Raw genomic sequence first — 72,089 nt, forward strand, 5'->3', positions numbered from 1 at the left:
CCCCTCCCGTGTCCCACCCCTCCCGTGTCCCACACCCTCATGTCCCACCCCTCCCGTGTCCCACACCCTCATGTCCCACCCCTCCCGTGTCCCACACCCTCAGGTCCCACGCCCCAGTGGTGCCCAGATAATAGGAGACACGGGCCCTGTCTCAGGGGTGACGTCTAAACTCAGCAGGCAGTGGTTCGCTCCACGCCTCTCCTGCCCTTCCTCCATCGAGCTCACACCTGTCACCACGTGGTGTGTTCTCTGGGTGGGAGAACACTGTTGTCCTGGATTTATTACCCTTAGAAAGTGGTTTCCCACAGGGTCCGCCTGGCCCTGCCTCTCCAGCTGTCTGTCCCCACCGTGCCTTCTGTGCCTTCCGTGTCTTCCCGGTGAAACAGCGCCCAGCAGGTGGCACAATCCCCGGCCACTGAAACACCCAGCCAACACTGGGGCTCGGAATCACATGCTGACCTCGCAACGGGTCCTGCCTGGCCCTCAGGTTGCCCCTTCACCACCAGCTCATCTGGAGAGGCGTGTCCGATGAAATCAGCATTCTCCCCGCGCCCGAGATCACCTCTCGTCGGGACCCTGCCCCTCCACTCAATGACACGCTTATCAAGCAACGGCGCTAGCTGACGCCGAGCGGTCATTTTATTCCCAACCCATCCTTCCAGCTTTCAGAGGCTGTTTAAAATTCCTTCAGCGGAGCCTCTGGCTAAACGTGAAATTCTTAGGAAAGTAAACAAGAAACGCAATCTCCATGTGGGAATTAGTGCGGCATGAGCAGCTCGCAGCTTGGTCTCAAAGCCGTGGCTCTGGGTGGCTCTGGGAACGCCAGGAAACGCCACGCGCTCACGTGGGAAGAGACTCTTTTCTCCAGAGGAATCACTGCTTGGACGCTCATGAGACATCGCACAGAGAAAGGGCCTCCGGCGCCAGGTGCAAGGCCTGGGTGCAGGGCGGGGCCCCAGCGAGTTCCGAGGGCGGAGGCGGGCCAGGCCCCGGTGACCAGGCTGGTGGTGAGTGGCAAGTCCACTAAATACAGACCTGGGACTAAACACGTGAGGCACCCAGAGCCCCAGAGAGCACGTGTGTGCGGGCAGCTCGGATGATGTCAGAAACCCACTGAGAAGGGCTCAGGTGAGGGAAGGAGGGAGTCCGGCCGTACGTCTCATCTTTCCTCCGAGAGGAGCGACCCCTCCCTCCTGCACACGAGCTGAGCTTCGCTCCCTCCTGAGGGGCAGGCGGCGGGCGTCAGCGCACCATGCTCTCTGCCTTGCAGACCAACATGAGACCAGCGGAGGGGGCATGTACGGGCACACAGGAGCGGACCCGGGCGAGGACTGCCTCCACCGGCAGGTGCGGGGCCTCCCTGCAGACGGAGCTCTGTTTGGGGCTGGCCCCCCAGTTTGCTGTTTTCAGGGTGAACTCCCACAGCCACCATGGATGGCTCACCCACAGACAGGACGCCCCAGCAAAGCAGCCCGTTCAGAGCACACACGCGCTCGGGGGCGCGAGCAGCCTCCAGCGGACGGGACCCTGTCCTCCAGCAGGTGGGGGCCAGCAGTCACCTGTCCCGGGCCTGGCAGGAAATGGAAAGTGACATTCATTTTGTCTAAGACACCGTGACTCACCTCACAGCCTCTCCCTGAGCCAGCTGGCAGGTTCTCCGGCTTGGCACAGCCCGAGGACCTGGGAGAGGCTGTGAGGTGATGCGGCCCCGCTGACTCGGCCGCCCTCGGAAACCAGAGGGGCCCCATGTGCTCGGGGCAGCATTTCAAACAGCCGTGCTCACTCCAGCAACCCTGACAGGGAGGAACAGACGGAGCCTGGAGGCGGGCACATCTGGCCCGGCTGAGAGACGATGCTCCCAGAACTCAGCACGGGAGGAGCCTGGGCCGCCAGCCCGGCACCTGCCCGGAGTGCGGCCCCTGGTGCCACAAACCCCCGTTCCCGGGGGCACATCTGTCGTCACCACAGGGCCTGGCTGGCAGGGTGCTCCCGGGCCATAGGACCTCTTCTCTCTTCTCCCTGGACAGGGTGTGCTTTCTACTTCAGTCCTGTTTCTAAAAACCCACCCCGCATCCTAGCAGGCACGGTCAATTGTTCCTGAAGCAGAAATAATGTCACCGGCGATGTGTCTGCCTGCCGCACTGTAGGGGTCACGCCCACGAGGACGCAGTGGGACAGTGCAGCTAAGCTCTGCGGTGGCCTGGGGCAAAGGGGGAGTGAAACGCGGCCCGAGGCAAAAGCCATAAGGCATCTTCTATGCCAGACTGGGGAGCCCACGGGAGGAGGTGCAGACCACTCTGGGCGAGTCACTCGTCCTGCCCGGCTTCCAACAGCCCAAAGGCAGCGTGAGGCCCAAGGACTGGGCGATTCTGGGACTCTCAGTCCGAGGGGCATTCAGGCCAAGGCGCTAGGGAAGCGGACAGGAGTCCAGGGCCTCACCATTGGCCTAGATGTGCAGCTGGTGGTCCGGGAGCTGCCTCACAGCTGAGGTCTGTCTCCCTAGAACCCAAGCTCTTGGTGGCCAACCCCACACGGAGCACTGGCCCGGGCCTGCTGCGGGCCAGCACTGCCTACCCACGGGGCAGCCCCCTGTCATCCACTCCTCTAAGCCTTCCCCTGAGGGCGACCGTCTGCTCCCTGCCGCTGTGTAGATGAGGATTCGGAGGGCCTGGGTGGTTCAGGGTCACCCAGCCAGGAAGCGCCAGCGCCAGGACTGAAGGCAAGGCCAAGCCCTCGCACTTTTCATCACGTAAAGTGCACATGGAGTTCCTCTTACGCTTGTAACTTCAATTGACTACAAGTACGGCTGGGATCGTTCTCAGGGGACGTGCAATGGACAGACAGTGAGCGTGCACAGCGTTACAGGAAACCGGCCAACACGAAGTTCTGCCAAAATTCGGCATCAGGAAGAGAGAAACACTGTGGACAACGCTGCCACGGCCTGCTCCTCCTCCTGGATCTCCCACGTGACGTGCCTCCATTCGGCAGAGGCTTCTGAATGAGACTTGGAGGGGGATCGGGATGAAAGTGTCATAACTAACAGTCCACCAAGCCTGAGAGTGTGGGGGCTGCGGAAGTTCCCAGGGCCCCTCGCCCAGAGCACCTCACACTTGCTCCCTACGGGACGGAAGACTCGGTTTGTTCGAACCAGACCAGCACGCGTTCTCTCGACGTCCAGGCTCTGCAGCTGGAAGTGTCCTCAGGCACGAGAGCCTGCAGGTGGGTCCAGGGGACAGAGACCACTCTCTGCCCCACACCAGCCAGCACTGAAAGGAGCCTCACTTGGGAAACAGCACAGAGGTTCCTCAAAAGACTTAGAGTAGAATTCCCATTGGACTCAGCCACCTGTCTCCCAGGTATTTACCCAAAGGAAATGGAATCGGCTCCTCAGAGGGACAGCTGCACCCCCCGTTCACTGCAGCGTCACTCACAACAGCCAAGGTGTGGACACACCTAGTGCCCACCGACAGGTGAGCGGTAAAGCTGTGATGCACACGTGTGTGTGCACTCGCACGTGCACAGGCACACCGCGGACTATTTCAGCCTTGAAGGCGGAAACCCTGCCATTTAGATAAATAACATGGATGGACCTGGAGCTCATGCCAAGTGAGATAAGCCAGACACAGAAAGAAAAATACTGCATGGTCTCACTCACATGTGGATTCTACACACGTCGATTTCCCTAGACCAGAGAGCAGAGGGTGGTTACCAAGGGAGGTGGGGGGCCTCGGGAGATGCTGGCCAAAGGGTACGAAGCTGCAGTTATGTAGGACACATAGTCTAGGCTAGAGATCTAATGCACAGATGCTGACTGTTAGTAATGCTCTACTCGGTACTGGAAATGTGCTAAGAGGGTAATTTCATCACACAACAAAAATGGTACCTGGGAAAAGATCTGTTCATTAGCTTGACTGATTTCATCTCAAATCACTTCACTATGCATACGTATGTATGTGTATATCAACTCATTGTACACCTTAGATACATACACCCAGTGCTTATGGAAATAAATTTTTAAAAAATTAATATCACCAAAAGGAAAGAGCGCATCAGCCTCACTGAATGAACGGACAGACGGAACACTGAGTCCTCCAGGACCGTTCTAACCCTGGGAGGTGCTGCCTGAACCAGGTCGGGATCCCAAGCAACTCTCTCCCGTGAGACTCAGTGCCCCCGTCTCTACGCCTGCACCCAGGAGCGGAGGTGCACGTCCCCTGAGCCATTTAGAACTGTTTGCATAAACCAACCCCCAAAAATAGTCTGCCTCAGTCCTCTTACAATGCTGATAACCATGCAAAGGATTGCCACAATTAAAGCTTTTAAGTTAAGCTAAAATAAGTTAAAGTGTTCCCATTCGTCATATCACGGTTCAGGCTGATAGAAAAGATAATATTTACTAACTAGCAGTCATAAGGAAAATTAATCTTTTAAGTGCTTAATGGATTTTCTGATACAACTCGGCCCCCAGGGACTGTCAGCAGCTAGGATCGCAAATGCTGCCTCCAGCGCCATGCGCGGCCCTGCAGCCTCGGACCAGCAGTGTGTGCCTTCAGGGCTGCTCATCCCCAGGGACTGGCATCAGGGCACCGAGGTTTGAAGCCTGAGGAAGGCAGAACGGGGACACCCAGAGCACTTTGGGGTGTCACGCTGGCTTCCGCCCGCGGGTCAGCACCGCAGCAGCGCAGAACAGCCCGGATGAAACGTCCCGGTGGCTAATGCGACGGGACCGGGCTGTTTTCCCGCCCTCAAATCAGCTGCTGGGCAAATGCAAGACCCTTGGCTCCACAGAGGAGTCAGCCCCCTGGAAAGTGAGCATTAAACTGGCAAGACAACCCTGGTGTCTGGTGCCGGGGTCCCATTCTCAGGGGAAGAAGCGCTCTCATCCTGAAACACCTCCCAGCGTCGCCGCGGGTCAGGCCTCGCGGCGGCTCTGCAGTGACCAAACCCTTTCCTGCTTTCCTTGTTTATTTGTTTGCATTTCTTTCCCCAGTTGAGATGAAAGTATTAATAACACACCAGCCCCCCGCTCCCCGACGAAGGGGCCCCCACAGCTGCAGGCCTCCATGAACTTCTCTGTTGCTATCTCAGACTTGGCGCCGTTTTCTTGGAGCACAGGGCGGGGCTGTGCCCCTGCGTGGGGAGGAAAAGGGCCAAGTAGGAAGGTGAACCTCTTGAATGTTCAGAGGCTCCTGTGGCAGCAGCAGGAGTGGGAGCTGGTCAGTGTGCCCCTCCCCGTAGGACTCTCGCTCCAAGGCCAGCAGAAGGGTCCCAGCAAGAGCCCTGCTGGGCGCAAGAACGTCCTAGGCCAGTAATGGCGAACCTTTTGAGCTCGGCGTGTCAGCATTTTGAAAAACCCTAACTTAACTCTGGTGCCGTGTCACATATAGAAATTTTTTGATATTTGCAACCATAGTAAAACAAAGACTTATATTTTTTATATTTATTTTATATATTTAAATGCCATTTAACAAAGAAAAATCAACCCAAAAAATGAGTTCACGTGTCACCTCTGACACGCGTGTCATAGGTTCGCCATCACTGTCCTAAGCAGCCACCACGTTGCAAACAGGGAGAGGCCAGGCCCCGCCACCAAGAGGTTCCCTCCTAAGAGGCGGGACAGATGTGGGCAACAAGGGACAGTGGGGTGTAAGCGCGGTCGCTGTCGGGAGGGTCTCCTGACCTCGGAGGACAGGGGAGAGCAGCGTGGGAGTGGGAGCGCGGGAAAGCGGGACAGAGCGCTCGGTCCCACTGAAGGCAGAGGGGAGAACAGAGGATGGCCGAGGGCGGGGGGATGGGGTGCACGAGTCCAGGCTGGGGCTGACATGGGCAAGGAAAGGCCCCTAAGGTACAGAGAGCTCGGGCTCAGGTCCCTGCTCTGGTCCGGAGAGAGTGGTCAGTGGTGGTGGAGACAACAGCAGAAGATGACGCAAGAGAAAGACAGGACTCGGTGACTGAGCAGATGGGAAAGAAGGAGGGAGTGACCTTGAGGGTGGATCTCATGTGGAAACGATTCCTTTGTCTAAGACAGGGAGTCAGCGAGAAAGGCCTGCACGGGAAGCACGGGGCTGGTGGTGTCAGGGGGATGGGTGGAGGGATGGGTGGGTGGCTGGCTGGGGGGATGGGTGGGTGGGAGGGTGGGGGGGGATGGGTGAGGGGATGGGTGGGGGGATGGGTGGGTGGGTGGGGGGATGGATGGATGGATGGGGGGGATGGAAAGATGGATGGATGGATGGGTGGGGGGATGGATGGATGGGTGGGTGGGGGGGGGATGGATGGATGGGTGGATCGGTGGGAGGGTGGGGGGATGGGTGGGTGGGGGGGATGGGTAGGGGGGTGGGGGGATGGATGGATGGATGGATGGATGGATGGATGGATGGGTGGGGGGATGGGTGGGTGGGTGGGAAGACGGGTGGATACGCCAGACACTCAGGGCACAGAAGTCCATCAGAGCTCAGCTTGGTGGTGTGAGTGACTCGGATCAGCAGAGAAGGGTACAAACAAAGAAGGGGACCATGAGTGGAGCTACTAGGACAGCACCTCTGGACCAACGAGAGGGAAGGGCAGGGTGAACTGAAAAACTGAGAAAACCAGGCGTTTCATGCCGATGTCATGGGGACTAAGGGGGAGCTGGAGGTGGACAGCCCCTGGATCCTATGTGCTTGTTGGCAATTGCATGATGTCCCTCCAATATCATTCAGCATCTTCGGTGAATGAAGCAACCATGACTAGGCCACCCTGGCTGGTAGTGGGTCCTTGTAGACCTCCACCTGCCAGGTGCTGTGGGGAACACAGACGATACGGAAGCCTGGCCCCCGGGCTGGAGGACCCGCCACCTAATGGAGATGAGACTCGCTCACACGAAGCATGCCAGTAACCGGAGCATGGAGCGTGCTCAGGGACACGCTAAGAACACGTTATTCCGAGAGAAAAGCACGCAGCAGGGCAGAACCGAAGGGACTTGAGCCGGGAGGGAGGAAGAGCCGTTAAGAAAATAGGACACCGAGGTAATTGGAGGGGAAAAAAGAAGCAAGTAACAATATGGTTCTAAATGGAACATTACGGATAATTACATTCAATGCCAGTGGTCTTGGGGGGAAAAAACACAACAACAATGAAAAGACAGTGATGACCAGATGGAACAAAGAAGCATGACCAAAATATTTGTTGCCCACAAGAAACACATTGTAAGCATAAAGACATATCTAGACTTGTACATGTTTAATATGGGCTATATTTGAAAGAAAAGCAAAAGATGGGAAAGATACAATGTGTAAACACTAATGGGAAGAAAGCCGGCTGGTCGGCTGCATTAATACCAGACAAAGCAGACGGCAGAACAAGGAGTGCTCTCAGGACGAGGGGAGCGACGCATAATTCGCCAGGAATGCGACACAGGGCACAATGCAAGCATCCGCGCTCCTAACCCAGCGTCAAAATACACGAGACAAAACGTCCACCACCAGCAGACAGAAGAGCTGAAAGCAAGATAAGAATGAAAATTACAGGAGCTGCAAACAGGAAAGCGCGGGCGAGATGGCCGCTCCATCCCTCCACACTCCCTTCACTTCCAGACCCAAAGACTTGGAGACCCAAAGCCATGCCTGCAGCCCCGACAGCTCCCTGCACTGAGCCCATAGGTCACCCGGGCCCCAGACCCAAGCTGCGGCGTGCGCTCAGCACCCCTTCCTCACCTGCTCGTCCTATGTGCCCCCACCACCATCCATCCACCCATCCACCCAGCCACGTGTCCAAACGCAAATCCCCAGTGGCCCTTTCCATCTCCTTGACTCCCCACATTCAGCTAAAGGTGCCCCCAAACTGCCCCGAATCTGTCCCTCGCTCTCTGTCCTCGAGTCCTGCTCTGGGCCAAGCCCTCATGGTCTATCTCCCGACACTGTCACAGCCTCCTACAGTGACTGTCTCTCCCACCCTCTCCCTCCCTTCTGCTCTCTCTAAAAGATCAATGGAAAAAATATCCTCAGGTGAGGATTAACAAAGCAAAACAAAAAAGAGACGCGTGGTCTGAGGTTGCAAAGGGTCCCAATGACTTGGACACATACTAGGCCAGTGATGGCGAACCTTCTGAGCTTGGCGTCTCAGCATTTTGAAAAACCCTAACTTAACTCTGGTGCCGTGTCACATATAGAAATTGTTTGATATTTGCAACCACAGTAACACAAAGACTTACATTTTTGATATTTATTTTATACATTTAAATGCCATTTAACAAAGAAAAATCAACCAAAAGAATCAACATGTCACCTCTGACACGCGTGTCATAGGTTTGCCATCACTGTCCTAGATAGTACTTGTTAGCAGCACGTGTGCTGGACACGCCCCCCGAATGGTCTTGTCCTGTGTTGATGTACGTCTGAGATCAGCGGTTCCCTTCACGTGAGTGTGTCATATGCCTTCATACGTCAGCACCTAAAAGTAACTCCACCAGATTTTCCTGAGGGTTCAACTCTACCCTCCAGGTGTTTTCTTCTGAGAACTCCACATCCAGAGAGAAGGTCCATAATGGCTTGGCAGGTGGCCCTGTGAACTCGGGGTGAGGGTGACCCGCACCGATGGAGGGCAGATGGAACGTTTCCCTCCCAGTAATGAAAACCCTTCAGCCTTTCCTCTCCCCCTGCCCTTCCATCCTGCAGAGGAAAGGTGAGCAGGTGGCATCGCTTTCCGGGGCAGCCCTGGCTAGGGGACAGCCCGGGTTCCGGAGCAGACAGGCAGCAAGGAGGTCTTAACCCCCCACACACACACCCCGGCTCAGCCGTTGAGGAGAGCCCACTGCGGGGCCGAGGAGCCCAGCAGAGAGATTCCCTAAGCTACGTCCATCTGTCCCGAAAGCTCCGGAAGCCGCTGGAACCATCCTGAGGAAGCAGAGGCGACCCCGCTCTCAGTGCTTCCCACGGCGGTCACTGTACTTGGCGTTTTACACCTGTCATCTCGTGGACACCTCGCCACTCTGGGAGGAGGGCACCTATGTCACCTTCATCGATAAGGACACTGAGACTTAGGAATCCATTGAGCCAGAGCTCTGAGAAGGTGACTCCCAAGGTCCCTCCTAAATCTAAAGCCGCTAGTATGGAGCCATCCCCGGGGAAGTTGGGGGACCCTGGCACTACTCCCAGCTCCCCCACCACGGAGGGGAGGACCTGAGTGTGTGGCTCAGCCTCTGAGCCTCCTCTGCACGCTGCTGGCATTGCAGGAGCCCTGACCTGCACCCTCTACCCGCTGCGCCCAAATGACCTCATCTGCCACCCTGGGCCGATGCTTAGTGCCACGTTTATTCCCGAGCTTTCCACAGGTCCAGATCCGCACGTCCAGCCTCGGACTGGACGTCCCGCAGGCACCTCAAACCCAGCTTATCTACAGATCACCCACTCCTTCCCGCTCCTGCACATCATCTTCATCCTCCACCCCGTCACTCCTACAGGACCAGGACTCCCACACCCACACATGTGCTCACACACCCATACATGTGTTCACACGATTGCACATGTGCTCACATGTATGCTCAAACACTCACACATGTGCTCACATACCCATACACATGCTCACGTACATGTGTTCACACCCATGTGTGCCCGCACAATTGTACGTGCTCACATGCATGAACGCATGTTCCCACACTCTCGCACATGTGTGCACACATGCTCCCACGCGCATCCACATGCTCACACACTCATATACATACTTACATGCATGCACACGCTCCCGCATTCATATACATGCTCACATGCACTCACACACACGCTCCCACACTCATACCTATGCTTACACACTCATACCCGTGCTCACACACTCACACACTCTCACACACACGCCAAGTTAGATCGAGTTCCCGACAGAGAAGAGGGCCCACAGGGGTGCGGAAGCGTTACCTTCCCGGAGCGCTGACGCCCCTGACCAAGGCTGCGGGAAGAGGCAGCTGGTGTGACACTGGCTCCGCCCATTCCCGAACCAGGGTCCCAACAGAGCAGAGGAGGGCGCCCACACCGAGGCGCATACGCGGGAGGCTCGCAGGGAGCCGGGCAGCGATTATGCTAAGCAGCGTCCCCTTCATGGGAAATTCTTACGGATGTCAAACACCGTCACGGCTCTCAAGGCTCATCAAGGCTGCCTCCCTTCTTCAGAGTCGTGGTGGGTTTTCTTTTTTCATCTTACTCATTTTTTTTTTTTTTAATTTGCGGCTCTGAACGGTATAGGACACCCTGACTGTGTTTGCATAGAACAATCCGTGGTTCTCACCAGCAGGCTTCTTTCTCGCGGGTCGGGAACTTGCTTTTCAGCTGGGATAACACAGTGGGTTTTGGTTGGCACCCGGCCCCCTGCCCTCATTCTCAACAGGCCATGTATAACATGTGTGTGTTTCCTGGGAGAGGGTCTCAAACATCAGAGCTTCTCACGTGAGCTCATCTGCTACCCACAGGCATTACTCCCGGCCAGTTCAGCATCGTGCACAAGGAGCGGCCCCAGAGGTGAGAGTGAGGAAGTAGGTCTTAAAGCGAGTGTGCGCGGCCATCACACGTGCTCTCTGGAAAAACAGCGGGACCGTCCAGCCCAGGGGTCGGGCAGAGCAGCAACCACGACAGAGACGTGTCGTTTGCTTGGCTTTCATTCGATACGAGATACTGTTCTTGCCTTTTCCCACCACGTGAACTCACAGTACTAATGCAGGCGTCCTCAAACCGCAAAATTTAAGGCAACAGCAACATGACAAATCCAACGGCATTTCTGCACACGTCTTGGCATTTAACACGGCGTTGTCTCCTGCCGCTGCACAAAAACGCCGCCATGGCACATGCGCGGCCCCTGCAGATGTGAGTACGGCGCTCGCAGGGCTTCGTGATTCAGCTGCTCAGGGGGAAACCAGGGCCTCGCACGGCAGCGAAAACAGAAAGCCCCACGAGCCCGGGCCCTTTGAGAATCGCAGCTGTAGTCACACCTCATGGCCTGGCTGGAAACCGGCCGTAATGAGGTGCCCAGGATGGGGCCCCGGGCAGAGGTGTGCAAAGATGACTTCTTAAGAGTCCCTTCTTTAACAGGGTTTTCATTACTTAAATCAGTGGTTCTCAACCTTCCTAATGCCGCGACCCTTTAATACAGTTCCTCATGTTGTGGTGACCCCCAATTTCATTGTTATAAATTGAACATCATTAAAGCATAGTGATTAATCACAAAAACAATATGTAATTATATATGTGTTTTCCGATGGTCTTAGGCGACCCCTGGGAAAGGGCCGTTCGACCCCCAAAGGGGTCGCGACCCACAGGTTGGGTCAGGTGTAAAAATCCTGGGAACAGACATCTGTTTCCACCCGCGGTCAGGGCAGGGGGAGCCCAGCAACTGTGCCCTCTGGCCTGCAGGCCACTGCATAGAGGAGGCCGCGGTGGGGGAGGCTCAGGAAACAACAGTCACTGGGGACCAGCCCCCGCTCTGGGCTCCCCCACCCCAGGCCCCCTGCCAGGGCCTCTCTCGGGAAGGAAAGAGGTAGAAGCCATGTGACTCGGCTCAGGGTGGGGCAGCAGGAAGGTGGGTGCTGCTGCAGGAACAGAACCTTGATGCCAACCCTGTGAGCGGGCCCTGCCCCTCCAGGGCAGACACCCCACCACTCCTGACCCTGGAGCTCCCCCCTGTGGCCTTCAGAAAGCTCCCTCCAGCGCCTGAGTTCCCAAGGCCGCCCAGGAGCCCCCACTTGGGTGTTTACCTGACGCAGTGTCTCAGGTGGGGCTCCCCGAAGGCAGAAACGCAGGCGGGCACTCAGAAACGGATGCTCTGCTGGGGAGGAGGACAGGGAAGGGGACACACCAGCAGGGAGAGTCCCCACACCCTCCCGAAGCTGCGCACCTGGAGAGAGGTGACAGCAGGTGCCCTCCGCGCTGGGAGTCACCTGCCCCACAGTCTAGGCCACAGCCGGGCCCCGGGAGCAGCGCCTGCTCCAGGTGAAACGCGGCCACACCAGCGGCCGGAGCTGTCCCAGGGCCTTCCACAGCCGCTGGGGCTGAAATCAGAGGGGAGTTGGGGTTGTAGGCACCAGGGGTGTCCCCACAGCAATTGTCCACTGATCCACTGACTGTGGCTTTATGGACCTGAGTTCCCTGCCCTCAGCAAACAAGTCACAGAAACATATTACAAAGCAGCTCGGGCCCGGCGCTGGGGAGGCCACGCCCGTCCATTGGAATGCGGAGCCTGAGCAGCACTGGACAGCGCAGCCTGGCTCTGCGTCACCCGGAGGAGGTCCAGCCCACGGTCCTGGTCAAGAGGGAGGTGGCCCCGAGGTGTCGGGCGGGCTGGGTCAGCTCGGGGGCTCCGCCCTGAAGCAGAGGACCCTCCACGCCGCCTGCACAGAGCCCAGAGCCCAGAGCCCCCACCGGCCCTTCAGCTCCGGCCAACCCGCTAGGGAGGCAATTTCAAGGACACAGCGGTGCCCGACGGATCCTCAGAGGGAAGCAGCCTTGGGGGCCGGCCGGGGGGGGGTCAGGTCAGGACAGGGCACCAGCTGAGCACAGGCGTTAATGGATCAGAGCAGCTATGATGATGGTAATGACAGTAATGACGTCAGGGCACTCTCCTGCGATCAGAGAGCAGCTCTCAGGGCTGCCCCCAGGGGCAGGGCCGCCCTGCCTCTCCCAGGAAAGGGGCGCTTGCTCTCAGAGAACAGGCCCTGACTTTGAGCACATTTCACACGGATTCGCACAAACCCAACGGCCTTTTGAAGTGGAGGCGTCACAGAGGCCAGTGACGGCCCCTGGTGGTTAGAGACCGAGCCGCCTGGCTCCCGATGACTCAGAACAAAGGCCTGGCAGCCTGCCGGGTCCCAGCCCCGCTCGCCAGCACACCCCGAGGCCCCAAATGGCGCACACAGCTTCCAGCCGGGGGTGAACCCAATGCAGCTGCTTCAAAGCAAGAGAAAAATTAAATTAAATTTAAAAGTCCAAGTAGGTTTGGCTGCCGCCTCGTCACAGAGCTAGAGCCAACACGGCTGCCTGGGGACCTGGGCTCTGGGAACCTTTCCACAGCCTCCGGCTGATGCAAACTGCTTGCCAAGAGGTGGCACGCCCCGCCCTGTTCTGGGACCAGCCCTGAGGCCTGGCAACTCCCTCCATCCACTGGTTCTGATGATGAAGGCCCGGGATGCAGAGCCCCAGGAAGAGGGGGGAACGTCTGCGAGTGGCCAGTAGAATATGAGAGGAAGGGGAAGGGCTCCCCTACAAAATGACGGGACACCCCTCTCCCCTCAGCCTGGCCTGGAGGCAGCCCGCACTGCAGATCCTCCAGTCAGCCTTGCAAACATAATTCATTCGAATGAGTCCCCTTTGCAGAACACAGACACCTCATAAAATCTAAGCAGATGGAGCTCGGAGCCTGGAGAGGCTGGTGACGCCATGGGTTACAGGTTATGGTTGTGCTGGCCGGCCTGTGATGGGCAGACAGGCTCGGGCACCCCATCACAGTGGCCCTCTGAGGAGCAGACTGCTCTGGTACCCACAGCCAGTGACCTGCTCTCTGCATGGGGCGTGGCAGGTCCACAGCACAGGACACGTGGCCTCCACCACCCTAACAACCCGCCATCGATCCGGGAAGGTGTGCATGGATGAAAGCGCCTGAGGCTGCAGTACAACAGAGTGCCATGGATCTGGGGGCCGCCAACAGGGTACGTGAGGAGCGCCAGGGGCTTGTCTCCAGCCAATGAGGGCACTCGGGCTGCCAGAGGAAGGGACCGAAAAGGATGTTCTGGGAAATCTCAGGGCTGAGCAGCGTCAAGGCTGAGGCCAATGACAGCAAGGCCACAGCACGGACTTGAACATTAGCGCCAACCTCAGAAAGCCGACAGGAGGCCATCAGCCTGGCTTTGCAGGATCGAGAGAAGTCAGACACTTTTAAGAATTACCAGCCAAGCGGGAACATGCGTGTACATCATTCCCACCACGGAAAAGGTCTCGGAAGCCCTCGCAGGGCTGACAGAAGGCCCTTCTCTCCCTCCGCCAGCCACTGAAGCATAGAGGAGGTGACTGCCTCTTTAAATTAAAAGACAGGCGCGCAAGACATCAAGGAAATGAAGATCCAGGAAACACGACACCACCCACAGCACACAACTTCCCAGTCACCAACCACAAGAAATGGAGATCTGTGATTTGCCCAATAAATCATTCAAAAATGGTTGTTTTAAGGAAGCATGGGAGGCTACAAGAAAACACAGAAAGACAATTCAACAAAATCAGAAAAACTAATGATCAAAATGAGAAATTTAACAGAGATAAAAATCATTAAAAAATAACCAAGCAAATTCTGGAGCGAAGGAGTATAATGACTGAAGTGAAAAGTTTAGGAGAGAGCATCGGCTTCAGATTGGATCAAACAGAAGAAAGAATCTGTGACCTCTAAGACAGATCATTTTAAGCTATCCAGTCAGAGAAGAAGAAAAGAAAAAGAATAAAAGCATAAAGAACGCCCATGTGAACTTCGGGATACAGTTAAGAAGAAAAACCTGTGCATTTAGAGTCCCAGGAGGAGAAAGAGGGAGAAAGGGGCAGAACGCTTATTTAAAAAAAAAATAATGGCTGAAAGCTTCCTAAATCTGGAGAGAGATTTAAACATCCAAGTTCATAAATCTCATAGGCTCCCCAAACATTTCAACTCAAAAAATGTCTTCTCCAACCACATTGTAATAAACTGCAGTTAAAACAAAACGAGAATTCTAAAGTTACAAGAGAAAAAACATCACACACAAGGACTTCCCATCCCCATGCCAATAAAGCTATTAGCAGATTTCTCAGAAGAAATCTTACAGGCCAAGACAGAGTGGGATGGTGTATTCAAATTGCTGAGGAGGTAACGCCAGCCACGAATACTTCGCATAGTGAAGTTATCATTCAGGAATACAGTGGCACCTCCGTTCTCAAACCTAATTTGTTCCAGGAGGCTGTTCGAGAAGCCATTTGTTTGAAAACCAAATCATTTTATCCCCATTAGAAATCATGTGAATTGAATTAATCCATTCCAGGCCCACGGATGGTTCTGTTTTAACCTTTCTCATATGCAGTGCATGCTTAGTGGACTGTTTAATCTATAAACAAACACTTCTTTTCTTACATTTATGGAACCGCCCTCTATGAGCCTTAAACGAATCACTTTCAGCACTCATTCCAGGGGGGCAGTATCTTCGCTTTTTCACATATGATCGCCTCCAAAATGCAATCACCCGCTAACTTCTTTCCTTATCCAATCTCCAACAGTTTTTCTACCTATTCAGTTTCCTGTGATTGCTGTTTTGTGAGCACTTTCTCACCCTCAGCAACAGTAGCACTCTTGATGGCCTATTTATGCTTTAAAATTGTGCTAATCATGGATTTCTCCAGCAACAAAAGCATTCTCTCTTGTTGGCTGACGTTTTTATCATGCTGAGGTATCAGCACCAGTGGGTTGTCAGATCAAAAACCAAAGTTTGGCCCTAACAGGTTTGGCCCAGTGGATAGAGCATCGGCCTGCAGACTGAAAGGTCCCCGGTTTGATTCTGGTCAAGGGCATGTACCTTGGTTGTGGTCACATCCTCAGTTGGAGTTGTGCAGGAGGCAGCTGATTGATGCTTCTAATTCTCTATCCCTCTCCCTTCCTCTCTATAAAAAATCAATAAAATATATTTTTTTAAAAAAAAAAAACAACAACAAACCAAAATTTGGTTCAACAACCAAGACCTTTTTTCTGTGAACAACATGGTCAAGAACTGATGGGAGACATTGGAGAACCAAGGTTTGATGTACAGGAAAGAGAAACTTTCCCAGACAAACAAACGCTGAGGGCATTTATCAGCTGCATTACAGGAAGTGCTGAAAGGAGGTATTCAAACTGGAATGAAAGGACACTAATTAAACAAGCAAAACTCAGCAAGATGATTTATGAATTGTGCCTAATGGCATATACAGACCACTGCACACACTGTGACAGAATACACCGTCTCTGTATGTGTACATGGAACATTTCCCAAAATAAATCAATCTTCGGGGCCATAAAACAAGTCTCAGCAAATTTCAATAACTAAAAGCATACAGAGCTTCTTCTCTAATGATGAAACGAAAGTAAAAATAAATAACGGACAATTAATAGGAAAGCACATAAATGTTTAGATATTAAGCAACAATAACCCATGGGTAAAGATTAATTTACAAAGGAAAATATTTTGAACTGGATGATGATGAAAATGTGAATATTAAGAATTAGGGAATGAAACTAAAACAGTGTTTAGAGGGGGAATTTACAGCCCTACATGTATGACATATTGAAAGAAGACAGGAAGAAATGATTGACATAGTTATCTAAACTCTCATCTCAAGGATCTGGAAGAATTTCCAATTGAAGTTGAAGAAAATAAATAACAAAGACAAGAGCAGAAAGCAGTGAAATAGGAAGATTTGCCATATAGGAAATCAAAGTCAAATCATGTTATTTAAAAATATTAATAACATTTAAAATCCCGTACCAGACATGTGAGGCAAAAGGAGAAGAAACTTACCAATATCATGAATGAAAAGGGGAGCGTTACTAAGTCCTACAGACCTGAAGAAGAGAATGAAGGCTCTTGTGGAATATTTGATATCACAGAATTTGTAAATTTAGATAAAAAGAATAAACTTTTTAAAGAACACAACCTAAAAAAACTAGCATGAAAAATATAGAAAAGTTAAATAGTGCTGTATCTGTTTAAAAATTGAATCAACAGTGAGAAACCTTCTCATAAAGAAAACTAGGTCCCAGGTAGATTCACTGCTTAGTTTTTCCAGGCCTTTAAAGATGGCCTGGCCAATGTGTCTCAGTGGCTGAGGGTCGGCGTATGCACCAGGAGGTTGCTGGTTCGATTCCCAATCAGGACACATTTCTGGGTGGCGGGCTCGATCCCCAGCTGGGGGTGTGCAGGTGGCAGTGAATCAATGATGTTTCTATCTCATTGATGTTTCTATCTCTCTAACTCTCTCCTTTCCCTTCTCTCTAAAAACCAATAAAAACATATTTAAGATAGTAATAATAATAATAACATCCATCTGAAAAAATAATACTCAGAGCTGAGAACAAAGGAGAACACCTGCCAGTTAATTTTCTGAGTGCAAGACGGCCCTGACAACAAACAATGACAAAGACACAAGAAAAAGATACATTATAGTCCAATATCTATCCTGAATATAAGATGTAAAAAATCCTAATCAAAACATAAGTGATTTGAATCCAGGGAGAGTAAAAAGATATCATAACCAGAGAGAGGTTACTCCAGGAATTCAAGGGGTGAGTTAATATTTCAGTAATAAATGTTATTCATTGCATTAACAGGGGAAAGGACAAAGCCATAGGACTAGCTCAATACATGAAGGAAAACATTTGATAATATCCAATACCCATTCATGATTAAAATGCTCAAAAAAATGGGAATAATAAGGATCTCCTACATATGATAAAGAGTATTTATTGGGAAAAAGAACACCCTACAGTCCTGGACAGTGTTGCTCAGTTGTTAGAGTGTCGGCCAGTGCACAAAAGGGCTGTGGGTTCAATTCTCAGCTAAGGACATGTACCTGGGTTGCATCCCTGGTCCCTATCGGGGTGCGTATAGGAGGCAACCAATCAATGTGCCTCTCTTACATTGGTGTTTCTCTTTGTCTCTCTCCCTCTCCCTTCCTCCTTTCCACTCTCTCTAAAAAATCAATGGAAAAAGATATCCTTGGTGAGGATTAGCAACAACAAAAAAGGAATAAGACAGAAAAGAAAACCCTACTGTTAGTAGCATTGTTGATATTAAAATAGTGAACATTTTCCCTCTGGGTTCCAGCTCCCCATTATCATCACTTCAATATCATCCTTAGATATTGTGCTGAAGGTTTTCTGTAAGAGCATTTGAGGTAAAGTGACCGGATGGATGGGTGGATGGTTGAGTGGGTGGATTAAGGGATAGGGAAGTAGGTAGACAGATGCAAAATAAATAAAAATGTCATGACTCACCATGACATAAGTGCATATATAGAAAATCCAAAATAAACTCTTAGGATTAATAGGAGAATCTAGAAGGTCACTGGAAACATTATCAATATAAAGGGTCCAGTTTGTTTCTAAATACTAGCAACAAAAAATTAGGAAAAAATGTCAAATGCTGTTAACATAGCATCAAAAATATCAAATATCTTTAAATAAATTTATAGTTTTTAAGTGCAAGACCTCTACATGAAAAAGTATAAAACATGACTGAAATAAAGAACAGGGAGAACTATCCCTAAGTTAATGAATTAGAAAAATTATTATCTAGAAAATGTCAGTTCTTCTCAAATTGATCTCCTGTTTGAATGCAAATCCAATCAAAATCCCAGCAGGTGTTTTTGCGGAAATTGACAAGTCAAGTCTAAAATTTTTACATGGAAATGCAAAGAACCTAAAATAGGCAAGACAATCTTTAGGAAGAACAGTAAAGTTGGGAGACTTAAACGGTTTGATATAAAGGCTTACTCTAAAGCCATAATAATCAGGGCAATTTGATATTTCTGAAATGATGGGTAAATAGGCCAATGATATAGAACAGAAAATACAGAAATAAATGTGCATACACAAAGTCACTTGCTTTATGTAAAAAGTCCCCTAGATTCAGCAGGGATGGGGCAAGCTCTTCAGTACATGAAAATGAAGCAACTAAATATCCCAATGGAGCAAAAAACAAACTAAACTTTTATCCTACCTCAAACTATATCCAAAAAATTAGTTCAAGATTTATCATTAATCTAAATGCAAAAGGTAAACCATAAGGTTTAAACATAGGGACATATTTTCATCATCTTGAGTTGGAAAATATTGCTTAACGTAACAAAATGCATTAACAGAAAAGAAAAAGTTTGATAAATTGGCCACATTAACATTATGAACTCCGGTTCATAACGATATCACCACTGAGTGAAAATTTGCAAACCAACCATCCAAAAGTGAACCCACATCCGGAATATATGAAAAAGTCTCACAAATCAGTAATAACAGATCTACCTGATTTTTTTAAAAATGGTCAAAGACTTGAACAGAAAAATCACAAAAGAGGATATTTAAGTCGCTAATAAGCATATGAAAAGGTGCCCAACAGAAATCTTTATCAGCAAAAATGTACATTATACCCATAATTTAAAGCCTTTACACACCCACCAGGGTGACTAAAATTTAAAAGACAGGAATTTGTGAGGCTGTGGAACAGTGAGGACACTCCAAAAATGGTGTGGCATCTGTTAGAGCTAACCATACCTGCACTTGAAGACCAAGCCCTGTTTTCCTTAACGTATCAGAGTAAGGCCAATAGAAATGAGTATACACTTTTCCCAAAATACATACGCAGCCCCGGCCGGGTAGCTCCGTTGGTTAGAGCATCTGCCTGATACGCCAAGGCTGTGTGTCCAAAATACATGTGCAAGGAAGGTCATAGCACCTCTGTTCACAGTGGCCAAGAGCTGCAAGCAACCCACCATCCAAAAGCAGAAGGACCCATCCTAAGTTGTGGCTCGTGTATACAATGGATACGGTAAAAGAGAAGGAGCGATGTTTACACACAAACACATATCTCACGAAAGGGTGTATAAAGAGTGGGCCCAGAGGTCTGACCTCTGGCCTAGGAAAGCTGATGAATGAGTCGGCACAAAGGTCTGGCTACTCTCCAGAGAGGGTTTTAGGGGTGCCTCCCTGGGTAATGTGAGCCTTGAGGGGAGCAGGTAGGGGGTACATGAGTACATTCCTGTGCAAAAATGTATCAAGCTGTATGCTTCAGATTAGTGCACTTTATATATATGCTAGTTCTATTTAAAAGAAAAAAAAAGGATATAAAGTGCAATCTGTTAAAAGTATAATATACACATATATTTAAAGTCTGGAAGAATATATATTACAACATTAATGTTGGCCCTAGGTGCTAGATATAAGGGTGATCTTTATTCATTTTTCAACTAGCTGTATATTCTTATCTTGAATTCTACTAAGAACTTGAACTGCTTCTATGATTTTCACGAAAAGAAAAAAAAAATTAAAAAGAAGGCTTATTTACAAAGATCGCAGTGTCATTGTCTGTCTGGTCCCCACCCTGCATCTGGTCACACTGTGAGGCGATCGGGGCTCCAGGCTCAGGGGCCACCCCGGTGCTCAGTGGGTGTGACACCATGGGCACGACACCCGCATCTCCAAGGCAGCGGGAGGCTGCTGTGGGACCCCGGGGCACTGTGGACGTGACCCTCGGTCCAGTCCCCGGCGGTGCCAGCAGCAGAGATGTTCTGTGTGCCCTGTGTCCAGCCCCACCCCACACTCGCTCCGTCTTTCCGAAACACACACCCATCTGAGTGAGGTAAAAGCAAGCAGGGGTGACTGGCTGGCATCGAGGCCATGCCGTTAGGCACCATGTCACTTTTATGGCAAAAAAAAAAAAAAGTCCTCTTTTTATTGCCACCCACATTGGCTCCCTTTCTTCTCCACGGGGGGCTGGATGCGATCATAGTGGTGAGTTACGGCCCCTTCATGTTTCCTGGCGCAGATAATCCTTATATCTCATAACCTACTCGTTCCATGGGGACCAGCACCGTTTCATGGACTCTCCTCAAAGCCACGGCAATTATTTCTACATCTTTCCCTTTACGGCTGACTATTAAGGGACCGAAAACAATTCTTTGACCCGGGGCGTTGGAAACAATATTCTCGGGCTGGGAATTCAAACAGGGTTGCATATTGTTTACATCCGAGAGGGGGAAGTAGCCCAAGGACGCTCAGCCCAGGTGGTTGAGGGATGCATTTCGAATCATTTCAATAGGAGCTCTTACCCGGAAATAAACACCGGAGCTTGAAGCGACGACCCAAACGCCAAGTCTCCCAGGACTCGGGGGGGGGGGGGGGGAGGGAAGGTATTTATAGACTTTCTATAAAGTCCCCAAAAGCCGATGAGTCTGTGCCTCTCATCCACATAAAATTTAGAGTCTGTACTTTATTTATACAGAATCTAGGTGCAGAACCTCATAAATCTTTAAAGAAACCGTCTATTAAGGTTTTTTTTCAAATATGTATTTATAGGGTTGTAGATTTCATTTGGAAGCCAGCTCAGCAAAGGGCAACCCTGCAGTGAGCTTGACGTAAGGCAAAATATGAGCCTATCACCACTCGCTGCGTTGGGATGAAATGAGGAGGCAGTAACTGTCGGTCCTGTGGCAACACCACCATCCTGTCCGACTCACTCCACACAGAGAGTGGAGACAAATTTACAACCAAAAGCGCAGGCAGGCACCTGAAGACAGACGCCTCCTGCCCGGCGGGCCTGCAGTTCATCACCGCTGCCCCGAAAGCTACTTCATTAAGGTAGCGAGAAAAGCAGAGCCCAGTTAGCCGCTTAAAAGGTTTCCATCAGAATGATGAATGGCCGTCTCTGGGAGCTTATTAACACGTTAGAAATGTGTGTGTTTGGTTTGGTTTGTTGGAGGTGTTTTGTGTGTTTTTTCTCTTCTCAAGAGAAAAGAATCTGGAAGGTCAGCAAAGCGCTTAAAGGCTTTGGGGTTGGAAATCTCGCACTGACAGACCTGATGCGGCAGGACTCGGAGGGGAGTGTGCCGGCGACCATCTCATCGGAGCCCGCATTTCACAGGAGAGGAAGCAGGACACAGCCAGGGAAGTGGCTGACATGGGTCACGGCTGTGCGGAGGCCAAGCCGGACGCCACTCAGCCCCCTGACTCACCAACCTGCACGCTCTCTATGAAAACGTCCTGAAAAACGTGTTCACATCGAATTAAAGGAAACAAAGGCAACACGCCCCCCACGGATAAGGCACGTGCAGTGAAAAGCACGCAGGAACACAGGCCACAAAGGCAACACGCCCCCCCTGGATAAGGGACGTGCAGTGAAAAGCACGCAGGAACACAGGCCACAAAGGCAACACGCCACCCACGGATAAGGGACGTGCAGTGAAAAGCACGCAGGAACACAGGCCACAAAGGCAACACGCCACCCACGGATAAGGGACGTGCAGTGAAAAGCACGCAGGAACACAGGCCACAAAGCATCTTAAGCCGGAGGGCTGTGTTCTGTCTTCCGGGGATGGCGGTGCCCTTGGGCCGCCCAGGTAATCCCGCATGCTCGCCCCCTCAACACACTGCCTGCGCCCCACCTGAACTAAAGATAGAATCCGAGCTGTCATCTGCATGTGCCTGCAAGGCAGCTGGAAGGGACACGTGACAGGATCCTGTGGGCCCGACGTCAGGGTCCCACGAGGACTGGACCGATGCAACCAGAACTCATGGCGAATCACCCAGACTGCAGCCCACAACACCGTGTCTGTGGGAAGTCAGGACGGGAACTTGAGAAAAAGAAGTCGACACTGAAGAGAGCCGCTGGCGGGAGACCAAATGCAACCACCGAACCATCAAGTTATAAGGCAAATTTGTGTATTTAGATGTGTATGGAATACTTGTATCAGTTAGTGGGAATTATTTACTATAATGTTGGGATTAGGCAATATTACTGCGTATGGGCTCTCACCCCCCCAACCTCTTATCACCTCCCCCTACTGCTGCATGCGTCTGTCTACATGGCTAACTTTTAATATGTATATTTTTACATTATGTACATTCTTAATCGGCCTGTCTTGTTTAGATTGTATGTCACTATATCTGACATTCTTGTAACTACTGTGTGATCGATAAGATTCCTATAAGAAATTCTGCTTTTTAAAAAACAATACCATGCTGAGAGGGGTGACATATCCCACGTTAGTGGGTAGTCACTCTGTATTTATAGGATCTTTAAAACAAGTACATTTTTAAATGAACTAAGGTGAATAAAGGCACAACTAAAAACTGTCAAAAAAAAAAAAAAAGTTACAAGGCAAAGCCTCCGCCCTCGGGAGGGGCTGGACGCAGGGAGGCCCCTGAGCAGATGGACAGCAGGACATCGGGACTCGGCACCCCTCCCCACCCAGCGGTTAGACCCTGACCCCTGCTAAACTGACACTGTGTCCCTCATGTACGTGCCCCCGGCCTGCTCAGCGTCACCGTCACCAGACAGTGACAGGCGCGAGCCCAGCCGTCCTCTATCTAGATGAGCCACCCAGAAGCCAGACGACTCCCTGGACTCTGGGCTTCACGTCCCACACCACCGGCGGGCTCTGTGGGAAATTCGAATCCGGGTCAGAAGGACCAGGAGCACCCGCTGTGGTGGGTCTGGAGGGACTGACAGGCATTTGACCTGGGGCCGTGAGCCATGCGGTGCGAAGCTGGGACTCCCGGCTCCGGGATTCCAACACCAGCCTGTCGACTCGTCTCCAGACACGGCCATCAACCGGCTGGCATGGTTAGAAAGCTCTGGGCTTAGCGACGTGTGCGGGCTGGCACGTGTCTGAGGAAAGTGGGCAGCCAAGCCGCCAGGCCACGCTTTTTTGGTTCCTTTCATTAAGCAAAGTAAATTGCACTTCAGCACTTGTTTCTGCAAGTGATTTTGTAAAGCCGTGATTCTTGTCTCAAAACTCACAAGTTGGGAAGATGCTTGGAATGTCTCTTCATTAAAGACTGTCACCAAGAGAGGCACGAACAAGATAAATTAACCACGGCCCAGAGCTGAGCTGGTGAGGCGTGAATGGGAGTGTCGGGGAGGGCTGCTGGGGGGCAAGAGACTCTCCCTGCAGGCCAGCCCACGTGGCCCCGGGGAGGCCACCTCGGGGACCCTTGACCCCCGTTCTCAGGAGGGCTCATGAATAGGCCAGAGCCAGGCTGCTCGAGGCAGAAGCCATCACTGTCAACGCCGCCAAGACGCTAGTTTGAAAGAGGAAGGAGACGAAAGAAAAGGGTGAAGAGCATCCAGCCAGCGGCAAATCAGACTGTACACGCTCAGGTGTGCAAGGCGTAGCACTGAAAACCCTGGGCCCCTCCCGGCACCACCTGTCACACCAGGCTGGTCGGAAACTGCACATCAGTCAATGGCCACAGCCTCTTTGTCCTACCAAACGCCGGTTGTTAGGGCTCCAGGAACTTCACCAACAGCTGTTCCACGGGGTTTGGCCTCGAAAGGTACAACAGGGCTCTGCACCATCCACACGGGCCTCCCTGTGACAAGGCCAGGAGCGGGCGTTTAGAGGCCCAAAATGAGCCCAGACCTGCTGCTGGGGAGAGTGTTCAGCCGTGGCTCCTCCACCCTGACCCCGGCCTCCCAGGCCGATGGCCACTGCACCCTAGCAGCACCCCCCGAGGCTACTCATACCCCGAAGTCCATCCGCCCCTGACCAGAACCACACCCCCATGCTCCCACGAAAGCATCGGTGGTCCCTGCAAGGTGGCATTTGTGCATCACGCTGACAAATATCGTCTCAGTCCCTCCTGTGAAGTAGATGCCTCCGGGCAGGGAACAGCTGATCCTGTCATCTAGGCTGAATTTTTATGTGACGAACCACTGTGAGTCAGGAGGGACCAGCCTCCCGTTAGCGGTGTAAGGTGGGTTCAATTTGCTTTAATAATGTAGATAATTACTAACATTTCAAATTTAATTAAGAAAGATGCTTCTGGCTTTATTTGTGTTGAGCTTCATATCTCTACTCATCTAACATCTAGGGATTAACAAGAAAGGGAACTATTTTCACACAATCCCTAGGGCGTCCGAAGAGCACATAGCCGCCTCTCTGTAGACGTTGTGTAGACACCAGCCCCTTACCTACAAACACTGGGCTGCCGCCAGACTGTGCTGGGCAGGTAGGGGCCTGGGAGCTGTAGACCCGAAGATGAATGTGGCACTTGCTGCTGGGGCAGGTGGGGGTACCAGGCTCCGAGGGTAATGGCCCCCACCCCAGAAGGGAGGGCTTCTGAGGGGGCAGCAATTCTCTGTAGAGACCTAGAAATCATTGCAAGCTTCCGATTTGACCTCTCAAATTCCCAAATAATAAGATGAAGGTTGTTTAGAAAAACATGTAAAAAATGTCATCAGCCTCGGGATACATGGGACACGCCATGTGAACAACTGTGGCTGGCGTGGATTCTGAGCGTTTATCGCTCATAAATATTTTGTAAGCCCTCATAGTGTGATTTCTTGTTCCGTCGCCTACCAATTCTGAGCCCCTGGGTTCCATCAGAACCTCGCTAACAAGAGGGCGGGAGGGGAGGTTCCTGGCGTTTACCTCTAAGGGGCCTTGTCTAAGGTGGGCATCCAAGACATTCCTGGGATTTCTAGCTTACGATTCAGAGATGGCGAGTCGCTGAAATCCTGTGTGGCAGAGGGGCAGAGGTGGGGTTGGCTGAGGGTGCAGCATGGAGCAGGAGAAGTAAAGAGCAATTAGCCAGATGACTGATGGCATCAAAGCCAAGCCATTCTGTAAACAGGTGTCCAAGTGCATTCTGGGTAGCATCAATATCAAATTTGGAGTTTGAATTTAAAGAAAGAAAAGAGGGGGGTGGGGCGGGGAACAGAGCCTCAGCTAGAGACGTGGGATAAAAAAAATGAAAAGCTGGGACAGGGAGGGAGGGGGGAACCCAGAGGAATCAGATCATGATGAAAGGGGGTGGGCAGAGAGGGGCAAGGCGGGGCCTGGTGAACTAGGGGGCAGGAGGCTGCAGAGGGCATTCGGTTGCTTGGTTTTAGGTGTGTTGGCTGTGAACTGAGATCAGGACACACAGGCGGGGAGATCAGGTGCAAAAACACGTGAAATGGAAATCTGGCTACAGGGAGAGGGCCCAGGCTCTACGTCCGTCCTGCTACCCTCTGACCTCCGTTTCCAGTCTAACGAAGGAGATTTAGTGCCTGTGCCTCGAGACCACGCTGAGGATTGAGACTGAGCCCTCACAGCTGGAGATGCTGTCAGTGCAAGCCTGGGGTTTACTGGGAGCACGGGGTCAGGAGTCATCTCGTGCAGGAGGGCCCAGCAGCCCCTGCGAGGAGCATGCGGGTCAGCACCTTGGAGAGCGCCGCCAGCCTGCAGTGGGCTGGGCAGGGAGGAGAGCCCCGACTCCACAGAACAGGAAAAAGTACCCAAGTCAAGGCCCTCCCCTCTCTCCCTCCCCCCACCCCGTCGCCCCTGGGTCCGCCAGCGGCCCCTCCTGGATGCCTGGTCCCCAACTCTCATTGAGACCACAGCCCCGGCTGCCTTTTCTAGAGCTATCCACTGCCCACATGATCAGGCCGGTGGAGCCGAGATGCCATGAGCTGAGCCAACCACAGGTCTCACGGCCCATGTCCAAACTTGGCACCTTTTGCTGCAAAGGGAGCTGGCAGAGACAGGTTGGCAGGCCCTGCCGGCTGCTTAGGTCAGTGGTTGTAAAACTGAACTGAACACCCTTGTCTGCAGAAAGAGCCCCTCTTTCTGGAAAGGCCACTCTCTTTGACCAAATTCCCCAGCCCGAGAGGCCGCACTGGAAGGGCAGCCTGGTCAGCTGGCTTCGTGGTGAGCGGGGTCATGTCCTCACAGCTCACTGCAGCGCGTGCGAAAGCTCCCTGCGCTTTAGTAACCGTGATAGCTCCCACGTCATGAGCACCTACAGCCCACCAGGCACCGTGCTGTCCTTTCATCCAGAGACCATCTCACTTCATCCAATCCTGCCTGAAACACCTGCCTGCTCATGGGGAGGAGACCAGCCTCACCCCACAGATGACAAAGCAGAGACACGGAGGCTAGGGGAGCAGGAGTCAGCACCCCTTCCATCAGGCCCGAATGAGGACAGGCCCATGGGGTGTGGACATCAGGCCTCCCCAGGTTGCCAACCTCTGGCTCCTGCTCCCTCGGCACTCATGACGGGGCCACTCTGCCAGACCTCTCCGTCCGTCCCTGTGGAGGCTCGCGTGCTGTCATTCTCAAAAAGGGGTTGCCACACTCGGTGGGGCCTGCCTGTGAGTTACAATTCACAAGAAGACGAAGGCCCATTCATTTCAACTAAAATATCTACTGCAGTTTTACAGATAAAAGCCAGACAACAAATACTGGGCATCGCCTCTAACTAATGACTCCAGTGTCGTCAAGATTTCTGGTTGTGAACGTGCTCGTGAACGTGCAAATGTACCTGAGACAGGTACTTTCATTTGTCTCAGAAGCGGCATCTGTTAAAGGGCTGGAATAAGCCTGATATTGTTTATGCACCAAATTGACAGAAGAAAATGGAAGGCTGTTGTGTTTTCAGATAGTCTGTGGGTCCATCAGCACGTACACAATTCCCCAAGAACTTGGCCAACCAATAAGTGGAGAGTTGTTGGCAAAGTAATAAACCACAGAATGTTCTGGAAGCACATGGACGGGGAGGGGGAGGGGGCTCTGGGGCAATCCCTTGGGTGTATGCTTCTCTGACTCTAGTACAGAACTGAACTTTCAAATCAAAAGTGAAATGTTGTTTACATGACTGCAGTCGTTTATTCTCTCCACACCTGCAGCCCGCAGTGTCCTGCCTCATTGCTGATGAATCTTTGAACCTGGATCAGATATCATGTCCCCCTACCTGACCAGCGACACGGACTCTTCTCTAAGTCCCTGGCACCCGGGGCATGGCCGCTGAGTCACCTCCGGGCCCTGGGCCTCCTGGACAGAGTGGGGAGCAATGCAGGAAGGGACACAGGATTCTGGTGGGCAGAACGCACAGCGACCGTGGGTGTCGCAGCTCCTGGCCTTTCTAGAAAACTGATGGGAACAGGCGAGCAAATGTGGCAGGTCTGCAGTTTTCAAGCTACTTCTGCCAAGAAATGAATCACCTGACATTTTCAAAATTTGTATCTAAATGATTATAGGTGGTAATTGAACGCATTAGGAAGCATGCCAAATAGTTAATTGAAAATTTTAAAAGCATGCAAACTGAAAGACTTTGCCAGTTAAACAACTTCAAACTGTAGGTTGTAATCAATTCCACCAGGCTGACCCCGGACACGTCGCCAAGGTTCATCGGTCCCATCCCCTCGGGGGAGCGGGCATTTGAGAGGGGTAAACAGAGCGGGACATGCAGAGACAGGGGCCAGGAGGGAACTGCTCACCCTCGTGTGGCCCAAGGAGAGCCCAATGGTGGACGAGTTGCCCATGGCTGCCGTAGCAAATGGCCATGAACTTGGTGGTCAACACAAGAGAAATGCATTCTCGTACAGTTCCGGAAGCCAGAAGTCCAGAATCAAGGGGATGCCAGGCTGGTCCTCCTGGAGGCGCTGAGAGAGGACCTGCCGTGTGCCTCTCCCCGAGTTCTTGGGGCTGCGTGCAGGCCTGTCACTCAGCCTGTGGCGGCATCACTCCACCGTCTGCCTCTGTCATCACTCAGGGCTCTCCTGTGTCCTCTCATCTCACAGACACCGGTCACACCCTCGGCCAGCACAACTTCCTCTTCGTGGAACTATTTCCGCAATGGCTCCCTTTCCAAGGAAGGGCACATTCTGAGGTTCCGGGTGGACATGAATTTTGAGAGGGACGCTATTCAGCCAGGAACAGGCAGCTCGGGCCCGAAGGTCCAGGCCCAGCGGTCACAGCCGCCTGCTCTCCACTCTGAGGGGCGGTGATGGGACTAGAGCACCATGTGACCGCGATGCATCCCACCAGGCATCTTCACAGTCTCCCACAGGCTCTGGGGCAGCTCAGAGCGGACATCACGGATTCTCCCACTCCCAGTCCTTGGAACATCATTGCACACACACACACACACACACACACACACACATACACTTTTCTTGTGGACAGTTCTCTTCATTTACTCATACACACAATTTTCCTATGGACAGTCTCTTCATTTACACACACACACACACACACACACACACACACACACACACACACACTTTCCCAATGGCAACCCACAGTGCCAGGCGTCTGGGCCAGAAGCCACAGGTTGCACCAGGACATAAGGACATAGCTCCCTTCTAAGACGTCGGGGAGGGGTCACGTTCTTGATGCCCAAATGGCGAGGTTATTTGCCAGAGCTCATCGTTGTGACTGCACCATCAGTCACTGGAGGTGGGGCAGGAGGACGGGAGCTGAGAGGTACACTGTTCCTGTGCTCACTCGGGGAACAGAGACACCCCCTCCCCTACACGGACACACCAAGGACTTCCGCAAGAAGCCCCCATGGCACCCTCTCCCCATCTCAGGGAAACTGAAAGTGACTGCTGAGTCCCCACGGCCCCCGAAGGACAATAATAACAATACCATAGCCTGAGGTCAGTCGACTTCCCGGAAACCAGGTGGCCAGCCTTGGTAGGGACTCCAAGAAATTGACCACAAGCTTGGTAACTGGCCTCGGGGACTTGGGTCTCCCCTGACACATGGAAGGCTCTGTCCCAATCGGTGCTAATTGCAGGTGGCTGGTCTACCCGCCTGCCTCAGCTGTTTAGCAAAAATTACATTTCATTACTAGTACATTTTACACTAATCAGCTTCAAGAGTGGATGGCAAAATTAATTTGACACGATTTGATGCTCTTACGTAATCTTTATTTCCTTTTCTTTTTTAAAAAATATATTTTATTGATTTTTTACAGAGAGGAAGGGAGAGGGATAGCGAGCTAGAACTATCAATGAGAGAGAAACATCGATCAGCTGCCTCTTGCACACCACCTACTGGGGATGTGCCTGCAACCAAGGTACATGCCCTTGACCAGAATCGAACCTGGGACCCTTCAGTCCACAGACTGACACTCTATTCACTGAGCCAAACCGGTTAGGGCACGTAATCTTTATTTTCTAAATTACAGTTCTTTTCAACAACTATTTTATCCTGCTATAGAAGAGCAGGATTTGCATTAGGGCAGACGCTTCCATACTAGCTGTCAGCTTAGCCCAGTGCCAACAGCCGGCTTCATTTCATCGTGAAGTGGCTCATGGCATTTGTTACTTCAACTTCAATACCGTAAGTGTTATTGGTGAAATGTGTTCTCTAAAGTGTGGTTTAATGAATCAGAACCAATTTAAACTACCGTATGGTTTGAAATACCGAAGTCTGCCAAATTTAAGACTTCTATGAAACATTCAAGTCCTCAGATAATCAAATGTTCAGCTGTGTTTTGAACGTGTACCCTCTTGGATGGGTGGGTGGGTTGGTGGATGGATGGATAAATGGTGGATGGGTGAGTGGGTGGGTGGACGAATAAATAAATGGTGGATGGGTGGATGGATGGTAGATGGGTGGGTAGGTAAATAGATTGTGGATGAGTGGGTGGGTGGTCGGGTGGATGGGTAGATAAATGTGAATGCGTGGGTGGGTGGATAGATGGGTGGGTTGGTGATGGATGGATGGTAGATAGGTGGGTGGATGAATAGATGATGAATGGGTGGGCAAGTAGGTAAATGAGTGGATAAATGGTGGGTGGGTAGGTGGGTGGGTAGGTGGATGGATAGAAGGATGGGTTGGTAGATGGATAAAAGTGGCTGCTGCCGCCAAAGCCGTGACTCTCTATTACCCATCCGACCTTCCCGGCACCCATTCCTTCTCTTCCAGTAGCAGCAACTCGATTTTGCTCTGGAAAACCACACTCGGGCCACTGCCAGAAGCCGGCCTTGAACGTGCAGGGATGCTAATGTCCACTACATGCATTTCTCTGTTGGAAGAAAACGTAATCCTGCACACGTCGCTGCCAGGGAATCCTGGCAAGTGAGCAAAGAGCAGACGGCAATTTCTGCCCCGAGCTGCTCTTCATGTGGACGGCAGTGCGTGACGCTGAGAATGAGAGCCTTCCGCACCGTGGGCCAGCCGAGAACACCTCCTCCGGGTGCCACCAAACCACCCAAACCGAAAGTCTGCCTCGCGGGGCCTTACACAGAAGCCTGTCGCGGCACCATGTTCACGCGCGCACCACAGGGCCGTGCAGGAGGGGCAGAGCGCTTCAGCTTGCAAGCACCAGCCCAGCACGATGGCCCTGCAAACCCTGCGAGCGCAGCCAGGGCACCCTCTGCTCAGGCCGAGGCTTTCTCACAGTCCGCGCCTGAGATCTGAAGGCTGATGAGTCAGACCTCTTCTCTGAACTGCTCTGAGGATCGCTCTGCTTTAGAAAGACCCAGGGAGCAGGAAGCCAGACTTGCCGGAGGAGACAGCGGAGGGCGGGCAGTGTCTGCTCGTGACAGAACCCTGTTCTGGAGAGAGGGTCCCCTGGGGATGCTCTGGTCGTTGCACCGAGGCTGGCAGGGTTCAGCCCGCACAGAAAGTGGGCAGCCAGCTTCCAGATATCCAGAGAGGCGGGGTAGAGCCAGGCGCCCAGGGCTGGCCACAGCCAGGCCCACCTCGCCCGCCTCGCCCACCTCCCCCGCACAGGCCGGCCTGGACTCAGGAGGAAGAGCTCGGCGAGGCAGGTCTCCTCTCTGCCCCTCGCTGTGTGCCCTCCCTGTGACCACCACGGGCAGCACCTGACCCACTCCGTCCCCACCGAAGGCCACAGGGCATCCGTCTCCCTCTCCGGGGGAGAAGCAGTGGCCTCCGCCTCACTGCGCCCGGATCCTTCGTGATGAATGGGGACGGCTCCCCCCATCCCCAGCGCCAGCAGCTGCGCTCAGATGTGCACAGTAAGCACGCGTGGTCTGAGAAGCTGACTGTTCGAGGGCGGACAGAATTCTCCAGACAAGGAAGGAGACAGCGTCCCAAGTTCTGATCATCAGTCCGCAGCGCAGCCGGGCCCTTTCTCCCAAGATCGAGGCTCCCTGACCATCTCGATGATGCACGGTGGAGGGGACGGAGCCCCCAACCCACTGAGACCATCTCCTCGGAAACACGACCGTCACCCTGGAAGTCTGAAACAGGCGAACGGGATTTCCCAGACCTCCCCTTTTCACTGAACACTCCTCTTTCGCCAGTATTCTGGTAAAACCCCACCCCAAGTTTGCCCGACAACAATACCATCAGCACATCCGAGAGGCCCCACTCAGGACAGATGCACGGGTCACAGACAGGCGCCAGGCCTGCCCACAGCTCTCTGGAATGGAACTGTTGGTCCCACTGAGCTGCAGGCCCAGACCCTCCCCAATGGGGTCCAGACCCTCCCGCTGGGGTCCCGACCTGCCAGACTCCTAGCCCCTCCCAGCCTGAGTTTCCATCTGCATTCCTGCCCCGTCAGCCACAGAGTTCTCCCAATGAACGCTCCTCTGCTGTGCGAATCGGTTCCTGTTCTTAACACAACAGCAGCCCTTCCCTGACAATAGGTGGCAGCTACCAGGCCTGCGGGGAAATGAGGGACATTTCTCCCAGTCATCGAGCTGAGCTGCGAGAGCAAGGGAGCTCATTCCTCTGCTGGGATGAGACTGCCACAGCCCATCGCACCTGCGATCAGAACCGCCCATCACGCTGTCCTCTGCGTCATCCCTCGCTCCGGCCAGCGCCCAATGGGGACAGACAGCCCTGCTGGGGGAAGGGTGCTGGCTGCTTCGGACGGCACCTGCTAGCTTGAACCCTTCAGTCCTCACCCACGGGAGGACTGAGACCCAGAAACGCCCCGTGGCCACGCTCAGAGAACCCCTCGCCCGCTGTCCGCAGGGCTGAGCTCAGCCGGAAACGAGATTCAGTCTGTCCGGGCTGCACAATTGCAGCAGCGTCTCCACCCGCTCCCTCGCCAGGTTCCGCAGGTGACAGGTAGCGTCAGAAAGGGCAGGACGCCGAGGAACACACGCCGGGGCCTGGGTACTGCCCTCTGGATACAGCAGGGTTCTCTGGTTGCTAGCAGCCCAAACCGACCTGGAAAATCCCAGCCGCTGGGGCGTCCATGAGAAGGACAGGAGAAAAGCTCAGAGAATCAAAGGGCTGAGGAACCAGCCTCAGAAAGGAGAGGAAGGAAAACCCAGCGTCGCCGTGCTCGCGCCCCCACCGGCAGAAGGCATCTCCAGCCTCTTTTACGTTTCCTGCCGCTTTGCTCAGGACTCAGTGTCCACGGAGAAGACTGGGGGCTGCGCTGAGGTGGCACACCTTCTCCGCCGCGAGGGAGGCACGGACCTTTGTCCCACTAGACCAGCCGTGGGCCAATCCACTAGACCAGCCGTGGGCCAACTACAGCCCGGGCCGGATGCGGCCCGTTTGAAATGAATAAAACTAAAAAAAAAAGAGGACTGTACCCTTTTATGTAATGATGTTTACTTTGAATTGATACTAGTTCACACAAACACTCCGTCCATGCTTTTGTTCTGGCCCTTCGGTCCAGTTTAAGAACCCATTGTGGCCCTCGAGTCAAAAAGTTTGCCCACCCCTGCACTAGACCCTGTCCCATCGGGCTGGAGGCTCCCCAGGAAGGAGCTAATCAGGTGAGGTGCCAGAGGAAAGCAAGCCGTTGGGCACTGAGCAGGCCTCTCAAAGGGCTCCACCCCGTCGGGGAACCTGGGCCTGGGAGCAGGGCCCTCGGCCGGTGAGGGCCGGAGCGTCCCCTGCAGATCAGCCTTGCCTTCTAGGCCCGAAGGTCCAGCTCTCCCCCCGAGGCTGCCGTCCGAGCCCCAAGACCATGTTTAAACAACATGACCCAAGGAATCACACGTGTTAAGAACTGACGTGTCACGGAAGGGCGACTCTTCAATTTGCTAGTGTTCTTGCTGCTGAACACACAGCCACTTTGAGGGCGGGAACGTGAGCTAGGCGGGTGGCAGTGTGTCCCATGAGGCAGCTGGCAGGTAGGTGGTCAGTCCTGCAGGCCACGGCAGGGTCTCACTCAGGTGGGTGCCTGGAACCCACAGGGCGGGCTGGCACGTGGTTTTCCTGGGACTGAACGTGTCCCCGGCAGGTAGGACTGTCCGTCTGAAAATCAGGGCAGTTCTGGGCAAGCCTGGCGCCCCCTACTGATCACTCAAATCCAAGCAACAGCAGTGGCCACGGCCTCTGACTCTGCATTAGCACAGCTCCCTGCACCAGGGTCCCAGGGGCTCCTGCTGGCCCAACCCCTGGGCTTTGGGACAGGCTTGGCCCTGGAAAGCCACAGGCATTAAAATGCAACTTAAGACACAATGCACGTGGCATTTAAAGGTGTGAGTCCAGAAAATTCCTTGAAATTCCTAAGTGCACATGCTCGGGCCTTCATATCATGTCAACAACTACTCCTAGGCAGCGTGCGATACCATAGCAAGGGGGCTGCTGGCATGTTTGCCGGGTTTCCTGTTAACAACGGCCGCCCGCCGGGTGTCTCTGGGTCACTCGGGACCTGGGAGGCAAGCAGTGGGCGCCAAGGGCCGGGCCGGTGTCTGCTATTTACTTTGAGCCGAATAGCAGAGGTTCATTTTGCACTCAAAAATAATAATAATAATAATTACAGCTCTATCAACATTAACATTTCGCTTTGAAATATTACGGCTCCGATGTCTAATTAACATAGTAATTAGACATATTAATATATTTCCTTCTTCATTTCAAATCCATAATCGACACTAATTGCGCTCGGTGCACTCACTTTGGATGGATGCTGAGACTTTGGAGTGTAAAATTATAACTTACCCCATTAGCGAAAACCCGGCGGCGGCGACGTCGTCCCTAATGCGATTAGGCTTCGTGTCTGTGCTGGTTCTGCCAGCGGTCCGAGGAGGCAAGGATGCTTCCATCTGCAAATGAGGCAGGACAGGTGACTGTGAGTGGGCGTGAGCGCCTCTCCCACACGCAGCTGCACACAGACACCCCAGAGCGAGCAGGGGCGAAGGCCCGTCAGTGCTGAGACGGGCAGCTCAGGACACCGGGTGTGAGCGTCCCTCTCTCCGAGTCACCAGCCAGCAAAGTGGAATGGCCCGGAACTTCCCCACTGGTTTCATGAGAGGCTCCGGAGGCCCTGAAGGAGGATGGAGATCTGAGCGCCTGGATCTGGGATGTTCGGTGAGTGTGCAGTTTCCGGCCCAGGTAGCTTTCCTCATCAACACGGACACTCACACTCAGCACCCCAGGCCCTCAGCCACCGGGCGCCTGGCCACTGCACCCCACACAGCCCCGCGCCCTGCTCCCGCCCTCCGATGACCCCCGCAGAGGACAGGCTGGCGTCTCTGTCCCTCACCCCTTCCACCTGCGCTCGGCAGCTGAGTGCCAGGAGGCCCCTGCAGACGAGGACGCGGGCCCTGCGCTGTATCAGGGACGTGCGCACAGCTCTCTGCGCCAGAACCAGCCGCACATTCTCCCTCCTCCACCCAGGGCCCCAGGCTTCAGAGCCCAGAATCAGTTACAAATAACGTCACGTGACCATCCCTGTGAGCAGATCCCGCAGGGAGACTGTCGAGCAGATGGGGAGAACCCATTGCCGGGGGAAGCCCTGAGCCAGCCCTGGCTGCTGACCACGCCCGGGCAAGGCCCTTTGCCTCTCTGCGCCTGTTTGCTCATCTGAGAAGAGCAGAGGCAGAACCAGTGGCCTCCGAAGTCCCTCCCAGTGTTAACACTGGTGCGAAGGCCACCTGACCTGGGCGTTGTTCCCTGAGGGCGGGCGGCACAGCCGGGTGAAGGTCACCCCTGTCCTCAGGAAGCCTGAGCTCCTGCCCACACTGAGGGGCACCTGAGGTCACCCCACATGGCGTGTTTCCTGCAGGGCCTGACCCTACCCCCGGCCCCGCAGGGGAGAAAATATATTTCCTCTACCCACCGTAGGCTCATCGTCTGGGCCCGCACATTCGAGCCGGAAAAGGCACGTTAAACAAGACAAACACAGAAGCTTAGCACACGCTGCACACGCACGGGAGCACTTGTGCTGAGGCACTCAGAGGGGTGGTGGGAACTCGGCTTATACAGCATCTTCACAGAAGAACAATAAATGTGCCCTCTGGCTTGCATCGGTCAGCTGGTTGGGTATCGGCCTGCACCCTGAAAGGTCGCTGGTGCAGTTCCTGGTCAGAGCACATGCCTGGGTTTCGGGCTGATCCCCAGGAAGGGGCATGCAGGAGGCAGCCGATGGAGGTTTTACTCTCACATCAATCTCCCCCCGCCCCCACCCCTCCCGCCCCCTCTCTCAAAAAAAGCTTTGGGGGGAAAAGTAAATAAATTTGTAGAGAAGTAACAAGACAAAGGAAACGGGCTTTAGGCTGTGGAGGCGGGGGACAAACTGTGGGAAGGTAACTATACTTCAGCTCAAAATATCCTTTTTGCCCAAGTGGCCTCTATGGAGGAGGCAGGTGCTCTGCCTTCGGCCCCAGCACGCAGCCCGGCGCCCAGGGCTGCTCAGCACAGGCTTCTAAGGGGCCGTGTGTGTTCACCCGGCTCCACTGTAGCAACGGAGATCTGCCTGACGTTGCCCTGCTCTCTGGTGCGCCCACACCGTCCTGTGTTCTATCCGTCTCAGACGCCACGCACTCCGCTAACGAGCCATCAGCATTCCAAATCTACCCTCTGATGTGGGGGAGATGCATTTCATCTCTCAATTAAAAGCTGATTTTCGATGTTCAGCCCTGATCCGCATCTCCATTACCTCTTTAATTAATTTAGCATCTCTCCAGCAGCAGTTGCTAAGTGCCCAACAGAAACGGGGAAACCCACCAAAACAAGGCAGCTCCCAGCCCCAGGCGAGGGCTCCGAGCGCCGGGAGGTGGCTGGCTATCTGAGTGAGAAAGCATTCATCGGCCACCACTGGGCTTTCACAGCAGTTAGTCTGCAAGGAAAGACAACGCGTGTGCCAGGGCCAGTGGCAGGCCCTCGGCCAGACCGGGAGGACCTTCAGGCCCACACCGGCACTTAGCCGGGAAGCCTAATTAGCTCCTGGGGGAGCCAGCTCTGCCGTTGGCATTCAGGGAGGCCCTCGGACCTGCTTCGCTTTCTTAGGGGTTTTGTTTTTGCTTCTGTTTTCGTTCTTTTGAGCAGCTGGTTCTTCAAGGCCCAAGTCAACGGAGACATCCCTCTGTGTGGCCCGGGGGGCGGGGGGCGGGTGTTGTGGAGGCCCCTGGGCTTGGCTCCACCACCTGCTCTGGTCTGGGGGCCAGAAATAATCTGGACCCGAGTCCGAGGACGACTGCAGACCAAGGGGCCTCCTGGTAGAGGGGGCCCTGGTAGCAGCACCGAGCGCCACACGACCCTCCAATCAAAGCCCGCGCTTTCGGCCACATTCCACTTCCTGAAAAAAAGCAACAGGTCACCATGGGCCGCCAGCTGAGTCTGCCGGGAAGAAGTGCTGCTCCTCCTCACGGGACACGGGACTCTCCCAGACCCAGAGGGACCTGGGGCCTGGTGCCCCAGCGGCCCAGCTGGGCATCACACGGCCACACCAGGCCCCACCCAGGACCCCGACGCTGGGCACAAGCCTCGTATCCAGCCATGCTCGCCAATATGTCCAGCTCTCTTTCCTCCTCGGTTCCATCCCTGGGAGCTCAGACGTGACCACTCACTTGCTCCCCCCCACAACAAAGGATGGGGCCGATTCTGGACGGAAAATGCAAGCACCGGTGTGGGAGTCCGCACGCTCCCCACGGGCTGTGACAAAGCCTGAAGTCTGTGTTGAGTCTGCAGTGCCCAAGGCAGGTGGAGCCTGGCCATCAGGATCCCTGCCTGGAGGGAGGGACCAGACCCTGGGCTGCTGTGGGCCATACGCCCGGACGGCAAGAATCAGAGGCCGACGGCTTCCTCCGCATCCCCCCCAGCCCTGCCAGCACGACCAGCGCTGAGCAGCCCACTCGCCTGCTGTGCACGTGGACTTGCACGGGACGCTCCCCCCAGGTCACCTCGAAAGGCCTGGGAGGTGCCAGGGAGGCTGCTTAAACAGGGTCACGCGTTGTCCTTGTCTTCAAACATATCAACTGCTCGCAAAGCTCACTGTCCCGACATCCGGGGGCTGGTGGCTGCAGACCCTCCACGGACCCGGCCTCATCTCCTGCACTGGTCCGTGGACCTGAAGACCTCCTGCAGTCCTGGGAGCCTGCCCCACCCCCAGCCCCGCCGCCCTCGCTGGCCAGGGTCACACAGTCACACCATCGGCCTAAAATCACATCCCAACATCGACAGAGGACACGTTTATAATCGTTCCACTGCCCCAGACGAAAGCATTTCCTGCCCAAGCGAGGCAGCATGACTAAGCTGCAAACAACAGCAAAGTATTAAACTTTAATTCCTACTACCTTCAGAGAGGTTCGCTAAAAGCTTTCCTTTAAGCGGCTCATTTTTCTGGGGAATAAAACTGTAGTAAGTGCTCTCATTACTGGATATTTGGTGTATGGTTTTTTTTGGGGGGGGGGTGGTTGGAGTAGATGTGAGAAATGTCAGATCTGAATTCACAATTAACACAAAATATAAGCCCAGTGGAGTTTCTGGGTTGTCCTGCTCATTCATTGCTTATTAAATGCCTACTCTGTGCCAGGCACTGAGAAAATGTGATCCGAAACAATAAAAAGCAGGAGCAGGGGAGCAAGGGGTGGGGCGCACTGAGAGGCGGGACATCTGGTCACCCTGCCGGACCCTGCTCCTGAGCCGTTTGCTCATCTGCCCCTGAGAAGCTTGGGGTCTGCTGCGGCTCAGCTCCCTGTCACCCCCCCTCCACCCCACCACCCACGCCCCCCCCCCCCCCCCCGTCAGTCTTCACGGCCGTCTCAGGGCAGGTTCCTGAGAGAGCGACAACAGAAGCTGCACGGCCCCTCGAGGCCGAGGCGCAGAGCCACACGCTGTCACCTCTGCATTTTGCCGGCCAAAGCAAGTCTCAGGACCAGCCAGACTCACGGTGGTGGAGGCAGACTCCACCCGCCACGGAAGGAGCAGACAGCCCCATGTCAGGGGGTGTGGGTGCGGGAAGGGGGCATGTTAGCCGCAGCATCTCAGACGTGTCCAACATGTCCTCCTGTGTCCAAAGTTGAGCTCTGATATTCACCCCAACCGACCCTTCCCCCAGTCACCATCTTCCCATTAGAGGCAGCTCCGTTCTGTCGGTGGTTCAGGCTGAACCCGGAGTCACCACTCTAGACTCCCTCACTCACTCACACCTCATGTCAGTCCAGTGGCGACACCAGCGCATCCCTCCCTCACTGCCCCCACGGCCACACCCTGGTCCAGCCACCAGTCCCCCACCAGCGTTCCCTCCTCCATACCCCTTCTGGAGCAAATGTCCCCGGCTCAGTAGTGATGGCTGCTGACGGGACCTGCGGGTTCTCACTTTATTGGCTTTGCGTCTCACTGGACACCCCGTGCCCCCGTATCATCTTCAGTGTCCCAAGCAATCAAGGTCCCATAGGGCCTCAGACGTCTTCACCAAATACAAGCCTAAGGTCAAGGTATCAGCAGAGAAGGGTCCTTCCTGCCTCTTGGCTGCTGGTGGCTGCGGCACTCCCTGGCTGATGGCTGCATCGCTCCCCCCTCTTCCTGTCTTCACATGACCGTCGTCCCTCTGTGTGCCTGTGTCCCCACAGGGCACCCTCCTCTCTGTGAGCCTTGTTTTAGGACGATCCATGTTTCCCTGAAGGCCCACCCTGCTCCCGTGTGACCTCATCTTAGCCTGCACCCCAGTTACATCCACAGTGACCCGATTTCCCATAGATCGATCACATTTGCAAGGACTGGGGGTTAGGACTCCAGCGCATCTTTGGGGGGCTGTGAGGTGAAGGCAACTCTTCTGAAGTGCATGTGAAGGATGCGATTTGGGAGCTGCCAAACGCCTGGGGGTGACCTTGTGTCTGGACTCCTTCCTGTGGGGACACTCCAAAGGCACTCAAGGGACAGCCTGGGGTGCCCGTGGACGCACCTCTCTAAGGAGCCCCATTTAAGGGAACATTTTTTTCTAACGTGTGTTCTGTGCAGGCACATTATTAGAGAAACAGGGTCACCTGAAGGCGTTAGGCATCCATATCAAAGCTTCAGAACAAAGCATTTCAATACCTCTCACACGTGACAGCAATTTGTACTGTAAAATGGCCTCTGTGTTAATGTGAATTTCTCCTCAATACCCCTGGTAAGAATATCTTCATCGCAAGCCCCCCTCCGAGGCAAACAGACAGGATGTGTCACGCTGTCACACCAGCTGCAAGCCTCCCTCATTAGCTCCTGCACACATGTGTTTACGGAGCCGCTTCACATGCACAATATCAGTCACTTCTTATCCAGGGCCAGCAAAGGGGTGTATTAAGGATCCTCTGACCCTGGCTGTTCTGAAATCTCTCGAATTTCTACTTTCCAAGGAGAAATGGATAAGTTCACCTCTGTGTCCCCGTCCCATCAGCCAAAAGAAAATGAATGAGGTTTCTGAAGAGTTCAATTGAGTTTCGTCCAAAGAGCATCCAAGTTCAATGTCTTTATAGAAAAATGTCAACACCAATTTCCAGAAGAGGGAGGAGATATTCAAGTGTCAGAAAAAATTATATCTAGAAATCCCCAATAAGAGAGGACATGGTATAGAGAAGGGGATGAAGTGACATGAATGCTATTTTGGGTTGTCTTTGTTAAATATTGTCAGCAATTGAATCAGAATGGATGCAAGGATCTTATCACTCATTCATCCCACATTCACCCCAAATACACCCCACTTACACCCCACCCTCATCCCAGAATCACCCCACCTTCACCCCAACCTCATCCCAGAATCACCCCACCTTCACCCCACACTCACTCCACACTCACTCAGCTGTTCAGAGGAATGAGTCACTGACATTTCAGCAACACCAGGAGGCATCAAAACACAAACTCACAGAGCAGACCTGAAAAATCTTGCTAAGGTTCTTTTCAGACAGGAAAACATTTCATAGATTCTTTGTCAGTGTAAATAATTTAATATGTGACTATTATACATAGGTCAAACAATTTGACTTCAAAATAAATCTAAAAATAGCTAAGGTAGAGATGCCAAATAAATTTGAAACCGAACATGAGAAATGAAGAGAGATGGCGCCGGCGATAACAGCTGGACGATAACGGAGAGCAGGGGATAGATGAAGAAAAGTAATGTTGAGTCTGGGACCAGCTTGGAAACCAGATGAATGAAGTTAACGTAGCAATTAGCTAAAGCCCCCAGGAAGCGAGGACAGCGCCTGCCAAAGCCCAGTGGGCACCCGAGACGCAAGCGCACCGGACCGCGGTTCTGTGTGGCCCAGATCAGCCCTCAAAGGCCCTCGAGCCGCGACACTTCTGCTCAGTGAAGCGCCAGGAGACCATCGGAGAGGCGAGGAGAGAGTGAAACGGCCCATTGAGTTACGAAAAGCTAAGAGGAAACCCATTCATTCCGTTGTTCATCACAGTTTGACAAGAAAGTAAACACCATCAGACGGAAATGGGAACAGAACTAACACATTTCATTAGGGGGCGAGCTTACAGCATCCTAGAACAGCTCGGCTGCCCATTTTCAAGGTCTTCTGAGATCTCCGTAGAAGCTATCGTGAATGGGGCAGGAAAGAACCTTGAGTTTCAGTGAATGATGAGGTTCATCGGGGTTTAAAATCTGCCAGCGCGACGTCCTACGAGACAGAAAATTGAGCTTTGGAGGCGGGCGTGAGAAACAACACACCGCGGGCACAGGCCCCGCCGGAAGGAGGGAGCTGGTAATGAGATCCTTACCCAAACTGCTCAGTCACCACCCCTGGGAGTCAGAAACCCTGCGTGCAAATTAAAGGACGTTGGCTTCATGGTAACTGGAGGGTCAGCGCACGTTTGCAAAGAGCCTGGTGGCAAAGGCTTTGCACAGCAGCACGGAGATGGGACACAGAACGCGGATCAGGGGAACATTGTGTTTAATTGCCAGGAAATTAGAAATGAATTCTCACAAAAATATGTCTCTCAAGACAAAACCCCATTTCAACCTAAATAGACTTTTATGAACAGCAGAAGCACCGTGGTATCAGGAGAGAAACCCCACAACACAGCGGGGCAAGGCCTCCGTCAAGCTCGGATGCCAGGATCTGAGACACGAGTCATCAGGGTGTCTCTAGAGGCACAGATGGCCGACGAGTCCCAGGAACTCGCTCCTACATTGTATTTGTCTAGTCAGGAAACACGGCCCCCCGATCCTTTTGTAAAACAACAACAGATTGCCAACCCCAGAGAGCTGCTGGTTTTGGGGGTTGCTTGGTTTGTCCCAATGTCCTCAGGGCAGCAGACAATCTGGGTGCAACAATGTGTGGGTGTCCCCAGAGCTGCACAAGGCTGGTAAGACGGGCCATCTCCTCCTCGTCCCCACGAGGCAGCCACGCGTGGCCTCTGATATCTGAGCTCCGGGCCACGGCCTCTCATCAAGGCGAGTTGGTGGCCCAGAGTGTGAACTCCCGGAGGACAAGACTCACCAGCCTTTGCCGCCTCTGCAGGGGTGCAGCCTGCTCCTCGGGGCCCACAGGTGGGCCTGTTCCCCGGGCTAAGCCTCTGCCCGCCTGGGTGCTGTGGTCCCAGGGCCTGTGGTAAGGAGATCACGGCCCCCAAAGATGCCAGGTCACAATCCCTGGAGGCCGTGAAGGTGACCTTCAATGGCAATGACTTTGCAGATGTGATTAATGGTCCTCACATGGGACCCAGGGCACCATCCTGAGTGTCCCTTGACGAGGGCAGCAAAGGGAGGTGGCACAGCGTGCGCAGAGGAGAAGGAGGCGTGACCACAGAGACAGGTGCCGCCACAGCCAAGGCTAACCTGGGACCACCAGCGGCTGGAAGAGGCAGGAGGCTCCCTCCCTGAAGCCTTCAGGGGAGCCCGGCCCTGCCAACACCTGGATTTTGGACTTCCGGCCTCCAGGAGAGAATACATTTCTGGTTGTTGAGAGACACCCAGTTGTCTTCATTTGTCACATCTGTCACAAGAAACGTCAAGGTCGAAGCTCTGGGCCCGTCAGGGGCCCGCTTGGAAGGAGACACGGAAGCCAGACATGAGAAGGATCTGGCCGTGACCCGCAGGCCAGCGCCCCGGGGCCACCTCGCATCAGGCAGGGTGCTCTGCTCCGGCGCCTGAGCCAGGCGGTCCTTGTCAGGGCTCTGTCACAAAAGAGCCTCGATTCATAGACAGGTCAGGTCGCGCGGAGAGGGCACAATGCGAGAGACCAGGGCCACCCAGAGACGAGCACATTGCTGCCTGGGAGTCGGCGCCACAGAGCCTCCATCTGCCCCAAGATGTTGGATGGAAGGGGGGTGGGGGCGCGGGGGGGCCTCAGGAAAGGATGGCTGCGTTGGCGATACATGTGTGTATCTTTTTATTCCTGGTGGGCACGGGGCCTCAGGAGAAGGCCATGTGAAGGGCACCTGGAGAAACCTCCCATCACTCCTGGGACAAGCCACAGCCCAGGCCAACCTGCCCCAGCCACCTCTCCCAGCCACCTCTCCCAGCACCCTCTCCCGCACCCTCTCCCCCAGCCACCTCTCCCGCACCCTCTCCCGCACCCTCTCCCAGCACCCTCTCCCGCACCCTCTCCCGCACCCTCTCCCAACACCCTCTCCCGCACCCTCTCCCAGCACCCTCTCCCGCACCCTCTCCCGCACCCTCTCCCGTACCCTCTCCCAACACCCTCTCCCGCACCCTCTCCAGCACCCTCTCCTGCACCCTCTCCCAGCACCCTCTCCCGTACCCTCTCCCGCACCCTCTCCCGCACCCTCTCCCAGCACCCTCTCCCAGCACCCTGTGAGCTCTTCTGGGACCATGGAGGTGGGGGAGGGTGGAAGGGCCGCACCCCCTCCCCAGGATGCACAGGGGTTTTCTGGCAGAAGATCAGGGCCAAGGTGAGGGCCCCAACCACGGTCCAGGTTACCTGGAGAGCCCTGTTAGCAGGTGGCATTTTTAACCAGATGCACTGGAGCAAAAGGAACCCACGCCCGTGTGGGTGCTACCAAACAGCAATCGCGGGGATGATGTGCTTCGACATTTTGAAAAATCGCTGGGAAACAGCGGAGGCGTGGGAAGACAATTTAATGTTCGGTCTCAGAAAGCAATCGCAGAAACAGACTTCAGAAATTCTTAATAAGTATGTTCACAACTCCGAGATAATAGACTTGAGAACCTGGATTTAATGGGCCATTCTCTAGACAAATACCGACTGTCAAACTGACCTAAGAATAAACAGAAAACCAGAGCCAACGGTTCTCAAACCTGAGTGTGGACCAGAATCGCGGAAAGTTACGAAAGCTCCGATGGCTGAGCCCAGCCCCTGACTTTCGGATTCAACAGGCCTGTGGGTGGGAGCTTCCCAAATTGGGATTTCTAACAAGTTTCCAGGTAATGATGGGCCGCCGGTCTAGGGACCACACTTTGAGAACCGATGGTCTAAACCCGTGGTGGGCAAACCGCAGCTCGAGAGCCACATGCGGCTCTTTGGCCCCTTGAGTGTGGCTCTTCCACAAAATACCACATGCAGGCTCCCACGTACAATGTGATTGAAACTTCGTGGCCCATGCACAGAAGTCGGTATTTTGTGGAAGAGCCGGAATTTTGTGGAAGAGCCACACTCAAGGGGCCAAAGAGCCGCATGTGGCTCGCAAGCTATGGTTTGCCGAGCCGCAGTTTGCCGACCACTGGTCTAGACACTAAGCCCCAGGAGAGCAAGAATCATATGTATGAGGGCACATTCCTTGTGAAACATCAGGAAATTTAATATAATTCATCTTCCATCACACAGGAGAAAACACATGTGGTCTGGGACCGTTTGTAGCTGGAGGGGATGCCCACTTTACTCAAAATGGAATTCTCATTATATTGAACTGAATACCTTAGAAGCAAAACTTAGTCATTGTTCTTAAGCAACGTTTACCAATGTAATTAATTCAATCCCCTTAAATCATATCCACAAATATACTATGACAGACTATTTCTGAAATATATTTTACTAGAGGCCCAGTGCACAAAAATTCGTGCACTGGCGGGGGGAGGGGGGTGGCATCCCTCAGCCCAGCCTGCACCCTCTCACAGTCTGAGAGCCCTCAGGGGATGTTCACCTGCCTGCTTAGACCTGCTCCCCAGGGGATCTGGCCTAAACTGGCAGTCAGACATCCCTCTGGCAGCCCGAGAGCCCTCAGAGGATGTCTGACTAATGGCTTAGGCCTGACTTCTAATTCAACAAATGTCCCGGGGGGGGGGGGGGAGCAGGCCTAAGCTGTTAGTCGGACATCCTTAGCGCTACCACAGAGGAGGTAGAGGCTCCTGCCACACTGCTGCACTGGCCAGCCATGAGCTGGCCTCTGGCTGAGCAGCGCTCCCCCTGTGGAAGAGCACTGCCTACCAGGGGTCAGCTCCTGCATTGAGCGTCTGCCCCCTGGTGGTCAGTCCACATCATAGCGACCAGTCGCTCCTGGTCATCACTGTTAGGGTCAATTTGCATATTACCCTTTTATTATATAGGATATAGGATTGATTTCAGAGAGGAAGGGAGAGGGAGAGAGAGAGATATCAATGATGAGAGAATCACTGACCGGCTGCCTCCTGCACGCCCCCTACTGGGGATGGAGCCTGCAACCTGGGCATGTGCCCTGACCAGGGCCTTTCATTCTGAGCCTGAGCTCTGCGGACATTCATTACCTGGGCAGACCCAACACCTGCCTGCTATGGCCCAGCTCCAGCTCCCTGCGGCAGCCACGGGCTGGCCTGCTTCTGGGGAGAGCGTTTGAACATTTTAATCAGAACCGAGAACCCAGAGACGATTCAGAGCAGGAGCCCTGATTCATGAGCCTGGGAGAAACGTGTTTTGGCAGAGACATCGCAGCAAACTGGCTGAGTTTAAATTATATTGTGGCTCAAAGTGCCCCTGCCCAGACCACATGCTTTTCTGCTTCCCAGTCTTCAATCCTGTGGGCTGATGTATCTCTACCCCCTTCTGAGTTTTGCCAGCTAACAGGAAAGTCTTAATTTCATCAAACCCTTGAAATGTCTCTTTCCCGTCCCTATGAACACCTTAATGAACAGCACAAGGCCAGAGGCTCGGTGCGAACCCACGAACCCCGGAGAGGGCGCCACCGGCCTCCAATTACAGCGCATCCCCAGGGGCCGCCCCGTCTGTATTCAAATGCGGACAAGACTGGAGCCCAAGGAGCAAGAAGACAGCCAACTGTGTGACAATGACAGATGGTGAGTCAGGCAGTGCTTCTGTCCAGACCTGGCTCCCCACTTCCAGGCATGGGGGGGAGGGGGCAGGGGGAGCTACTGAGAGGAAGCATCTGGGGATGAAAGTGCCCCCGGCCACCCAGGCCAGCCCCAGGAGCAGCTCGCTAGGTCAGACCCAGCCGAGGCTAGGAGCAGCCTGCGGAGCCTGACGGTTCTCCCTGTGACCGGCTCCCCAGTGTGCACCCCCTGCCTGCAGCCGGAAGCGGAAGCCAGGGCTGCCACTTGCCCATCATGGGGTTCCCTGAGGACTGATAGCAGCTGCCGGCACCATCGCCGAAGGCGCCGTCCGAGGACCCAGAACTGTTCTGGTTGATCACACAGACGCCGCTCAGGAAGCCACTCTGTTTGCTGAGCTACGATCAATGGAGAGCTTGCTCGACTCCGTGTCACAAATTGAGATCCATGAACTAATTGTTAAGAGCCTGGCAGAGCCTTGAAATGAAAGAGGATGTAACTCGATGGGCAAGTTTGCCATGAGCATCTGTAAGCTGGGCAGGGACCAGCCTGGATGCCTGCCAGCCTCCCCTCTGGTGCAGGGGAGAGAGGGCATGTGGGCCCCGCCCCTTACCACCTCCTTCTCCTGGGTCCCTGCCTCCGCCAACAGCACCATCCTCCCCTCCCCTTCCCGCGCGGTCCCCCTGCTCCCAGAGCCCCCACCCTCCGCTCCCGCCTCTGGGCAGGGCCTTTCTCTCTGCAGTTGGGCTTTGGCCCCTGATTAGAAACGACCGAAGGGAACGGAGGCTCCGAAGCTCGGACCCTGGCACCAGCCCGAGTCAGGAAGGGACCGGGGCGGCAGATGGAGAAACGGCCGTTTCCCAAGAGCTATCTGGACTGGCTTCCTGTGACCTCCACGACCTTGGGGCCGCAGCAACAGAAATGTCTTCCCTCCCATTGCTGGAGGCCCCAGGTCCAACGCTGGAGTGTCCCTGGGGCGACAGCCACTCCCAAGGCTGCAGGAGAGCATCCGCGGCCTCCTCCGTGCCCCGGGGACCCCAGGAGCCGGCAGAGTGAGCTGTCACCTGCAGGGCATCCCAGGACCTGGCGCCCGGAGCCACCCAGGGGCCGCCTGGGAAGCTGAGGTGTGTGCTCCTCGGCCACGGAAGCCTGCGATGAGTTCCAGGTGGCCCTGAGCTGCTTTGAAGTAGGAAGAGCCGCTTCGCCGTGACGTTAACAGGGGTCTGAGCTCTGCACGGAGCAGAGCCGGGGGATGCCGATGCGGTGCTCGTCCCATGTGCCCGTGTGCCCATGGGCTTCACTCACAGCCGCGTCCTCAGTGCCCTGTGTGGCTGCGGCAGCGCCCTCCTGTCCTCCGTGAGGACAGCGCCAGGGAGGGCGGCCGGAGAGCCTGTTTATGCAAGAAACCAGAAGGCCCTGGGTGGGACAGGGGCTGGGTGTGGAGGGGAGAAATGGAGGGACAGCCACAATACTGTCAACAATAATATATATATATATATATATATAAACTTTTTTTTAAAAGATCAGCCGTCGCATGGAAACGACCAAGAGGGCCAGCCTGGCCAGATTCCGTGCAGCCGGCGGCCTGGGACCAGCTCGCAGGGTCACATTCCTGCTCTCGGGCGTCCACATGAGTCGCAGGACGCCATCTCTCTCCGGAGTGTGTGATTCTGCTCTGAGTCTTCAAAGAGCAGATTCTCACAGGCCATGGCACATCTGAAGTTGTAGGAAGCCTTTGAAGAAGCAGAAGAAGGAGAGAGAGAGAGAGAGAGGGGAGAAAGCACCCCCCTCCCCCCGGCAGCCTCACGGTAAACTACATCCGGAGGACCTGTTGCCCCACACAGAGCTCGGGGACCCGTTTGAGGTTGAGGGCAGGTGGGACGGGGCAAGACTGTCACTGACCCAGGAGCATGGGTCAGGCTGGCCTCTGAGCTCCCAGGCGCATCCCCGCGTCCCGCCTCTTTCCAGGACTGACTGTTGAGCACCTGCACTTGGGGCCATTCCAGACCAGACCCCGCCCGCCCTGTGTGGCCCCACCTCCCTGATCACTTAAGTTTGCCCCTTCCCGAGGTCCGTGGTCGTTCTAGTGAATCACTGAACCGGAAGGGGGCTCTGGGGAACCCCTGATTTGTAGGCAATTGGAACAGAAGTGTGGGTGGCCTGGGGAGCCCCAGGTGATGCTGGTGTTGAGATGAGGGCAGTCCTGTGGGGACCTTAACCTGTGGGCCTACCCTAACCCTGGGGAGTCAGCGTCGCAGTGAACTGTGTGACACCCGTCCATGTCACAGTCCTGCAGAGGCCTGAGTGCAAAGCCAGTCGGGCAGGTGGGCAGCCTCGCCAGCCCTCGCCAGTCCACCTGCCAGTCTCTCCATCACCCCCCCCCCCCCACTCCCTTAGAGACCGCGGCTGCATCAGGGCCCAGAGCCCAGCCTCCCAGCATTCTTTTCGGCATCTGCCGCCATAAAATCGGGATTCTCGGAAGGCATTCACCTTCTGGCATTAAAGACCCAAGGCCTCATATTGGCGATGAGTGAAATGCAGGATCAGAGCTTCGTTTCACTGATCAGAGAATAACCCAGCAAAGAGACATGATTCTATTGTCAAAGTGATAAAAGACATTCCTGATATATCTGTGCGCTATCAGCGGGGGAGGGGAGGTCACCTGGGAAACGTCCATGAGGTTTTCCAGGGGTTATTTCTGAAATTTGTCCATTCAACCTCATTAGTTGTGTCAACCCAGAGCTCACCCTGCCTCCGAATTCTCTGCGCCGACCTCGGGGCCGGAAAGCACCCGACGTAATGATGGAGCCGAGGGACACCCACCTCCTGAAGGCGCGGTCAGCCGCCCTGAGGACACGCCGCAGGGATGAGTGAGGGGCCTCTCGGGCCACACCCCTGGCCGCCGCTGCAGCCCCGCCGTCCACGTGGGCGGCCTCTTAGCCACAAGAAGAGCATCGACCCTCAGGAAGCAGCACAAGGTGGCCGGGGGGATGGAGACCGGCCAGGTGATCCCGGCTGCCCACCAGCACTCAGGGATGGAGTGAAGCCGAGGGCTGCCACCGTCTCCCTCCTTTCTCACATTGCTGTTTCCTCATGGCCGATTGGTCCATGTCATTGGCTTCACAGACTGTTAAATGATCAGTCTATAGGACACCCATACCGCTGTATTCCAGGCCGAGTATTAATGACCAACCTTCATTAATATTAATTACCACAGACGTAGGGCCGGGGGCCTTCCATCAACTGGAAGCCACACTCGGCCTAAGATAAACGGTCCCCCCCGCCGCCCCCCGCCACGTCCTGGGGTGGCCGGAGAAAGGAAGCGGTGGCCATGTGCTGTCATTTCCCCCGGAGCACAGAACCTGAGCTCCCAGAGCTTCTGCAAACCCACTGATTGTAAAACTGTCTGCAGAAGCCAGAAGGTAGGACGCCAATAGATCAGTGTTTAAAGTTCACAGCATTCATCGTTTAATCAAAATAATAATGTGGTCACGGGAGCCGCAAATCAATCGTTATTTGCACCTCGCTCTTTCTTCACTTGTGAGCAAAATAAAGCCAGCAGGCTATATCTTTTCCAAAGATGTTTTAGTTATAAATTAATCTTCAGTTGAAAAAAACAAACAAAACTCATAAGGTTTTAAAATAAGTTTTCCTGCTGCCATAGTGAAATTTGTTTTGTTCGAAAAGGCTTTTATTTTTCAGGTAAAAATATTAATCCTAAACATATTTGGTTTTAATTCTGCCATCAGAGTAGAGAAAAGTAAATAAATGAGTTTCCAAGAGCTGCTGCTACCCAAAGCAGAACTCTGGCTGGGGGGAGGGAGGCAGCCCCCACTGATGGAACCCAACCGAAAACCCAAGGGACCCAGGCCATGACCAGGCCTGGGTCTGAGGCAGAGAGCTGCTCAGAGCCGGAAGGGACCCTGACAGCCACACTGCTCCAGCGTGAATGTGGGCCGGTGTGCAGGGGCGTGGAGGGCGTGTGGAGGCCCCTGTCTGGGGGGTCCCTGCAGGAGGCTTCGCCCAGCCCTCTGCCTAACTCACTCAGCTACAGGACACTCCTTCACCAGGCCATCTTTCCTGGGGGCCTGTCTTCGGGCACCAGCACTTCTGTGCTTGGCTTCACTCTCCGGCCGCAGCAGGTAATTTTCTCAGCCTGTGGTGAGTCCCTGGCGGGGCTGCAGGCAAGATGGGACCAGAGTGCAGACCCGAGATGCCCACGTGCTCTGCGATCGGCGTCCCGGCATGCACACCGGTGCCCCCGCTCTGCCAGGCTGTGCTTGGAGAAGGCCTGGGAGATCACAGGGCAGTGTGGGGCCAGGAAGGCACAAAACAACCCCGAGACCGGGCTGGGCCTTTCGCTGCCTGGAGAAGGCCGACAGCTCAGGGATTTACAGTCCGGACTAAGGGTAGCGAGGGGGCATCTCTGCTGGGGGTTACCCCGACCCAGGACCCTGTCACATGCCACACACCCCATCTGAGCTGTCAGGACAGTTCAAGCTCCACGTACAAGCTCCTGGGAAGCAGCTAAGTGTCCAGTCTCTGGCCAATCCAGACCGCATCTCGAGGGGACCAGACACCCTGGAGCAGCCAGGCCCATCCTGAACTCTGAGGGGTCTGGGCCTCAGGTCCCACGAGTCCTTGTTGAGGGACCAGACATGCTTGATCAGAGAGAAGGGACGATGGTCAGTGCCCCCCATCATGCAAAAAGAGCGAGCAAAGAGTCAGAGGAGCCTTGTTAATGGAGGCCAGTTTCGAGCCAGGACCAGGGACGGTCTGCGATCACAGGCCCTCCTCGCAGGACGACCGCCCGCCATGTTTAAGTCAGTCATCTGACACCCTGTGTGTTTCAGGGAAGGCCCCACAGGGCACCCCACGGCCCCGCACCCCCACCCTGGAGCCTGCCCTGGGTCCCGGCTCTTCATGAGCTGCTCACAGCCGCCTCTGTGGTCGGTCGGTGCACACTCTCAGGCCATTCCCACAGACCTGTGCCCGCCCAACCACATCATCTCCCTCTACACGTGTCTGTCTCTGTGTCCAGATTTCCCCTTTTTATAAGGACACCGATCACCTTGGATAAGGGCCCACCCAATGACCTTGTCTGCACTGGATCACCTGCAAAGACCCTGTTCCCCAACAAGGTCACATTCGAAGGTCGAGGGGCCCAGGACTTTGTCTTTGGGAGACACATTCAGCCCATAACAACATCCTTGAAGAGCCACAAACCATACCCTGCCAGCTCCGTGTGTCTTGGCTGGCCCCTCCTTCTGTGCCCCATGTGCTACCTGACTGCTCCCAGGGCCCCTGGCATAGAGGACCAGGTCCCCACGCTCCCCCACGGCCACTTCCTACTCCCTCTCAGCCCCACAGAACAAAACATGTCCAAGCTTCAACAGAAAACTATTCATCCCAACAAGAAACAGAGAAATCTCAAACTTCATTTTCTTTGTCTGGTTTTGGTTTCAGGGGTAATAAAACCAAAACCAGACAAAGAAAATACAAAAAAGAAACCTACAAATCAATATCCCTCATGAATATAGATGCAGAAACCCTTAACAAAATATTATCACACGGAATTCAGCGGTGTATAAAAATCATTATTCACCATGGCCAAATGGGATTTATTCCAGGGATATAAGGCTGGTTCCATATCTGAAAATCAGCCAGCGTAATCCGCCACATTAACAGGCTAAAGAGGAACATTCCCACGGCCATATTAATCAACACAGAAACATAATTTGACACAATTCAACACCCATTTATGATTTCTTTTTAAACTCTCAGATAAATAGGAAAAGAGAGGAATCTCCTCAACTTGATGAAGAACTTACAAAAAGCCTACAGTTCACATGATATCTAGTGATGAAAGCCTGAACACGCTCCCACCAGGATCGGGAGCAGGCAGGGATGTCTGTTCCCACCACTCTGACTCAACATAGTGTCGGAAATTTTAGCCGGCGCAACAAGAAAAGGAAATAAAGGGCATACAGGCTGAAAAGAAAAATTAATACATAAACTACCCCTATTTGCAGATGACATGAGTGTCTACTTAGAAATTCCCAAGGAATCTACCCAAAAAACCCTTCTAGCCCTGGCTGGTTTGGCTCAGTAGATAGAGCATCGGCCTGCTGACTGCAGGGTCCCAGGTTTGATTCTGGTCAAGGGCACATGCCTGGGTTGCAGGCTTGATCCCCACTGGGGGGCATGCAGGAGGCAGCCGGTCAATAATTCTCTCTCATCATTGATGTTTCTATCTCTCTCTCTTCCTCTCTGAAATCAATAAAAATATTTTTTTTAAAAACCTTCTAGAACTAATAAGTAGGTTCAGCAAGGGTATACTAAGTAAGATAAACATTCAAAATCCGATTTTTTCTATACACTAGCAACAAATATGTGAACAACAAAAATAAAAAATAAAAAATCTTTTATAATCACTCAAAAAATGAAATAATGAGGTGTAAATGTAGTAATTCAGGTATATGACTTGTATAATGAAAATGATACAATGTTGATGAAATAAATAAAAAAATACCTAACTAAACATAGAGATATACCATGTTCATGGGTGATTAGATAGAACGTAACAACGATGTCAATTCCTCTTAAATTGGCACACAGGTTTAATGCAGTTCCTATCAAAAACCTCTCGGACGATTTTATGAATGTAGACAAGATTATTCTGAAATGAATATAGACATGCAAAGGAACCAGAATAGCTAAAACAGTTTTGAACAAGAATAGGATGAATCAGTCTACCTGATTTCAAGACTTAACACATGGGTGCATTCATAAGGCTGTGTGGCATTGGCAGAGGGACAGACATCCGACCATGGACAGAACAGAGGACCCAGAAACAGACCCACCCCAATGTGCCAACTGATTTTTGACAAATATGTGAAAACAATTCAATGAAGGGAAGACAGACTTTTCAACAAACGGTCTTAGGGCACCAATTGGACATCCAAAGGCAAAACAAAAGTAAGTAAGGAGGGACTCTGACCTATATTTGCACCTTGTACAGAAATTAACTGCAAATATTAACAGCCTTAAATATGAGATATAAAACTATAAAAACTTTTCGAAAATAAAACATGAGGGAAAAGCAGGATCTAGGGCGAGGCATATAATTCTTAGACGTGATACCCAAAACATGATCCAAAAAAGAAAAAATAATAATAATAAATTGAACTTCATCAAAATTAAAACTGCTGCTCTGCAAAAGACCCTGTTAACAGGATGAAGAGAAAAAGCTACAGGTGGGGAGAAAATATTTGTAAATAATGTATTTGACAAAGGACTAATATACCTAAATGTAAAAAGAACTGTCAAATTCAACAATTAAAAAAAAATAAACTAACTAATTAGAAAAATGAGCAAAAGATACGAAGAGACATTTTACCGAAAAGGACGCACAGTTGACAAATAAGCACATGGATATGTTCGACATCGTTTGCCACGAGAGGAATGCAAATCAGTACCACCACACAACCACTGAAATGCTGACATGAAAGACAGTGACAATACCACAAGCTAGCGAGAACGTAGAGAAACGGGATTCCTGTGAAAACGGTATAGCCACGCTGGCCAACATGTTGGCAGTTTCCATGGAAACAGAAGATCCATAAAAACTAAACACATAACCCAGCAATTGAACTCCAGGACACTATCTCAGAAAAATGAGGACTAATGTTCAGACAGAAACCTATATACAATATTTATAGCATCGTCATTCATAATAGACAAAAACTGGAAACAATTCAGAATGCCCTTGAATGGATGAATGGTTAAAGAACTCGGCGGCACAGCTATACCACGGAATGCTGCTTAGAGACACAAAGGGACAGCCTGCTAATGCATGCTGCGGCCCGCACGCGTCTCCAGGAAACCACGCTCAGGGAGAAAAGCCAACCCGGAAGGTTTCACTCTGCATGATGCCATTTGTTAATATTCTTCAAGTGGCAAAACTATAGAATTAGAGAACAAATTCGTGGTTGCCAGGGGGCAGGAGGGCAGTGGAGGTGGCTATCGAGGCAACATGGGGGTCCTTGTAGCGAGGGAAATGTCCGCTAGCGTGACTGTGTCAGGGTCAGATCCTGGCTGAGATATTGCGCTCTAGTTTGCAAGACGTTAGTTACCACTGGGTAAAGAGTACAGGACCTCTCTCCTTGATTTCTTATAACTGCATGTGAATCTACAATTACCTGGAAATGAAAATATAATTACAAAAAAACACCTCCGCACCTATAATCCTAACAGGCCCTGGGAGCAAATAAGAGCCTTTGCCTAAAAGAAAAAAAAGAAGAAGAAGAAGAAAAGAAAAAGATAAGGGTAGAGGGGGCAGGAACTATGGTTTATATTGTGCACAGAGCGGATTTGGGTCCATACCCCAGGTTACACACACACACACACACACAATCGTAGAGACACGGTAACAGTATTGGTAGCAGATGGTCACAGGATCATTTTAAATTTGTGTCTCTTTCCCCACCTACACTGCCTGGAGAAAACTACCACTTCATGTACATGTATATATATATTATAAATCCTGTAATTGGGTGGAAAACAGAACAATCTTATTACTTTTCTCTGTGTTGACAGCATGACTTTGTTTAATGTAAAGTATCTGCAATTTCTATGACTCTGCCTTGAAGATATTCATGTTTTAATAAACCATAAACCTCAAAAATAAATAAAACAGCCCCAAACGTAAAAGCCAAAATTATAAAACCTCTAGAAGAAAACCTAAAAGAAAATCTTTGAGACCTTGAGAGAGGTTTTCTTAGAACGCAAAACGCTGAACCAAAAAGAAAACTAAACTTCATCAGAAATAAAACTTCCGTTTTTAGAAAAACACCCTCCGAGTAACAGGTGTCTTCGTGCGTGTTAATGAGGTGACTGGGGACTGGCGGCTCCTGGGCCACCTCAGGACGGTGGCAGGTAGCCAGAGAACTCACCTGGTCGGCAGGGGGGGTGGAACTTTCAGTCCCGCCTCCCCCACCTCAGGAGACGGGGAAAGGACCGGTGGGCTAACGAGTTCATCGGCCATGCCTCCGTTCTGAGGTCTCCATACAAGCCCCAAAGTAGGGGCTCAGAGAGCTTTGGGGTGGTGACCAGGGCAAGGTGCTGGGAGGCCCGGGGAGGGCGTGGAAGCTCGGGTCCTTTCCCACATGCGGGGCCTCGTGCCCTCCTCCCCTCTGGCTGCTCCTAAATTGTACTCGTGTACAATAACCCTGTAACTAGCAAGCGACTGTCCCCCGAGTTCTGTGAGCTGCCGTAGCCTCTGATCTACTGGTCGGGCAGAAGCCCAGGTGACGACCTGGACTTGCATCTGACATGAAGGCATCCGGGGGGGGCCTGAGCCCTTCGCCTGTGGGGGTGTATCTCAGACTTGCTTGGTGCGAGGAACCCACAGACATCTTTCCACAGAGACGGCCCAAATTGGCATCAACAGACGAGTGCGTGAGCCACTGTGGTGCAGCCAGCCACCAGAACGCTACTCGGCAATAAAAACGAATTTATTTACCGACACACACACACAACATGAACGCACCTTCGAAATCATTATGCTGAGCTAAGGAACCAGACACACTAAGGAAGACAAAGTGTGCAATTGCATTTGTGTGGGATGCATCTTCAGTAACAGAAAGCAGACGGTGTTTGCCTGGGGCTGGGAGTGGGGAGGGGGAGGCAGGAAGGGGCTCCTGAGGTGAGAAGTCCTCCGTGTCTTCGTCAGGGCGGTGATTACAGGGCAACTGTCAAAACACACCTACCGATCGCCGACGGGTGCGTCTGAGTCTATGGAAACTGACTCTCAATTCCGTTCCCTTTGAAAATTAATAAGGGCACAAATCCATAGCTCATGCAGCCTTCTGAATCATTTCAAATCCTCTGTGCACCTTCCTCTTGTCTCGCCCGGTTAGATCCTCTGGCTTCACTGGCCGATTGACTGCTTGACGTGGCTGGTGGCGAGCTGGCCCTGGACACAAGGCTTCGTCTGTTATTTGCACTGTTAGCCACATCCACAGCCACATTTTCTGCTCGGGGCTCTGTACAGCCCACGTTTCAAAGGAGATGATTTCCTTTAAACGCCAAGACTCCCTCGTCTGCAGGGAGCAAACATGGCTGAGGCCCCTCTGCCTCCCCGTCTGCCTGTGAGCCCCCACCTGGAGAGCAGGTGCGGTGCCACTGTCCGACAGAGACACCTGTGAGGGGGTCCATCTCCATCCTTGCTAGAAAATGTTAATTCGTTTGAATATTAATTATTTTAAATAGAAAATAATTATAATAACCCTTTAAGTAATCATCCATATGTATAAAAGGCTAAGTGACCGACCATACATCTGTCCGACCATCCAACCAACCAATCAGCCGATACATATGATGCTCACTGACAATTTAAAAATAAACGTTGACTCGCGCATGCGCAATACATATAAAGTACTCGCTGATGCCAATCGCACGCAAGTGTTTTGATCTGTCATTGTCAATTGTGAATTTGGTTGACACTTCTATTACAGAGAAAGGGCGAATAGCAATATTAAAATATTTCTTCTAATTAATCTCCTTTCCATGTGCACGAATCCGTGCACCAGGCCACTGGTCTAAGATGTAATAACCTAGCATTTCCTTCCCACACTCCGCTCTGCAGACCTCAGCTTTCAAGGATGGAGAGAGAGAGACGTGGGGAGGTAGAGACGTGTAGAGAGCGTGAGAACGAGGCCAAATCCCGGGCGGCAGGAAGCTTGGCTGCGGGGCTGTTTCATTAGCATTAAATAGAAGGTAACTTCATGTTGAGGCAGCCGGGATGCACACTGAGGTCACCACACTCTGGGGTGTCACCAGATGGTCTGCCTGCCCTGCATCCCTCCCTGAAACACGCAATGCGGGGTCAGAGCCTCCACCACCACCCGCTCCCCCAGCCAGGCCAGGATTCCCCGCTGCCTGGAAGCCGATCAAGGGAAGATGTGAGGGGTTGAACGGTGGCCCCAGAAGATTATGCATGTCCTGCCCCCGGGCCTGTGAATGTGACTGCGTTTGGAAATAGGGTCTTTGCAGGTGGAATGAAAGACCTCAAGATAAGACCATGGGTTCCGGGTGTCTTTACAAGAGGAAGGAGAGGAACCTCGGACTCAGACACACGGGCAAAAGGCTGTGAGGAGGTGGAAGCCGCGACGGACCCAGGGGATGTGTCTCCAAGCCGATGTCCGTGGAGGACTACGGAGAAGCCGTTCTCCCCCACCCCACACGGGCAGGGGCCTCCCCAGACCCCGTGCAGACCCTCCCCAGGCAGAGCCCCTGCAGGACTTGACCCCGCTCGGCGGCCTGTGCTCCAGGTGGGGGGGACGGCGCCCCTTCCCGCTTGCCCAGGACCGCGAGGTCCACGCCGCTCACCCGCTGTCCCCCCCCCCCCCCCCCCCCCGGTTCTGCGTTTGTCCCAGCGTTTCTCATGCTGAATGAAGTAGCCTGAGGGCTGCCTCCAGGTGCGGGAGGGGGGCTTGAGGTCTCCTCCCAGCTGCTGCGAAGGCTGCACCTCATGGTCTGGGAGACGCGGGTGCTGGCCAGGTGCTGAGCGGAGCTGGCTCTTCAGCATGGTTCCATCCGAAAGAGGCCAGCGACAGCCGGTCCCTTCCCCCCCGCCCCTACCCCCCCCCTCAGTCCCTGCCACGATGAAATGTGTAAATACCTCTGGGTGACAAAAACGTGGAAATAAATGACGCCCATGGCGAAGGATTCTCTCTAAATTTGCCGGAGTAATTAAGACAGAACGGTCTGTAGAAGAGAGATAATGCGAGGCGCCAACATTTTAAATCTTTTCACAATAAAACACAACTTTGCAAAAGATTTCAGGCAATTTGTTGAAAAAAAAAACACAAAATAGAACACTAAAAATTTAGTTTTCAGAAAACTACCAGAGACTCGGGGTTAACCCAGAGAGAAGGCCACGTTCCTGACGGAATCACCCGTCGTTGAAATGCAAGCTGAGTCTGACACCGTCAGTGCAGAGAACGGTGCCCGCGAAGGGGTTGCACACTGGGCTCTGTACTTGGGTTAAACGCCCCACAGATGGGACACACACGGGCGGGATCCATTGCGGGACCCAGGACCTCACTATGATGCACCTCAGGGCACGTGCGGTCGCCCCACACAGGCAGGACCTGGGGACAAGGCCTCAGGGTTCTGAAAGGTCCCCCCACACTGGTCAAGGGTGCCAGTGTGACCAGGCCCCCGTGTGGAGTGGGCAGACAAGGCCCCCTGGACGCCTGCCCCCGCCTCCCCCTCTGCAGAGGAGCAGGCCCGTCTCCGTCGCAGTGAGACTGAGCATGTGTGTTAGGATCCTGCACTGGGAGGACCCGAAGCATCTGTCTGCGCGAGCAGCAGCCGTCTCCACCCAGGGAACGCCATCGCTGCGGGGAGAGCTCTGTTCAAATTAAATGCCCTTCAACTTCTCTCCTTCGCGGCCTGCCCGCTCCTCTCAGGACTGAGATCATAAATCCTGTCCCCACCGCCCACTGCTGGCCGCGTCTCACATTTCCCTGCACCCCAGGTGCAGACACCATCTTGATTGCAGAGGCACCGGTCGTCACCGGATTTGTGCTTCCCGGCGAAGGCCACCGTCTTGGTGTCAACAGTGCCGCCAGCTAACCAGTCCGTCCTGTGTTCTGATAAAGGAACCTCATTCTCTCTTCTTTCTTCTTTTCTACCCGGGACAGGCCGCACACAGAGGCGAAGGCTTTAAAACCTCAAGGAGAACGACGGGTGCATTTCAAGGACTCAGGTATAAAAGCAGCAATGCAGACAGCCCTTCCCACACACAAGATCGCAAATAGTTAAAAGTGTGCTCCTGGCTCCCTCCTGTAAGGATGCATCTCCCCCGCCATTCAAGGGGGGCTGTCGGCTCTTTCATGATTCAAGTTGGAGTTCGATTCACTTGGCCTAGAAATCTTTCACTTAAGCGTTTATGGATCAAGTGAAAATTTAGTAAACTATTTACCAGTATTTCACTTTAGAGACGCCGTGATCAGCTCGCCAACACCGCAGGCCCCTGCAAGCCAGAATGTCCTGATCACTGACTTAATGCTGTCATCCCTTAAGGCAGCCACGCCCACCTCGCCTTCAGCAATGAAGGGCAGCGCTGGGCTCCTGAGACCCCGGGATCCCATCCTCCCATGGTGGTTAGGGTTCCCGATTCAGAGGCGGCCGTTCACACTGTAATTTATGGCCTACAGGCAGGAGTGGGGAGCAAGAAACGTGTAAAGTAAGGTAATTCAGTAACAGGGAACTTGAAAATTAAGAACTTCATTATGTTAAAGATTTTAAGATTTAAAATAAGGCAAGACATCAACATTAAATTATATGTTTATGATCGTCTATATGATCATTCCTATAACAATAAAATATTCACTATTTTAAAGAATAAAAGTGTTCTCCTAACAGGACGGAGACCTGCTTGCTGAGACCACCAGCCCGTTGAGCAGGAGCCCAGATCTGGCCCGCGGACCCTCGAGGCCAGACGTCCCTCTCCAGGAAGTCTGCCCCAAGCAGATCAGTAGGCAACTGTGCAAAACATGTTCAAATCACAGGGCACCAGCCTACACCCCATGGTCACGCGGCCGGCCGCATCGATGATGATCTGTGGGTTCTGACACTACAGAAGCCACCGGTAAGAAAGACAGACACCCATGTTCACCCAGGAGCCCAGGGTGTCTCTGGGAGGACACGGAAGGCCACAGCTGTGCACCATCCCCTTGTGAGCATGTATGCATGTGCACACGCATGCACGCCTGTTTGCTTTGAGAGATGTGGACAGTGGCTCCTCTGGGGAGAGAAATATGGGAATGGCTTTTGACTCCTCTTACCTCCCTACACTTCACTCCGGTTCATGGTTAAATACATGAGGGTGTGCTATTACCTCCAAGATCAGAAAAAAAGAAGTTCTCACTTGAAAAAACATGCAAAGGCTACTCCCACTTTTCTGAACTCGCACTATACAGGGAGGTGCTGCATTGTAGACTGCGATGGTTCCTTTCACGTCAGCTTGTCTGGGCTGCGGGGCCCCGACACCCGGCCAAACGCCAATCTAGGCCACTATGAAGGGGGACCTCAGAGGAGATTGGCATTCAGGTCAGCAGCTCTGAGTGAAGTGGGTGACACTTCCTACTCTGCGGGAGCCTCACCCAGTCCGTTGAGGCCTTAAGAGAAGCCCGAGGTGCCTGGGGAAGGGGAACCCTGCGTGCAGATGGCCCTCAGACACCAGCTGCACCCCCAGCCCCGCCGGGTCTCCAGCCTGGGCCTCCCCGCAGGTTCTGGACTTGCCAGCCTCCACAATCACATAAGCCAATTCCTTGAAATCAATCTGTATCTATCTATCTATCATCTACCTATCTACCTGTCTATCATCTATCTTTCTATTTATCATCTATCTATCTATCATCTATTCATCTACTTCTCTATTTAACTATCTGTCTGTCCCATACACACACCCTACTGGTCTGTCTCTCTGGAGTACCCCAGTGCAGCTGCTTTTAACCTTTTTTAATAACTTTTTTTTTAGAGCAGATCCAGGTTCACAGCGAAACTGAATGGAAGGCACAGAGCTGTTCCTGCTCCCACACCTGCACACCCTCCACCCCCACCAGCTCCCACACCTGCACACCCTCCACCCCCACCAGCTCCCAAGCAGAGTGGAGTTCTGCGTTGGCTACCGTCAATGAACCCACACAGACACACCGTGCTCACCCACAGTGCATCGTCTACATCGGCGTTCACCCTGTCACCATGCTATGGGTGTGGACAAATGTGTGTCTGTCATTATAGTGTCACACAGACTTCTCACTGCCCGAAATTACTCCGCGCTCCCCCATCCTCTTCCCCGGCAGAGAGCAGGTGTCACGGACTGGCCAGCAGGAAGGGCTCACAGTGGGTTACAGAAGAAAGGCAGGCGCCCACCTGAATCTGAGTTTTTCAGTAGAAGTACGTCCCATGCACATTTGGGCTCCTCTCATTTTATTGCCTGAATCTGGGACTCTGCCGTGGCGATCACCCCACCCAAGGCTCCCACCTGGGTCCTCAGCTCCTGCACAGAAAACAGGGCCCCGGCACCCTTCCAGCAAGCGCCCCTCACTAAACCCCCATGGTGGGTGCACTAGTTGTGGCCGATGGTGACAAAGACTGTGACCAGCAGTCAGAGGAGGCTCTGACTGGCAGGGGGACAGGGACATGATAGCCTGGCAGAAGCTGTGTGCCTGCGTGTGTGCACGTGTGTGCTCGTGTGTGTGTGTGCGTGCGTGTGTTCAGAGGGGAGGCGACTGGTGAAGCTACTTCAGCATGTGGACTCCATGAAATGGGAAATAAATGGGATCCTTTCTTAAGAAAAGGTCAGGGACCCACACTTTGCAGCTGATGGACCGCAGTCCACACAGCAATTCTCCTTGAAAAGGTCGATGACCGCACCTGGGCCTCCTCATCCGTTTGACTGGGCTCCACACTGGTCCTCCCCAGGGGGCAGCCGCCCCGCCCCGGCTGCCAGAGGGGCGTGTTTAATGCTGCAGGTCAGACCTGCGCGCCGCACACCGTCGCCTCGGCCATAACCCATCGCTCATCCCCTGCGCCCGTCAGCCAGGGCCAGCCCAGCGTGCCGCCTCCTTGGCAGATAATAAGGTTATGGCAGCAAATTCCAGAACCAAAGGCCAAATCACTTCATTGCAAGGTTTTAAAAACCCCAACGTAGAGATGCACAAACTTCCAGCTCAGCGAACTGGCTGGCTGACTGCCCAGTCGCTGCCCGGGCCCAAGACGGGCTGACCCCACTCATCACCAGGGGTTGCGGGGAGGAGCGAGGTGCCGCCGTGGGAAGGGGGAGTGGTAGCCCCGTGTTCTCGAAGGCCCGGGTGGGGGTTGGTAGTCTGGTGACCAGGAGAAGGCCAGGAACCTCCTTGGACGGAGGGTGGCTGGACACTGTGTGTGCCTGAAGGGCAGCGCCCAGGGCTCCATGAGGGACAGGTATTGCCCCCAGCGCTCAGGCCAGAGTCCTGCACCTGGAGAGAGAACAGAATTCAGGCGACCAGGCCCCAGCGTGACGGGAACACACGTGAAACACGCCTGCTGGCACAGCTCTGCCACCGCCATGCAGACGGGATCTGAGGGTCAGGCGGCAGGCCGTCACGGGGGCTGGCGGTCGGAGCTGGCCGGCTCACGCATGGAGCGAACGGCTCATGGTCGGGCCCCCGGGCGGGGCTGCTGAGCCCGGGATCCTTGCAACGAGCCCGGTGCCCGCCGAGGGAGCCGTGCGCTGCGCTGGCGCTCAGGGCGGCTGTCAGCAGGGCCATTTTCTCATAAGCTCTGCTGATGGCCTCCGATTATTGCTTTCCAGAGGGAAGATTTAGGACAGCAGAAAACGCTATGAAAAAGGATATTAGGCTTAGATTGACCATAACAATATTGTGATAAGAACTGAGCTATCAAGTTTATACCGTATCATTAAGTACACATTCCTCCCTGTGCTACTCAATAGACCAGCAAAGCAAGCGCGCACTGCAGCCCACAATCTCGGGGAGCAATAAACCTGGTGTTTTGCATAAAGAGATGGCACAAACTCTGTTTACTGTGGTTCCGTGTCCACGGGATGGAGAGGTGTCGGCAGAGAATTCCTCCTCCTGGGCAGTGTCAACAACAGAGAAATAAATCCTGTCCGTTTAAGCCCGGGCAGGTGCGATGAGTTCAGGAAGTGACGGTGAAGTGGAATTTTTTAAAAATGTTTTTTATTGATTTCAGAGAGTTCAGAGAGGAAGGGAGAGGGAGAGAGGGGTGGAAACATCAATGATGAGAGAGAATCCTGCAAGCCCCACGCTGGGGATTGAGCCCACAACCCGGGCATGTGCCCTGACTGGGAATCGAACCGTGACCCCCTAGTTCTGTGGTCGGTAAACTGCAGCTCGGCAAACCGTGGCTCACAAGCCACATGCGGCTCTTTGGCCCCTGGAGTGTGGCTCTTCCACAAAATACCGACTTCTGCGCATGGGCCACGAAGTTTCAATCGCACTGTACGTGAGCGCCCGCACGTGGTATTTTGTGGAAGAGCCACACTCAAGGGGCCAAAGAGCCGCATGTGGCTCGAGAGCCATGGTCCTAGTTCATGGGTCGATGCTCAGCCGCTGAGCCACACCAGCTGGGAGGAACTTTAATGCTGTAATCGCTGGGATGCTCCCTCTGTGTTCAACTGCAGGTCGAGGTCCTGGTCGTACTTTCCGTCCGCGCCCCCCCAGACTGGATTGGGAGGGAGTGTAACCCCTGACCAGCAAGCCTTGCCGCTCCGTCTGAAGATGCGGACGCCGCCAGTGTGGATGCCTCAAACCCAGATGCAGAGCAAGGAGGAGCCAGGCCTGAGCCTTTGCCCTCCGACCTCGGCAGCCACTTCTGCCAGCCACCCGGGAGCCTCCTGAGGTCAGACATGCGGCCGGGCCCAGGCTGGCAGCCCAGCCACGTGCCGAGATGTCTCGGGTCCCCTCCAGAACCCGTGGCTGCCTGCCCAGCACCTGCAGGCTCCTCCCTTGTTTACCTGCATCTGGAAACACATGAGCGTCCGGGGGCTGCTGTATCAGACCCACCTGGTGGCTTAAAGCGGCACACACCGCTCTGCTCCGGTTCTGGAAGTCCAACCCAGGGAGACAGTTCACTATTGCCAAGGACGTGCAGTCTTAGGTCAACCAACCTCGTTGGTTCTTTCGGCTGGAAAAGGCCCTCCCTCCAGGAGTTCTGCCCAGGGACCCCCGTTCCTGCTGCACCCTGGCCATCACCGAGGGCCTCTGGGCCCCCAGAGAGCCCGGGGGAGCCGGGGCGACCCTCCCGAGCAGGCTCCATTCCTGTGGGGGAGGCCGGACAAACCACGGTCGGATGGTCAGCACTACCACAGGCCCTGGAAGCGCTTATGCCTTTAACCCAGAAATGTTTCAGAAATAACACAGAAGAGAGAAAACAGTCCAGACTGGGTTAGAGTGCTAGCATCAATAAATGCATTGACAGCGGCTGCCTACAAAATCCCACCAAAATAATAGCCAAGGGATGGAAATAACAGGTTCTTCAGGACAGGATCAAAGTATTTAAGTCGACAGCAGCAAAATGTGTGAAAATAGAAAGCAGATGGATTACTCCACGTCTGGTTACGGACAGAGAGCTCCCGTAGGGTCAGCCCTCCCAGAGATGACAACTACAAACTCCGGACAACTATGATTAGTCTGAAGGCCACGGGAGTGACTGAGGAGGCAGGTCCTGGCGGGAGGAGACCTGGGAGGAAGGGACCAGCAGGGGTGCATCCCCTCCCCACTCCCTGACCTCGGTCTGAAAGCAGGCCACGCCTGAGCCCCTCCGGCAGCCTCACTTCCATAGTGTAAAGAACCGGAGAGAGGACTGGGACACTCCAACCCCTGGAGAGTGAAGGGGAAGCGCTGTGAGGGGAGAGCAGGGCGGGCGCGGACTCCGTGCACAAACGCCCCAGATCCTGGCTGTCGGGGCAGCGCACAGGCAGCCCTGCTGGGGCAGGGAGGACTGAACTGGACTCAGCTACACCCACCGCCGGGGCGGGTTTGCAGGCTGCGCTGAGCCTCCTATACCACCTGCTTAGCGGAGAAAAGATGTGCTCTCCGAGGCCCGGAGCAGAACCCGTCTCGCAGCCTCACTCACGAGGCACAGGTGCGACTCAAAGTCACCGCCTGAGGAGACACGGGACACAGCCATCATACATGGGTCATACATGACACCCCACAGAGCATCACCCTCCATGGAGCAAACCCCGCTATGAGTGGAAGGATAAACAGACAGCTCCACAGTACTGTTGAAGAGTTTCACATCCTTCCCTCATCAACTAACAGAACAAAGAGATACAAATGAGAAAAGGTACAGAATCCTCTTTACTGCACCCAAAACCTGCATAACGCATATTCTCTGCGAGTCCACACGGCACCTCCAGCGAGCTACGCCACACGTAGGTGAATAAAATGGGGCTCATTAAATATAAAAGGATTAAATGATGTTAAGTATATTCTCTGACCAAAGTGGAATTAATTTAGAAATTAATTATATTAATGTATTATATTATTAATGAATTATATTAGTACTTATTTTAATTATAGTTACTCTTTATGATATCTCAAAAAACTGTGACTGAAAATTAAAACATACTTAGTAATTTTACATTATTAATTAATATACTATTTAATTATATTAATTATAATTACTCATTATATGATATCTCAAAAATGTTAATGTGTGAAAATTAAACAACATACTTCTAAGTAATCCATGACTCACAGAAGAGTACACAAGGGAAATTTAGAAAATATTCAAATTGAACGATAATAAAAATACAAAATGTGTCTTTGGGGATGTGCTTAGAGAGAAATTTATAAGCTTATGGTGTGCTTAGAGAGAGATTTATAACTTTAAATGTTTACATTAACAAACAAAAAAACGACTGTCAAAACATTAATGAACTAGAGTATAACTCCAGAATACAGTAAAAGAAGAGCAAAGTGAACCTAAATTAAGTGGAAGGAACGAAAGAAAAAAGATAACACATAAATCAATGAAACAAGAAAACAAACAGATCGACAAGATCGGCAAACCCTGGCTGTGCTGTTAAAGAAAACAAGGGAAAGAAGACAAACTACCGATGTCGGGAATAAAGGATGGAGCGTCGCTCCCAAACCCACAGATGCTCAGCAGAAAATAAGGGAGTGTTTGAGTAACTGTGGGAAAATGGGACAACTTAGGTGAAATGAACAAAGTCCATGAGAAATACACAACTTTGACACAAGAGAAGAGAGAAAATCTGAATAGCCCTATATCTGTTAAAGAAGGAAATAACACCACTCTTTCAGAAACTTACACGAACTCCTTAGAAGTCCAGCATCACTGTAATACAACGGCCTGAAAACTTACTGCAATACAAGAGGGCTAGAGAAAAAGTACCTCGTGAACAAAAAGGCGAATTTTCTTAACAAAACTTTAGCGAATATAATCCAGCAATTTATAAAGAAAGTAACATGAACATGTGAGAATTATCTCAGGAATGCAAGATTGGTTTAACACTTGAAAAGCCTAAATATGTTGCATTATTAACAGAACAAAAGAAAATCATATAATTATTTCAATAGGTACAAAAAGCATTTGGCCATTTGACAAAATCCAACAACTATCTGTGATTTATTTTTAAATCCCAGGAAAACCAGGATTACAGAAAACCTACAGCTGAAGCCATACTGAGCGTCGAAAGACTGAGTGCTGTCCCCCTAATACTGGGCGTGACGCAAGGACGTCTACTCTCGTCGCTTAAGCTCCGTATTGCACTGGAGGTCCTGGCCATGATAATAACCAAGAAGAAGAAAAAAACAAGCTCATGGGGCAGAGATCAGTAAAGAAGAAGTGAAACGACCTGTTTGTACATAACCCCACTGTTTACTAGAAGATTCTAGGGGAATTTATGAAACAATTACCACTAACCGGTGAATTAGCAAGGTCACAGAACACGTGTCTAAAATATAACAATAGGCCCTAGCCGGGTTGCTCAGTGGTTAGAGTGTTGATCTGCAGACCAAGGGGGCACAGGTTCGATTCCCGGTCAGGGGCACGTACCTCAGTTGCAGGCTCAATACCCTGCCCTGGTCAGGGCAAGTGTGGGAGGCAACCAATCGATGTGTCTCTCTCACATCAATGTTTCTCTCTTTCTCTCTCCCTCCTTCCTCCCTCCCTCTTCTCTATCTAAAAAGAAAAAGAAAGAAAGAAAAGACAAAATACCCTCAGGTGAGGATTTTAAAATAGATAAATAAAATATAAAAATAGGTTGCAATTTTATATACTAGCAAAAACCAACTGGAAAATGAAATTTTTAAAGTTCCTTTGGCAACAGTATCAAAAACAAGATAGTTAGTAATAAAGTCAATAACTGCATACGACACCTGTTCACCAGACACCATAAACCGTTACTGAGAGGCATTAAGAGGTAAGCAAATGATACTGAACACTCGATACCATTCAGCTACCAGTTCCCCCCAACTGGAACAGAATCCCAGTCAAAAGCACAGCTGGCTCTTATGTAAAAATTCACAAGCTGGTTCTAAAGTGTGTACGGAAATGACGGGTTTCTAAAAATGCCAAAGCAATTTTGGAAAAGCAGAACAAAGTTGGAGGGCTGAACGGCCTGACTTCAGGACTCACTACAAAGCCACAGGAAATCAAGGCGGCGCCAAGTGCCGACAAAGAAATCGGCGGCAGCGAGCAGAGGGCAAGAGGAATTCAACACAGGCGCAGAGCAATCTGATGCGAAAGGAATCGTCTTTACAGCAAACGCTGTTGGAACAACTGGATATTCACACGAGAATAGAGCCCTCAACCCTTATCGCAGCTGTACATGAAAATTAACTCAAAATGGATCACAGGCCCAAACATGAAAGCTTCAGGAAGATAGCTTCTGGGAGAAAATACGGAAGAATACCTTTGAAACGGGGATGTGTCTGTCAAGCCAACCAGCCAACAGAGGCAGCACCTGCCTCTTCTGAAAATTCCGGCCCCGCAGGGTTGGACCCCAGAACTCCACTAGAAGGACCCAAGGAAACTGAAGTTTTCCCAAACGAGGATTCTGAGTGCCCCCCAAAATCCTGCTTGGCTTCAGCCCCAAGGCCTAGAATGGACACAGTGATCAATAGCCCTTTCTTTCTAATTCTAGGAAGATGATTCTTAATTATCCTATTGAACCCGTTTAAAATGGCTACATTTTATATATATATTCGAGGCCCGGTGCACAAAATTCATGCACGGGTAGGGTCCTTAGGCCTGGCCGGCAATCAGGGCCAATCTGTGGGGCAACCGGTGGGCGAGGCAATTGGGGAGCCCGTGCTGGCACCCGCCCTGGCTGCCCACTCACCAGCCCCAACTGGGGGCAACTCCTGCGTTGAGCATCTGCCCCCTGGTGGTCCGTGCGCATCATAGCAACTGGTCGTTCTGCCGGTGGTTTCACTGTTTGGTTGAATTGCATATTAGGGTTTTATTACATAGGATGGAGATATATATATAAAATTTTTTCCAGAGTGGAAGGGAGGAGAGAGAGATAGAAACATCAATCATGAGAGAGAATCATTGATTGGCTGCTTTCTGCACACCCCTTACTGGGGATGGAGCCCACAACCCAGGCCTGTGCCCTGACCAGGAATGGAACTGTGCCCTCCTGGTTCACAGGTTGATGTGCAACCACAGAGCCACACCAGCCGGGGAAAGTAGCTGCAGGTTGGGTGCAGTACTCGCTTACTAGGAATATGGTCACTGGAGGTGAATATTATGTCCCAAACGGCAAGGATGTTGGTTGGCACTAATGTCTTCTTCAAGATCAACTCATGCTGCAGACGCCCTCCAATGAGACGCTGCAGCTGTGTGCGCTCAGTGAGTAACGGAGCAGCTCCCTGCACAGGGACACACAGAAATGGCTGCAGCCAATGTGTGGGGCCCACTGCTGGCTGCTCTCCAGCCCCTGGGGACATGCCTCTGCCCCCTCCCCTGGGAAGGGGGTCCTCACTGAGGCTCAGTGGGCCCTTCCATGGCCCCTGTCTGGTGACTTCTGGCTGGGACACCTGGGAAGGAAAGGGCCATGGGGTGGGGTGGGGTGGGGGGGGCAGCGGGAGTGAGGACTGTGCAGAGGCGAGTCTTCCACACCCACCAGGGCAGGAACAGGGCCCCACAGCAGGACACCCTGCACTCATCACGGACAGAAACCAGCTCCCTCCTTCTGCACGTTCAGCTGCTCAAGCCCATTTGGCCCCGCGCCCGCCCAGGGCTTTCTGGCACATCGGTTGTAAGCCTCATGCTGTAAAGGACAATATGCAGAATTTCAGAGAGGAGAACGTTCCGACTTTAGGAAAGGGGAGCGGTATCTAGAAAGACATATTTGAAGGGTTGCCAAACTGCACTGATATGGTGGGGCCAGTGGGAGGACCAGGCCCTCCCCATTCCCAGCCCGCACACCTCAGAGGGTCTCCAGCTCCCGGGGATGGAGCCATCCCAGCAGCCTGTCCGCCTGGTCACAGGGATCGTTTTAGGGATCAGCAAATCCTGGCCAAGGAGCCTCGAGTCCATGGCCCTTCCAGGTGGATGAGCACAAGAGAGGGGAAGCAGCCAGACCCTGGGCCCTCTCTGCCCTGCGGAGGGGCCTGAGAAAGGAGGCTCGCCAGGGAGCAGAGCAAGACTGGGACCGAGAGCCCTGACCGGGGCGTCGCTGCAGCCTGGGTGCCTCAGCCGAGCCCGGATGCTTCTTTTACTGCTCGGGCTGGTGTGAATCAGGCCACCTGTCACCTAACACAGGCGATGTCCCAGCTGAGGTAGAGAAGCCGCCGGCCGCATGCGGAGGGGCTGCCCGGCCTGGCCCAGGCCCCGTCTCCACGCTGAGCTTCCACACTTGTCTTGTGTGGTGATGGTTTTCAGCGTAGAGATTCCAGTCAGAAACTGAGCTCCGTTCCCAGCATCCCTGGGCCCTGTCTGACCCACCACGTCCCCCCATGATGCTCGAGTGAGTCGTGACGCACACGCCTACCTGCTGGGTCCCAGGATGAGCTCAGGGCATTTGCTGTCACCAAGGCAACTGGGACACGGCACCTTCCGTTACCGTCTGTGGCCGGAGGGCAACCCGGTGCTGTAGCCCTGCGATGCCCCCGCAGCTGAGCCACATCCCGTCGGCCTGGCTCAGACGGAGACCTGGCGGGCGGCCTGCACTCCCCACCCCACGGAGGACGGAGGGCGGAGGGCGTGTGTGACAGACGGCTTCCTGTTCTGGTTGGACAGCCCAGGCCGGGCGTCCAGGAGCCTCCGTGCTGTGCACAGGTCAGGCTGAGCACCCTGGCTCTCCCAGAAGAGGAAGCCTTCCCACCTGCAGGGCCCCGGGCCGACAGCCCGGGATAAACCATATGACAGCGAGACGTCCTTCTCCCAGCTCCGTGAAGGCGCCCTCGGACACGACCACACGCTCTGTGTCGCCAAAAGCCCCACTCAGCAGGCGCCCATGTCACTTCAGAAGCGAGATGAAGGCAGAGGGAGCCACCCCGCTGATCACCACTCACTGAGGGCACGTCCGGGGTGGGCAGCCCTGCCAGAGCCCGGGCTGCCAGCTGGCGGGCTCGCTGGGTGGTCCTGGCCTGTCCCTGTCACAGCCAGAGCTGCTGAGGGTCAGGCCGCCCCGGCCGCGGCCTGCACCTGGCTGAGCGCCAGGCCTGGGCTGCAGCACAGCCTGCCCAGCTCCCTCTGCTCCGTCCTCCCCTCACCCCCAGCCAGCCCTCCCAGCTGGCAGTGCTGCCAGGAACACGGGCACAGGCTGGGGAGGTGGCCGCCTTTGTCTCAGCCTCAGCACCTGAGCCCAGCTGGTGCCCCCGGGGCAGAGCCTGGAGGGCTGACAGCCTGGCTGGCTGAGCCCTGGCCAGGCAGCTGGTGGAGAAGGAAGCAGGCAGCGCCCCCTGCGGGACATTTGCTGGCTTTTTGTCTTCCCTGCGCTTCATGTGTTAATTTACCAAGCTGTCCTGTGCTGAGCTGCATTCCTTTCTAATGAAGTGAAATTGGGAGAGTCTCTGAATTTAAATTAGATCGTCTTCCAAGGCGATCAATTTCTCCCCATGCCCAGAGCCCCCCACCCAGCCCAGCCACCCTCCCCTCAGCCCAGGACGTCCCTGCGTCACCGGAGCCCCTGAGAGTCCATTCTCCACTGGGCAGCTGGGGGACTGTTTTTAAACCCGACACATAATCATGTCTCCACTGTGTCAAAGCCCCTGCACGCCTGTCTGCGTTACACCTGGCTCTCTGCTTCAGAGGAGCTCCCCTGCCTCCTGCTCCCCTCCCGCCTCCGCCTCCCTGGCCTGGGTGCTCGAGGCCTCCCTCGCTGCTGCCCCTCTGCCAGATGCCCCCTGGCCGCTGGGGTTCCTGCTTCTCCTCAGCCATTGGCTCCAAGCCACTTCTCCAGGGGCCTCTGACGGACCTCGCCAGGCCCCTCCTGCGCCCCGAGGCCACCGTACTGCCCTGCCTGGCTCTCCGTGCCCTTGGAATTAAGTGATTAATTACGTGCTTGTTGGAGAACATCTCCCCTTCCAGGAGACATCATCTCCGTAACTTCAATGCCCGCTTGTCCTCCGCTGGCAGGCCACGCTCGGTGGGCACTTCTTCAATTAATGAGCAGACACGTAAAAGGAGCCTTCGTGGACCAGCGAGGTCCCAGCGCTTGAGGCAACAAAGGATTTCACTAAACTCACCAAAGGATTTCACTAAACCCCCAGGACTTCGGACAAGCGTGTGGCCACACCAGCACAGACAGGCCACATGCCTCTAACATGTAGGAGGGGGAGATGGTGCCGGATGGCCCCGGATTAAGTGAGTTCCTGATAAAGGACCAACTTCCACCGCAGAGCAGCGACGGGTGCAGGGTAGAGGCCACACGCAAAGGAAGTGTTTGCTCTGTAAATTTCAACCTCAAAACAGGAAGGAGGTTCAGAAGGTTGAATGGTGGCCCCGAGAAAAGGCGCCGCGTCCTAACCCCAGGGTCTTAGCGGGTGGGGATAACGAAGGACCTCAGGATAGCGTCACCCTGGGGCTCGGTGGCCCTGCGTCCAATGACAAGTGTCCTTGTGAGGGACAGAGAAGACACGGCACAGAGGGAGGAGCGCCACGTGAGGATGGAGCAGAGACTGGAGGGGTGCGTCCTCGAACCAGGGAGGCGCTGAGGGTGCCCTGGAGCCACCGGGAGCTGCAGGAGGGGAAGGTTCCCCCTGAGCCCGTGGAGGGCGCTGGGGCTGCGAACGCCCGGGTAGGACCCCGGCCGCCAGAGCTGAAGAGGATGCGCTGCTCAGAGCCAGGGCCGCCCCTGGATGCAGCCGCCCCTGGATGCAGCCGCCCCTGGATGCAGCCGCCCCTGGATGCAGCCGCCCCAGGAAGCAGGGGTAGGAGGTCAGCCCCTAGATTCGGGTTCTGGGAGAAGCCGAAGGCCTCCAAAGGACGATTCCAGGAACGGTCCCCTTGGGGCCGATGGATTTTGTTATCGGCTAAGCGATGCGGTTCCGCGGCTCCGGACTGGCCTCCCTCTTCGGGAGATGACCGAGCTACACACGCTGTGCCATGGGAGCGAAAGTCCCGGGATCTGAAGAAAATGGGCACGCGTGGGAGTCCTTTTCCTGGCAGCTGAAGCGAAAGCAGAGAGGACCGTGGAGCCTGGAAGGGCAGGAAATGATGATTTGGGTGAAGAGCGGGGCTGGGGCCTCATGGCCGGAGGA

This window comes from Myotis daubentonii, chromosome 13 (genome assembly GCF_963259705.1).
Source record: "Myotis daubentonii chromosome 13, mMyoDau2.1, whole genome shotgun sequence".
In the NCBI taxonomy this organism is placed as follows: domain Eukaryota; kingdom Metazoa; phylum Chordata; class Mammalia; order Chiroptera; family Vespertilionidae; genus Myotis; species Myotis daubentonii.